The 72,089-nt window shown below is 35.6% G+C and overlaps 3 protein-coding genes across 4 annotated transcripts; 1 reads left to right on the forward strand and 2 right to left on the reverse strand.

Annotated features, from left to right (window-relative positions):
- Positions 1-7,014: 7,014 nt before the first annotated feature.
- Positions 7,015-21,213, forward strand: LOC140789393 (Golgi SNAP receptor complex member 1-2). The gene is made up of 6 exons (XM_073139074.1): positions 7,015-7,289; positions 12,162-12,358; positions 12,869-12,958; positions 13,055-13,126; positions 20,618-20,747; positions 20,827-21,213. The coding sequence occupies exons 1-6, from the start codon at positions 7,160-7,162 to the stop codon at positions 20,922-20,924; spliced, it is 717 nt and encodes a 238-aa protein (XP_072995175.1). The 5' UTR covers positions 7,015-7,159; the 3' UTR covers positions 20,925-21,213.
- A 9,891-nt stretch (positions 21,214-31,104) lies between these two features.
- LOC140789894 (monocopper oxidase-like protein SKU5) lies at positions 31,105-37,073 on the reverse strand. Its single transcript, XM_073139789.1, has 9 exons — positions 36,744-37,073; positions 36,481-36,590; positions 36,103-36,373; positions 35,859-35,997; positions 34,865-35,231; positions 34,108-34,473; positions 33,933-34,011; positions 31,660-31,859; positions 31,105-31,554 (listed from the first exon to the last, which is right to left on the reverse strand). The coding sequence occupies exons 1-9, from the start codon at positions 36,882-36,884 to the stop codon at positions 31,449-31,451; spliced, it is 1,779 nt and encodes a 592-aa protein (XP_072995890.1). The 5' UTR covers positions 36,885-37,073; the 3' UTR covers positions 31,105-31,448.
- A 9,081-nt stretch (positions 37,074-46,154) lies between these two features.
- Positions 46,155-52,947, reverse strand: LOC140788999 (beta-fructofuranosidase 1-like). 2 transcript variants are annotated; one of them, XM_073138569.1, is made up of 8 exons: positions 52,497-52,947; positions 52,340-52,348; positions 51,457-51,835; positions 50,506-51,004; positions 48,174-48,335; positions 47,853-48,088; positions 47,382-47,469; positions 46,155-46,647 (listed from the first exon to the last, which is right to left on the reverse strand). In XM_073138569.1, exons 1-8 carry the CDS (start codon positions 52,888-52,890, stop codon positions 46,447-46,449), a joined length of 1,968 nt encoding a protein of 655 aa, XP_072994670.1. In that variant the 5' UTR covers positions 52,891-52,947; the 3' UTR covers positions 46,155-46,446. The 2 variants fall into 2 exon arrangements, with proteins under 2 accessions (XP_072994670.1, XP_072994671.1); XM_073138570.1 differs by lacking the exon at positions 52,340-52,348.
- Between the last annotated feature and the right edge of the window lie 19,142 nt (positions 52,948-72,089).

Consider the following 72,089-nt stretch of genomic DNA (forward strand, 5'->3'; position numbering starts at 1 on the left):
AAATGCATGTTTGAATACGATTGGGCGTGTTTGAACGCGGCGTTCAAATGCCTGCATCGCGCTCGCACATACAAATAACGTCTTTTGTGCATTCAAATGCAATTGGGTGTGTTCGAATGCGATTGGTGGGATTGCACTAGGATTAGGGTTAGTTATTGTTATTAGGGCTTATTGGCTATGATACAAATCACGCCTCTGGCTATGGAGCTCTGATACCAGCTTGATACGATCTCTCCTTTAGGGCTAAAGATCGATCTTTTCTAATTCTCAGATCTGGACTAGATCTTACACGGAACTTTGAAATAAGATCCCGAAATATTCCGCCGTCGGATCGACGTGAAATTTTGATATGTTTTAGGCCCTGAAAATAGCTTTCCAAAAAATCAAGTTTCAGGCGAATCGGAGTTGGGGATCTTGAGATATCGTTCGTTTAGTGGACAAACGTCAGGATGCTCTATTTTGGATCCGTGGATGGAGGCACGAGATCCTAGGTAATGGTGGATGGTGGAGGACCGGCGTTAATGTGGTGGCACCGGTGAAAAGTGATGGTGGAAGGGTTGTGGTTGATGGAAGGATTAGGGCAAGTGTGGGATAGATTGGACGAAGGGGGAGAAGAGGGCCACTCCTAAGGGACTAGGGTGATTGGCCAGTCGAGGGAGATTAGAAGCGGCGTCGCCGGGGATTGAGGGAACGAGAATGAAGAAGACGAAGGAGGCAAGGCAAAACTCAATCTCAATAATCAATAATAATCTTGGTTGCCCTACACATCCTTTTATAGGCTAACCAACAACTCACATTAACCCTAAAACACAATTTTCGCCGACCGCGTTCGAACTCGCCCGACCGCGTTCGAACGCACCGAATTAGCTCTTCTGGATTTGCGAACGCGATGCAGGCGTTCACAGTGCGTTCGAACGCACAGTACATTCTCTTCACCACGTTCACAACCCCGTTCACAAACCGCGTTCGAACTCACTCCACCCGCGTTCAAACGCGACTTACAGAAAACTTATTTTAATGGAAATTAAACACTAAAACATGAAATAAAAATACTCCTAAAGTGAATCCATGCTCGAGACGACGTCGGTGAAGTCCGAATCGTATCAGGCTAGCTTCTATAAAGGTGTGGTTGGCGGCCAAATTCATAATGCTATTGGATTATTGATTTCTTTCCTTCTATTTTCTCTCTAATCTCCTTCGTCTGTCGAGTCCTCCCTCTTTCTTGGGATCTCGACCACATCTTCCCCTTCGTCTTTATCCCTTAACAATATGCACCATCCACCTTCACCGTCATTATCATTCATAACCCTAACATCCACTCCACCCGTCACCACCACCATCATCCTCACTAAATCATAATTTTATCCCTATTGTAATTCGAATCTACGAAGGGCATAAATGCAAAAAACGTAGACCAAAAAGTTATGGATCGATTCGACTTGGTTTCGTAATTTTATGACTATGGGAGAATATTTGTGAATATTTTCCCTTGGTTGTGTGGACTGCTTCTAATACGATCTCCCCTTTTGGCTAAGGTTCGATATCTTCCGATTCTCAGATCTGGACTAATTCTGGCATGGAAATTTATAAATAGATCCCAAAAAATATCGCCATCGGCTCGACGTGAAATTTGGATATGTTGTAGCTCCGGAAAAGAGCTTTCCAACTAATCAAGTTTCAGGCGGATCGGATGTGGCATTCTCGAGATATCGTCCGATTAGTGGACGAACATTAGGGGGTTTGATCAGGATCCGTGGATGGAGGCGCAAGACCCTAGATGATGGTGGTTGGTGGTGGACCGGCGTTAATGGGGTGACACCGGTGAAAAGTGGTGGTGGAAGGGTTTTGGTTGATGGAGGGGTTAGGGCAAGTGTTGGATAGATTGGAAGAAGGGGGAGAAGAGGGCCACCCCTAAGGGACTAGGGTGATTGGCTGGTCGATATCTTGCTTGTCGATCTACTCTATATATTCATGCACTTGCAAGTGTTACTTAATTTGTCACAACAATTATTTTGTCTATTATGTATTGTATTAGAATTTTTTGCTAATCATGCAATCTAATCCACCCAAATAGATTGTACCATTCTTAGAAGGTATTTTACTTTTATTTAAAATTATTCCATGATTATTACAATGTATTACATTGTTATTAAAAAGTATTTAATAGTTATTTTTCATATTATTTTGTTTATCTCTTTTAGTCCTATGGTTATATCTCCCTATTCCATAGTTAACTTTATATATTAATAATTTCTCTCTTTTATTTCTTTCATAATTCATAATTCATAATTATTTTATATATTATATAGTTTTCCAATTTTAATTTCACAAGCGAATTTAAATTATTTTTAATTATCTTTTCTAGAAAGAAATGAAAATTTAATGGTATCCCACTAAATATCAATATCTTTGGGATTCAGAAACTCTTATAGAACATGAGCCCTTTTAATTAATTGTGCACTATCTCTCTAACAATTAATAGAATACTTATATATCCAATCAATTGTAATGTGCATATAATACAACTGATAAATGTATTGTAAGACTATCTCTTTTTTTCACATGAGTTGAGGTTAAACTGTGAGAAAAGAAATATAAAAGGTTTTCCATAAAAAGAAAACGAAAGGTGGGATTCCCTTCTAAAGCCAAAATTATAGTGGATTTTGTTAGTATTTTTATTTAGACGGCAGCTTCATGATTCCCAAAACTCATTTAGAGCTTATTTACAATGTACTATTTATATTCAAGGTTAAGGCAAAAGATATTTAGATCACTAGAGTAAGTTTTAAGTGTTAGAAGTCAAAATTTTAGAATTTAGTAATTATTCTTCAGAAGATGAACTAACCACAGTTTCAGCGATCAAACAGTTGGGCTTGATCGAAGACCAAATGAAGCTTGGTCAATCGGTTGAACTAGAAACCCTTACATTCCTCCATCAATAGATTAAACAATATTGTCGTGTTCGATCGATGGCACTACACTAATGTGGAATGATAAACTTTATTAAGGAATCTCAACCATCCATCTGTCAGATCTAGGTTTCAAAGATTACTATTTAATTTTGATGATTAATGAGTAAGTTAGTTCTATTATTTCAATTATAGCAAACAAGTTATAAGAGAAGTTTGTATTTAAAGCAAAAGGTGAAATAATTTTAAACATGCGATAGTATTTTGAGCATAAGTTTAATTAATATATGATATAAATATAATATTTTTATCTAGAAAGTATGCTTATTTATCTATATTTTTAATATAGTACATAGTTTTGAGTTCTCAAGTTTTATTTATCATAATTATGCCACATCTCATATATCACAAAATTGAATTTCTGGTTGATAGAATTTGACACTTGTCTGAAAATTTAGTCATTACTTTCTATAAAATGATTTGATAAATATAATATTTTATATGTGGAAAGTAGACTTAATATTATATGACTTTCACATATTAATATACTTAAATTTCTAATGTTAGATATGTAAAATGTGAGCTATAAACTGATCATCCATAATTCTATTTCATACAATATTTGGAGACATGTTTACTATTTTAACTATAATTTTTCAACCAAATATCTTTGTGATGTGACTCTTATCATATTAGAAAGATAACTCAAATATCTACAAATATCCTCAGCGAAATTTAATTCAAAATTCTTTAGCTATTAGAAAGGCATTGCAAAAAAGAAACCACAATCTAACATAAATTTGTGATCTTAAATGCTTTAAAAAAAATCTTGATTGCCTTTAACACTTAAAATGAAAAAGAGTTTTCTTAAACATATACAAAGAGACCCACTCTATAGGTTGAAGTAAGATTTTTAAAAGGCAAATAAAGAGATAAATAAAGCATTCTAGTTTAGCCCAACATTAGAGAATATAAGATCTCAACTTGATAAGCATCCTATATCTTTCTTTTTTTTTATTCTATTTCTTCGTAAACTTCATTGTAAATCTAACTCCTTGGGGGTAATTATACACCTTATGTGTGTTTGCTTTGAGTGTATCATGAAGAAGGTAAAAAAGGCTTTGTAGTTTGTGAGTAAGAGATATAGTAAATCTCTTAATAGAAATCGGTAGATTTCATGACTCAAACTGATTTTTGAAGAAAGAGATTTGGGGAATCAATCTCTTGTAAGGATTATTAGCACCTTACGAAGATAGTAATGTATGTCTTTGAGTGCATATTGAATTCCCAAGAGAAGATTATTAAATAATACATGTAGGTATTAATAAAACTACTATAAATCTCGCTGTCTTGCTTCTCTCTTTTTATCTTAACTATTTATGCTTCCATAACATATTCATCTCATAAGCATGAAGATTTTTATTATTATTCTCAATTTAGGTAAAGCTTTGATTCATCTATTATTTTTATGATTTGAATATGAATTTACATACTAGTTTTTATCCTTATTTTTAGTTTATAAACCTAATTTACTCCTTCTTGGGTTGCCTAATCAGTTCAACACAAGATCTCTCCCACTATAGTAAGGGATGCTTATATAACTTAGAACTATTATTGTGAAGGAAAGTCCTTTAGCCTCCGAGAAAGAAGAAAACTAGAGGAGTGAGAGATCCACAACTATCATATGCCAATGCCCATTCTATTAGAACTTTAAAATCAATGACCTTAGGGAGCTGAACTTATTTTCATGACCACCACCTATCTAGAAGAGAAGAGAGAAGGATTGAAGATCATGGAGAATTTCAAAGAAATGCATCGAGAGAGAAAGATTGATTTATCGGAGAGAATTTTAAGCAAGCGCCTTTAAGAAGGAGCCTTATAAGTGACCATATGGAATTGACTCATCATATGAGATCAATGTGAGTGAGGATTATATGTAGATTATTTTTATATTGCATCCCATTAATGATTTGTTCGAGTAGGTCTGTACTTTTTTTTTTCATGTGTGATCGAAGGATTTTCATTTAAGTCTTTGTGTTTACATTATGGTGATTGTTCTTGCGTATTTAAAATTTTTTTTCTTCTTTTATATAATTATTTGTGCATTATTCTATTTTGAGAATTAGACCTATGTAAAAATGAGCATGTAACATGTTGTAGCTTAATTAGCATAGATGTACTGGCAAATTTTATTTGTAAATTACCCAAATTACTGTGGGTGTTAACTATCATAAATGAAATTAACACTTTGAATATCTACCAAACTTAAAATGGGGTGAAATATATTTCTTAAAGAAAAAAGAAAGAAGAAAAATACAAGGGCAATTTTCACAGAAAACTAATATGATTTATATTTTGACAACCCTATTTAAAAAAAATACCCTAGTATCAACTTAAGAACATCTCATTCGACTAAATGTACTCAGATTTCATGACCTTTACAAAGTATTTTTTTAGTCATCTCATTTTTAAGGCATGAAACATTAAAAGATCTTGAAATTTTTTTCCAGACTCATCTTCTTTCTTTTCCCGAATTGTAAACCACCAAAATTTTTAATTTAGTGACAAAAAGGTCAAATTTCTCAAAATCTTCTCCACAATCTCTATCTCTCCTTCCCTATTTACAAGAAGTTCAAACATGCCCTATTAAAGCCTCGCAGGGCTTGATGTCTTTCATCATTGGCCTCATCCCGTTTCCTTTGTCATTTGTAAGAAACTTAGGTTTGTCTTAAGGTGTTTATCTCCAAATCTATTTTGCGTCAATCAACAAATCAACTTGCAACCATTTTTCAATTGTTCATTTTGAAAATAAATTACCTTATACATCTATGATAACTATCATTGTCTTTGTTTCCATCTTTTACTCTCTATTATTTCATGTAACTTTACAAATATTTGCAAATATTAAGCTAGATCCTTTGAGGTTATAAATTATAAGAATTACAGATAATCATAATAGCATGTAATACTCAATAATATTTGACTTATTAGACAAATTCATTTTGTCACGAGGTGACTTCCTTAATTATTATAAAACGGTTTTAGATGCATTCTTTCCATTAGAGTAAGAATCTACAGTGCAATAATTCTTTTAATCTATGTATCTAGATAATGCTATTAGTCATTCTAATTTTGTTTTTTTTTCTCTTATCTTTTCTTATCTTATCTTAGGCCTCCAAATTAAAATATAGGGATAAAAATATCAAAGTTATCAAATCTATCACTTATTGATGTTCAAACATTTTAGCTTTTAATTTTATCATCAATATGTAGGTTAATGGAAAACCAAAACTAGGTCTTTTTAGATTTTGAGATATAATTTATGTAGATAGATGTATTACAACTCATCCAATAATACTAAATATAGAAATAAACTAAACTTTACTGCACACACTTTCGATACAGGTGTGAGTTTTTTTAGCTAAAATTTTCATTAGAGATGTGAAAGAGAAATAAAGTTTGTTGAGGAACGAAAAAAAATGAATAGATAAAAACGGAGAAGAATCTACATTTCATAGGTTCGATGGCGAGGGGAGACAAAACTACCATTCTCGAAGTTTCCATCTTGTCTCTCTATATTTATTCGTGTCACTTCATAAAGTATATATTCTCTTTCCTAACTAATATAAATTAACAAAAATTAAAAACAACATTTAATATTATAAATAATGTGACTTTGTCCATTTATTTCATAATGACAATTAAATATTATGATAATCCTATTATGTAATACAAATACTATTTATTAAAATTATATCTTATCCCACACTAATTTAATTACTAGTTTATTTTTGATATCTATCATATTAATATACTTTATATCAAATCAAATAGTATTTATAATAATTTTATAAAAAATAAAATAAATTTGTTTATTTTTTCTTTTCATTCACTTTATATCACATCAAATATAATTGATTATTAGATTTTTATTTTAGAATATAAGTGAACATAAGAATAGTTATTTTTAGAATAAAGATAAAAAAAAAATAAAGATGAATAATTATTTTAAAATTAACGTTATTGCCGAAGTAAAATAGGTCTAAAAGAAAATTTAAAATGAGCATAAAGTGCAAATAAATAAATAAATTGTACTGTGCACATCGTCCAAATAAACAAAGGTAAGAATAACCAAACCACAGAGAGAGTGACGACGTTACAGAAGAGCAGCAAGAAACCGAAGGAAACGAAACAGAAAAAAGAAAAAAATTACATAAGGAAGTAAGAAAAGGCTCGAGGGAGAAGTGGGGATGGGGGATCCGAGCCTCCAGGAATCGGGGTGGGAGGAGCTGAGGAAAGAGGCAAGGAAGATAGAGGGCGATCTCGACGTCAAGCTTTCCTCCTACGCCCGGCTCGGTGCCAGATCCGCTCATTCTTCTGGTACACACTCTTCCCGATCCGACTCTTTTCTTCAAACTAATCGGATCAGTGCCGTCCTCCGATCCGGTTGCGCAGCAGAATTTGTTAATCTGCATTAGGAGATTTGAAATCTTTGTTGTTGTTATTAGATCTTGGGAAAAAAGGGGGATTATTGCGGTTGATATCTTCTAGTGGAGTTCAATTTAGTATTCTTGCTTTTAGATGATCGTGTCACATGAACATATTTGTTTTGAAATCGACTTACATGCTCATTGTTTATATGTAAAATTATATATAATTTAGTTAATTGCAGGCTCATCTTTTTTTGATGATGGATTGCGATAGACTCATATGTGCCTTGGACATGGTTAATAGATTCTCATCAGGCTTGTAGAAACTGATTTGAAGAAAAGATGAACCTTCTCTTTTTTTATTTCCTCGATCTAGTAAAGAAAAAGAATTGGACTCCTAGTTTTCTGTTTGATTTTATCCCTTTACAGATGGTTTACAATATGTTACAAACGTTAATTTGGTATTTTGTTTTGCAAGTTGCTCCTGAGGGCTGCTCCTAAACACGTGAAGATTATGCGATTATCAAATATTTAAGTTGAAGAATAAAGCTGCCTTGGTTTTTTATCCTATAAGTCTGAAATATTTGGTCACTAGGTCCTCGCCTTTTGGTGGGAAGAGCTTAGGAACTCCATAACTTCAGCCTCTGGTTCTTTTATTATTTTTACTTAGAGGAAGATATAGACTTTTAATATTAGATTTCGCCGGTTGTTCTTGATGACTGTCTACTTCATATATTTGGTATTATCTAATTTATTATTTTTTAATTTTATCTATGTTGGTATCAATTGTTGGTGATTGCCTAGTACTAGGCATTTGGTTAATTCCCCTTGGCATCCAGCTATTACTTGTTGTCATTCAAAATTTTGTAAAGAATCCACTAAAATAGGGTTCTTTTGATCAATTTTAGAAGTCGCTTTCTGACATGTTTTTTTTTACCTGCTTACCATTATTTCATATCATCAGGAGATTGGTTTAATGACCCAAACGATATTATAATGGATTCAGAAGTTGGGCTATAAAGCAAAAAATCACCGCCCACAAGTCATTGCTTGTGCAGTCAAGGGAGTAGAAAAGCATAATTGGGCTTATTTATGTAGCAATTTTATAGAGGAGATCATCAATTCATCATAGAATCAGTTGATATGCTAATTTGATCATTGATTGGGGTTTTATTTTACCGATTTAGTAATATTCTAAAGTCATCTTACATATATCAAGTTCACTGCAAGCTAAATTGGAGTCTAATAGTTGTTGAGTCATTGACTACAAACATCTGTAAGTGGTAACCAAATCACTTGTGATAAGGACTATCTTAGTTAGGGTATTGTTTTTTCTGTAACTTGCTATTTAAGACAGTCCATATCGAGTAGATAGACTAATAGCCTAAATGCCTAATAGGAATTATCTTGGGTCTGCAATGTGTAATTAGGCGGATTAAATTCTGGAAATGGATTGTGAGAAGTGTTGGTCCTATTTTCTTCTTCTCCTTAACTGCAACTTTTGCTACTCTCTTTTCGACTTGAACTCTCTCTAGTTGCCATCTTTTACAACTTATTTTTATCTCTTCTTGACTAATCAATATCTATTATAATCCTTTTATTATTTGATGTGTCATTTATGATTTACTAATGGTCATATCAAATAAATCTTTCTGAGGTTGCATCCAATTTTCTTTTATTCTTTCATGATGCTAAATTGCTAAAAAGTTGCTTTAAAAGTAAATCTTTCTGGCTTGCTAACAAGTTTTGGGATTTTTGTATATGTATCCCTCAAAACTTCCGCATTTGCATATATATTATCTTATGTTTTGTATTTGCATGTATACCGCCTCAAAACCCTTTGTTTTTGCCTTGGTACCTTTCAAGTTATTTTTTGACAAAGTGAGTCAAAAATCTGAACCATTTAAGAATAAGGTATGCTTGTCTTTTTACTGTTAAATAGTCCATAATTTAACTGTTGGTTTGTTTTGAGGGGTATACGTAGAAAGACAAAGTGTTTCAAAGGATATACATGTGAATATCAAACTTAAAAGGATATACACATATTTGTGTTATATTTGTTGCTGTAAAATTATTTAGTTTACTTCTGAAGTATACATGTGCAAAAAGAACCCAGCGTTCTTTTGTCCGTAAAGTTAGTTTATTGTTTGCAGTAGCTGATGGGTTTAAAATTTTAAATTATCTTGCTTACTATTGAACTTGATTATTCATTGCTTAATCCATTGAAATCTGCAATACTGCTCGTTCTATTTGTTGCAGTTTTATGTTTAAGTTGGCATTCAATCCAGTTAATAATCTACATAAATCCAAACAAAAAGATAAAAAGAAGGATATTGAATTTCATTAACTCTACTTTTCTCTTATAGCAGATTGCAGTCAAAACTTGGATTATGATTTTCAATTCTTTGGTTCAGAAATCCTTTGTATAAGTTACAGACAGAAATCTTTCTCAGATGCTTTTTTACTGACATGGACTGGGTTTCCCTGATCCATGGTGGAACCTAATATTAGTTTAGTACAAAACAATGCTAAATTGCATATAAAGATCAAGTTATATTGAGAGGGTTGACAGTTTTTTTTTCCTCTAGTGAATTGAATTCATTTTATTGATGACAGAAAAAACAGGTCAAACAATTATTATCATACAAATTGTGGATGAGAGATAAACAATTTCCATCTTTCTCCAATAAAATATGAACAATTAAGAGCAGCTTATGTGATTGCTCTATATATGCATCAGCACTATGGGGACTTTTAACTTCTAAGCATAACATGAAGAAAAAGAGACAATGTTTGCTATTGCCTGAACATTGATGTAATAATCAAACTTGTGATCAAGGTTCCAAAAATCGGGATTAGCCTTCCAAAAAAACAATACGTATCGGCCGTATTGGTCGTCCAAATCGGATCAGATTTTTTTAATTACATAAAACTTTAAATATTATTTAAAAATGCAGAAAAATTTAGAAAACATTACAAAAAATAAGAAAATAATAAATATTCACATATGGCATTAAAAATTAAACAAAAGTACTAACTTACTCAAAAATTAAAATCCGATAAATACCGAGTTGGCTCTCGTAAATTCTTATAGTCGTCATTATAATTGCTATAAGTTTGAAAATAATGATGTCTACGGTCTAGTACTTCAAAGAGTAATTGCATCATATCATTCATATCAAATAGATCTTATTGTCTATAAGGAAGATAATAATCAATATGTGAATCTTATGTCTAAGGAAACTGAGGAGAATATTGAGGAGAATGCTAACTAGCATATGGATCATGTGATTGTTTCAAACAATGAATACTTAATGAACCATAGTTCGTTGGAGTTTGCTGGAATGAGATTTGCGTCGCCGGAGTTCGTCGAAGTTTGTTGGAGTTAGATCTCTCCGTTAGAAAGTGAGAGTGAGAACAAAAGAAGAAAAGAGTGAAAGAGAGAGAGTGAGAAGAAAAGAGTAAAGAGAGAAAGGGAAAGAGCTTAGTTCCGGGTCAGAATTGGGTCAGATCCATAATGGATTTGGCTCGGTTTGATCAAAACTGGCCAATCGTGGACCGACCCAATGAACCTTGCTTGTGATGCCTGCCATGTGTCTTTCTTGTAAAAGGAAATGAACGAAGAGAACAAATGCAAAAACCAATCTAAGGTTCTTGATTATTGTCTTCATTTTCTTAATATGCAATCTAAGGTTCCATGGCACAAGAGCCTAACACTATTGAGATATAAGGAACTTCTCAGTCAACTCCTACCATGTTGCTAGCGACATAGCACATTCAAGAAAGATCATGAGTGCAAGTCAAAAGAACTAAAAAGAAAAAAAAGCATCCCAATGCACAAGGCTCCCACCTACGTGAGGTCTTGGGACTTACGGAGGAAAGACACAGCCTTACCCTCATTTCTGAGGAGATTGTTTCTAAGATTTGAATCAATGACCTCTTGGATGTAAGGGGAAAGCCTTGCTATCTTAGCCTCTTAATTTCCATGGTGCACCTTTAAATTTGCTTGAATATCTCTTCTCTCGGAAGCTAGCACACATATCTAAAAGGTCAGTAAGTTGTCTGCTGGAGAACCCTTAACTGTTAATTTCTCTTGATGATTAAATTTGCCTACATCTCAGCTTCTGGACTCGGAATTTTCCCATCAACTGGGTGACGATTGCCTTTTACTTCTCCATTAAATAGTTGATGGTTCAAGTGCGTGACCAACTGAATGAATTTCTTTGTTGATTTTAATACTGCCTAAGTTTTATTGCCAGATTATGAGAGGGAAAATATTTGGAGAATGTGTTGGTTTGTCGATAATCAAAGTGCCATATACTGACGTAAAGCTGCTAGTGTGCTAATGCATATGGAGACTTCATGTTGGATAATTGATAGATCATCAAGACATTGCCTCTTGGTTTTGCATTTAAGTGATTTTGTATTTCGATTAGGTTCTAATTTAATCCTTTTTTCTTCTTCACTTTCTTAACAAAACAAACTGGATATTGTTTTGCCTCGCTTGTTGTTATGAAATTATGATCTTCACTATGGTTGGCTAAAGCTTATTATAGTTTCTCTATATCAAGTTGGATAATTGATAGATCATCAAGACATTGCCTCTTGGTTTTATATTTAAGTGATTTTGTATTTTGGGTTAGGTTCTAATTTAATCCTTTTTTCTTCTTCACTTTCTTAACAAAACAAACTGGATATGTTTTGCCTCGCTCGTTATTATGAAATTATGATCTTCACTATGGTTAACTACAGCTTACTGCTGTTTCTCTATATCAAATGACTTGGTTGAATCATGCTATCTTTCTTTCGTAAATTGCTTCAGGTTATGTCGACAGTGGTTCACCAACCATAGGATCTAGCAGATCATGGAAATCTATGGAGATAGAAATCCAGTCATTGCTTGAGAAGCTACTTGATATTAATGACTCTATGAGTCATTGTGCTGCATCAGCAACACCTACCACTTCTGTGACGCAAAAGCTTGCAAGGCACAGAGACATACTTCATGAATTTACACAGGTATCTCCTTCAAGAATTTACAAAGCTACTTGCTTTTGCTTATTAATCACACCATTTTATGCCGCTTTACTACTTTGAGGAAAAGTACTGATGACCAAATCTCATATGTCACATTAAGGTTCATGAAAAAGTATCATGATGTAATCCATCAAAGTTTAAGAATTGTATGGAAGATGGAAACTGACATACACTACCAAATTTTATCGACCAACCAGCATATGTATAAGAGACTAAGAGCAAATAGTTCACACACACACACGAGCACGTGTCTACAGTATACATTTAATCTTCATGATGTATGTGCTGCTACTTGACATTGGAAATACTGAACACCACAGTATTATTATTATTGTGTGTTTGGAAGGGAGTATTAAGGTCTCTGGTCATATTAGAATGACTTTTTCTACTGAGAAAACTCAAATGACACTTTCTCATCAAGATATATTTTCTTTCTATGACTAAATGCAACGTAAATATGATTTAGCATTCTTAATCATTTTATCTCTGCAGGAGTTTAGACGGACAAAGGGAAACTTGAATTCCATGAGGGAGCATGCAGAACTTCTTAATTCTGTTCGAGATGATATTAGTGAATCAAAGGTAACATGAAGAGTTATGGGAAAAGCAGAAAAAATTGTAAACAGGATATTTTTAATTTTGCAAGTTGATTATTCTGTAACTTTTGGCATCCTACAGGCATCTGGAAGTATGTCACCAAGGGTGCATTTGTTAAGAGAGAGAGCTGCAATTCATGGAAGCATAACTCAAGTAAGATTATTAAATCTCTGTATACTTTTTCAAGAGCAATTTTTTATGACTACTATTATGGGTCAGAAACTGCAATTTCTTGTAAACTTGATATATAAGTAATGCTAATTTCTTCAGATGTTACTCTAAAGAAAGACTTACTTTATGTGATTTTATGCTTCGCTTGTGATTTAAGTTAGAGCGGTTTCCACCTGATGTGGTTTTTAGATTGATTTGAATTGATTTTTGCGAGTAAAACTAAGTGGACTCTTCCATGCTTCTATTACTTTCTATTTGTATACGATGGAATTTGTTAAATTGATTGCTGTAGTAATTCTTCCTTTTTCATGTCATTAGCTATAATCTCCCTTGATTCCCTAATAAATGGCTAAACTATTAGTTAGAAAATTTCTTAAGGAAAAATATTACAAAAAATAGTTACACTTTTAGTCTGGTAACAATCCAGATCACATGTTAAGGAACTTGGCAATAATAGGTATATTTCCAAACAGCAAACTTTTCTATATTTCACAGTTCTGAAGGCCGCGTGTTGGTTAGCTCAGATGCATGTTTAGATATAAGTCTAGCTAAGATGAGGAATGAGGATGTTGAAAAGAAGGTGCAATGTTACTGTGAAAATTATTATTCGTACAAAGTTGCAACAGTTCCATAGCTCATATAAGGATAAATAAGGTGTAATACCCAAGGTTCCCAGTTTCGGCCAATCCCGAGTGGGATCGGCCGAAACCCGAAACGGCCGATCCCGACCGAAACGGGTGGGAACGGGTCGGATCCGACCCGGATCCGACCCGGGGGACATCAATAATTGATGTCCCCACCCCCACCTGCCTCTCTCCCTTTTCTCTCTCTCTTTCTCTCTTTTCCTCTCTTTCCTCTCTTTCTCTCTTTTCTTTCTTTCTCTCTTTTTTCTTTCTTTCTCTCTTTCTCACGGATCTCTTACTCTCTTTCTCACCTAGGTGATCGAATAGTGAGTAGATCTCCATCTCTCCTAAGTGATCTCGACCTCCGGCGACGTTATCCGATGACCTCGATCTCCGGCGACCTTCGGTAAGTTTTTTTTTCAGCTTTTTTTTTTTTTTTTTTTCCATTGTGTTGCACTGCACGCAGCGCAGTGCTTCTGCTTGCGCCGCTGCCGCACTCGCTTTTTATGCTTTGCACTTGCTGCAGGCTATTGCGCTTCTTCTTCAAAGTGCGACATCTTTCTTCTTTGTGAGCTGCCGCAAAGAGACTTCTCTCGTCGCCGCCGTGAGCCGCAGCGAGAGACTTCTCTGCTGCTGCTGTGAGCTGCAGCAGAGACTTCTCTGCTGCTGCTGCAGTAGAGAGTAGAGACTATATTTTATTTTAATTTTTATTTATGTTTTTTAGTTGCAGAGCTAAAATATCAATGGCTCCGAAAGAGAAGTCATATGATACCGACATTGGGTGGCAACATTGCAGCACTATTGGGCAAGATAAAAGACGCGTTAAATGCAACTGGTGTGGAAAGGAAATGAGTGGTGGTGTCGGTAGTTTGAAAGAACATTTAGGCGGAAGACAAGGAAATGTAGCAGCTTGCACTCAAGTGTCTTTGGAAGTTAGAAAGCAGATGTTGGCTCATTTAATTGGCAAAAAGAAGGATAAACAATCTGCACAACAAAGAGAGTCAATGATTCGTGAAGAATTGATGCATAATCTCGTACACATTGATGATGATAGCAAATGAGCAAAGTGAGGAGAATGAGGAGGACAGGACGAGATGAGGAGGGCAATGAAAGAGAGCGAGAAATATGCATAGAGAAGAGGAAGAGATGAGAAGAAGCACTTGGTGGTAATTTTCGAGAGATCTAGATCGGTTAATATACGAGGAGAGAGAGAATATGGGGGCGGTAGTTCTACCCATAGGACTCACCGGTGTTACGGCGAGTCCGAAAATATTGGATCAATGGATACATATCTTAAAAAAAAAAAAAGGTCGTACACGGACTTCAATCAAGACAAACTCTCAAAGGAATTAATGCAAAGAAACACATTGGTAAAGCTATCTCTAAATTTTTCTTCTACAACCATATTCCTTTCAATGTAGGCGATAGCCCTTACTATCACACTATGGTGGATGCTATACAATCGGTAGGGCACAGTGTTCCCCTCCTAGTTCAAATGATATTGCTACTAAATATCTTGACTCGAGAGGTAGATGAACTTCATACTTATATTGAGACATTTAAACGGTATTGGGATGAATTTGGTTGTACACTGATGTGTGATGGGTGGAGTACACAAAACAGAAGAAATATAATTAATTTCTTAGTTTACTCTGGCATGGGGACTATTTTTGAAGTCTGTGGATGCTACTGCTCATTTCAAAAATGCAGATTATATTTGTCAGTTGATGGATGAGGTGGTACAAGAAATTGGTGAAAAAAGAGTAGTCCAAGTGGTTACTGATAATGGGGCAAATTATAAAGCTGCTGGAAATTTACTGATGATTAAAAGACCTCATTTATATTGGACGCCATGTGCTGCACATTGTATTGATCTGATGTTAGAGGATATTACAAAAGAGCCTGAAATTGACATGGTCATATGTGAAGGTCAGAGGTTAACAAATTTTATATATAACCATGGTTGGGTTCTTAATTTACTCAGGCAGATCACTGGTGGTAGGGAGATCATCAGACCCGGCATCACTAGATTTGTTACTCACTTTTTAGCCTTGGAGAGCATCATGCGCTACAAGGATGATATTATGCGGATGTTTACATCACAGGAGTGGTCTATGAAAATTAAGAATATGAAACCTAAAGATAAATCTTTAGTTGAAACTTTAAAAAATATGGCTCTTGGAAATACATTTTGGGATAATATTACAATTGCCACCGCAGTATTTGAGCCTCTTGTCAAAGTATTAAGACTTGTAGACAGTGATGACAAGTCTGAGATGGGTTTCTTATATGAGGCAATGGACATAGCTAAAGAATCAACAAAAAAAAATGTGGGCCAAAGTTATAGGAAGTGGTGGAAGATGATTGATTCTAGATGGAACAAACAACTACATAGAGATATACACGCTACTGGTAAGCATGCTTTTAAGTTCTAAGTTTTAATTTACTTTTATTTATGAATATTTAAAAATTTGAATGCTTACAATTTACAAATTTTAAATTTCTACGTGGTATTTTCTTAATCGAAGATTTCAATTCTCTAAAAATGTCAATAATGATAGTGAAGTCTTGTTGGGGGTTAGAAAGGTAATCGGCAAGCTTGAGCCCGATATTCATAAACAAATCCCCGCGATAAAGAAGTGAGTTATGATTCAATTAAATAATTTTATTATTATTTGTTTCAAGTTTTAACTTTCAATATAATCAATAAGCTAATAATATATTTCGATTTCGGATGGAGAGATATAGATTGAGAGCAAGGCAATTCAAGATTGCTAAAGTTCTTTGCCTATATCTCATAACACTCAAATGAATGGTGGTCTATTTATGGATGGGAGGAGGCACCAAATTTGACGCCAATAGCAAAGAAGATTTTAAGTCAAATTGTGTCTTCATCACAGTGTGAAAGAAATTGGACTACTTTTTCCTTAATCCACACAAAAACACGCAACCGACTGACAATGGAAAGATTGGAGAAGTTAGTTTTTTGTCATTATAATATGACATTGAGGGAGAGAAATTTAAGAAGAAAGGCAGAAAATGAACAACTGATTGATTTAAATCATGTTTTTGATAAAGAAGACCCCTTGACTCCATGGATCGAGAAAATGGAGGACGAAAGTTATTAGATGACGAGATAACCCATGGTTAGATGAAATATTGGGAGAGATCACGACGAGGCGAGGCCGGGTATGAGTCATAGTCCTGATGATACATATGGTGGTGAGATCGTTCCATCTAAATTTGTTGAGGAAAGTCAAGGAGGCATAAGGAGTGAAGACAAAGAAACTGAGGATATATATACATATCAGCGACGTCGTCATGAGATGCATTTTGGTTCCTATGATTATGGTACATCGAGTATTTATTGTTTGGAGCCATCACAAGATCCATATGCTAGTTATTATCCTCAGTATCCTCAGTATTCTCAGGCACAAGATCCAAATGCTGGTTATTATCCTCCTCAAACGCAAGTCACACAACAAGATCCAAATGCTGGTTATTATCCTCCTCAAACGCAAGTCACACAACAAGATCCATACAATATGACTAGTATGATGGAATCACTTTTTGGAGCATCAGGTCCCAGACATCAATATTTACAAACTTTTGGTGATTATGATGATGAAGACTATAGAAATTTACGAGAACCAGCTCGGTATTCAACAAAGTTTTAAATTTTGAGTAAGTTAATATATTTTTTTAAGTTTTTAGACTTCATATGTGAGTAATTTTTATTTTCTTAATTTTTGTCATTTTTCTAAATTTTTCTGCATTTTTAAATAATATTTAGAATTTTATATAATTAAAAAATAGTCCGATCCGATACGAACGGCCGATACGTATCGTTTTTCTGGACGGCCGATACCGATCCCGATCCCGATACTGGGAACCTTGGTAATACCATAAAACTGTTTAGTATGTATATCACGGTGCTCATCTAATGTACCACAATGATAAGACAGACCAACACAAATACGAAATTTTAGACATCATCCTCATCTGAAAAGGAGGGTTGCCTAAAATAACAACAATGATGAAAAAAAGGAAGATAAAACCAAAGTAACTCATCAAGGAAAACATTACTGTCCTCATTTTAGATGGAGGATGTGGCTGAAAATAGCAATAAATGGTTTAAGAAGTTCACAGAGTCAACCCTGAATAGTTAAAACTTGAAAGTCTAGACCCTTGTAATATTGTAATAAGTTCTCACTCTAATTTTGAGAGAAAAGGTCTCTTGTTCTGCTAGTTGGCATAAAAGTGTAAAAATCAAGGTTTGAAAAATTGGGATCGGGATCGGTTTTCTGAAAAAACGATACGTATCGGTTGGGTTAGCTAGATGGTTGTATTGATCGTCTAGATCGAATCAGACTTTTTTTAATTACGTAAATAATAAATATTATTTAAAAATGTAAAAAAAATGATAGGACAGAAGAAAATAAAGAAAGAAAATTATGGTACAGTGAAAACTAAAAAAAAGAGATTAGGGAGAGAGCGAGTGGAAGAAAACCAAACAAAAAAAAGAAAAACTATAGTGCAGTGAAGAAGAAGAAGAAAGGAGAAAAAAATGAGATAGAGAGAGGAAGAAATGAAAAAGCTAAGAGAGAAATAAAATTTAAAAATTACTACTGGAGTAAGCCAGAGTTAGATCTGTGTTGTCGGAGCTATATGGTAAGGAGAGAAAAAGAGAAAGAAAAAGTAAAAGAGAGAGAAAGAGAGTGTGTGCCGAAAGAGTGAAAGAGAGAAAAAGAGAGTTTGGATTAGGCATAGATCGTGATTAGGTTTGGCTGATCCCGATCTGAATCAGGAACGGCTGATCCTACGAATCATGGTAAAAACAGATCAGGTTAGATATGATCTAAGAAAGATTTTAACTTGGAACCTTGTGACGCCATAATCTAGAGTTATTCAAGACATTCCCTAACAAATGTACTTTTGAATCAGCTCCATAATCCTATATGGCATTATCATAATATAGTTTTTTCTATAATTCCCTGCTTTATTAATTATCAATTTGTCTGTTTATTCCTAAAGAACCTTACATTTTATGGAGGTAATAATACGGTAAGTAAAATTTCCAGTAGCTTCAGGTTTAGAGATGGGATATCTTTGAAGGGAATAATCGCATGTGAAAATTAGAAAATGACACAAAGTATATAGTTAGGGCTATAAGCCTATAACTAAATTGTTTGTTATATGAATCACTACATATAGAAAGGTTGTTTTCTTGTGGCTGAAAGAAGGAATCTTATTGAACTCAACTTGTAGATTAAATGCCAAATATTGATGGGAAATTTAACATTTTCTGAATTGCAATTTGGCAATTTGTATAGGATTCATCTGACAATATTTATTTAATTTATTAAAGGACATCATCCTATCACTTGCTTGGAAAGAAGGAAAGAAAACAAATAGTTCCAAGTAATACTACTGGAAGCTTTGTAGCATTTTTAAATTTTTATGGGTCTAATCCTGGTTAATTTGTTAATACTAACCACTGCCACATGGTTAGAGGCGAGTGTTAGACAAATATTGGGAATGACAAAGAGAGAAACCTATTATTTTATGCAACTGTTTGGTTTGAGAAACTCTAAATTTAATTTCTATCAAAATTTTGCAAGGAAATTGGGATAAAAATATAATGAACTTTGGCCAAACATGTGAGATTGTGCTTAAACATTGACACAATTAGGTATGTAGATGTGCTGTCCCCACAAAACAGGTGTAGCTGTACACCATATTGGCATATTTCTACTGTGCTCACGACACATCAGTTATTTCTTACAGCAAAATGTTTATAATAAATGCACCAAAGACAGCGGTATGATATGACATGACATTCAGCAATACAACAAACTTTAAAACAATATGCAAAATCACGATGAATATAGAAAGATGATTCTTTATCATGATATATTTCTTCATATTTAAGTAATTTTTTTATGATCTTGTACTGTATTTTATTTTCTTGATACCCCATAAAGTAATTTTAAAGCAAGCTGCATAAGCACCTTCATATGGAGCAACTCATTGTGCAGCTGCTACCTACAAAATGCAGCCCCGTTTAGTACAGTAAAATCGATCTTAAATAAAAGAGTACCTGATACAAAATGTAGGATTTACAAGGACATCTCGTTGGTTTTATAGGGAAATATTAGTGGTCCTATAACATATCTAAGCTAATCTGGATGAGGAATAATTAGGATTGGATCATTATCGAGAATTTAGATTCTCACAGAGGATTAATATCCTAGATTAGATCATAGGGATAAGCAAATCTTGCCTTCTCAATGAAACTTGAATTCTAGGAAAATTGAATTATTTTCCTTTATTTATTTTGGTGGAACATGGTGTAACAAAAACATGTATGGTGACAGGTATGATAGAGAAAGAGGAATAAAAACATTATGCAAGTCATTAAAGTGATGAATTCAAGGATATGAAGAAAGTGAAGTGGTATCATTATATTGCCTTAGCATAACCGGTGATTTTTTTTATCACTGCCATAAAAGTAGAAGAGAGAAAAGAAGTCAAGTAAAACTAATTATTTTATCAAAAATGGTTTGTTCTTTTTCATACACCATCTCTACTTTAATAGAGAACAACCCTAGGAAAATAAGGTTCCTAAAGAAACTAGGAATACAACCTAAATAGAAAAGTAACAGCTAGTAGGAAACTAAATAATTAGTAAACCCTCTCGACATAAGTAACCTTTGATTTTAGGAAATGCTTGGTACTACATGCTCTAAGATCTCCAGTTCTCCACAACTTCTGCTATTCTTATTGCATTTATCTTCATATTTGAAAGCCTTTAACTAAATTGCAATTGTTATGATGAAATTTGATCCAGATTGATGAAGTGATAGGTCAAGCACAAGCTACAAGGTCAGTTCTCGGTACGCAGAGATCATTATTTGGAGATGTACAAGGAAAAGTCAAGCAGTTGGGTGACAAATTTCCTATTATTCGAGGCCTTCTTGGTACCCCAATTATCCCTATATTGAACCATTTCGTTCTTCTACAATGTTATGCTGGTCCTTAGTGCTTCTGTCCTTCTAGGTTCAATAAGAAGGAAGCGCTCAAAGGATACACTAATCCTTGCTGCAGTAATAGCGGCCTGCACTTTATTTCTGATTGTTTATTGGCTTTCAAAATGATGGGTGGCTGTGGAAGGCAACGATGAAGATGACCGCATCTCATAGTTTTCTACCTGTTGAGATGTAAAATCTAGCTAGCTCTTTCTTTTTTTCTTTTGTTGCCTCCAAAGCTAATAAGTCAGTATTGGATTGCATGACATGGAGAATGTTAAAGGAGTAGTGATGTTTGTCAGAAGGCAAGTGAAAAGGTCAGTAAAATATATCTTGTTTTCTTTTCAGTTCTTTACTTGATGTACAGTGTCATGTGAAATTTTGCAATTTGAACACTAAAATTTCTTTCCATTGCAAAGACCACTTGTTTAGATGCAAAACCATAGTATTTTGTGGAACTGAAGGCGTCTTAAAATATACTGCTTCTCACCTCTGGTACATCTTTCTGTATTATATGGTCTTACCTGCAAATTTGTCAGATTGCGAATTGTAGAGGGCCTTGTTAAATTTAATTCAAGGTTTACGTAGGATGCTTTTCTATTACTTTTCGTGATTATGACAATTGTAAGGGGAAAATAATGACCTCACAAATGCTTTACAAACATTTTGCAAACTGTGGAAACATTAGATCATCTTGAGACTTCGTCAGGATATACAATGAGAAACCAGTGATGAGTGAGATGCAACTCTCTGCTTGTTAGAGTTTTTCACTATTTTAAGTTTGCCCCTAATTTTTCTACAGGTCTAATTTATTTTGAAATTTAAATATGAGATAATGTGTTTCGAAAAGATATGACTTATATTAAAAAAAATTCTATATAAATCGCCAATCTAATTAGTAACTTATATTTTGTCAAAAACGTATGCTCGTTTGACAAAAGTGTATAAAAGTGTGTGCATATACATAGTATCACACTAAAATTAAGATAGAGCAATACGAGTATGACCAATAAAGAATTGCTAAGATCAATAATTAAGAGTGAAACTATCACATATTTATCATTTGGTATGAAGAAGTTGTGGTTGCTGCTTGACATGATCAAAGGGCTCAGCTCGCCCGTGCCCGGCCTGACCCGGCCCGAGCCCGAACTATCCATGGGCGGCACAGGCTAGCCTTTTGCCCGCCCGATTCGGCCCGAAAGCCCGCCCGTTTGGCCCGCAACTAGGCCCGCCCGTTCTGCTATAGTAGCCCGCCCGTCTACTATAGTAATTTACCATTGCTACAGTAAAAAATTTTGGTATTGTACTGTTTTGCATTATTTTAAGCACACCTTTAAAATTTTTTAATTTATTTTAATTATTTTTTAAATGGAGGAATATAAATATTTAAAAAAAAAAAAGCTAATAGTTAAAAAAATTCTAAAATAGCTAAAATATGGGTTGGGCTGAGTGATTGGTTGGTCGGGCCGGCTCGGCCCGACTGGCTAGCCTGATCTCTCACGGGCTAGACTATTCTAGCCCGGCCCGGCCCGAGTGATTGGTGGGTCGGGCCGTACAAATACTTAAGCCTGGTTGGCCCGAAAAGCCTAGCCCGAACCCGGCCCGACCCGCCCGATGATCATATCTAGTTGCTGCATCAATTGGAAATTATATATGAGATTTATTTCTTCCTTTTTCTAGTGTTGTAATTCTACCTAGAATAATAAATAAAAAAAATATCTTGGTGTTATAGTGTCTGGAATATCTAAGTTAAATTACATCTCCATGTGCAAATGTCGTTCTAATTTGTATGCCTTCCTCTTCTTAGTTTAATAGTTAGGATTGCAACTCGTACTTATGTTATGCAAGTAGAGATAAAATTTATATACCTTACCAAAATTCTTAATAGTAATATGATACTAAACTCACTTTTCTTTATTTCTTATTATTATGATAGACATTTTAAAACTAATTTTATATTATTTTCATTTCTTAGATTTCAATAAGTGATACATAATATTAAAGTACTCTTTGAGCTCCTTTTATTTTATCACTATTCCATCATAAATAATGTGTGGATCCTACTTAATTTCTATCACAAAGTTCATAAAATGTTTCAAGTTCAAATTATAATTTTTCTAATAGTATAGAGTTTATCATTATCATTTTCAATTTGCATAAAGTTTTGATTTATTGATTATCTTTGCAATTAGCACATATACTTATACTTAATTTGTATCTTTATTTTTTTTTCCTTTGAAAACCTAATCCTCTCTCATCTTGGGTTATCTAGTTAGACTAACAGATTAATTAATTGACTTATATATAAATCGGAGTTCTCATATTTGAAATTTTAGTTTTATATAGAAATAACATATATTTTTATGATTTTAAGTTGAACTTAATTTCATTATGAATATCAAGTTCTAATTTTAGTGGATTGTGGCTCATAGTAGTATTATAATTTAGTTCTCCTTTTCTTGTTTAACAATAGTGTTATATCCCATTCTTAATATGACTAATTTAAATCTATTGCATATTTATCTATCCAACATTCATAGATAAGCTTAATATAGCAACATACATTAGTTTGCTCAATGAAATAGTAGTTCATGATTGATTCACTAAGTTATAATTGTTAATTTAGTTTAATTTATTATTCGAAATTAAACTTAACAATATATTTTTTTTAGTTATTCCTTGATATGCTCTAATATATAAAGGAATAGAAAGAATGTTGAAAATGGGATATGAAATAGGATATTTTTAGGGGAGAAAAAAGCTCGTAGGCAAATAATTTAATACCAATTAAACTAATACAATCTTAACACAACAAAAAAAAAAGATTGAGTTACTACCTATGAACAAACTCCATAATTTGGTAATCATTTAATTACTACGAAAAAGAATATATTGTAATAAATTTAAATAGCACAAAGAAAATATAACAAGATACACAAACCAATTTCGACTATACCTCACTGTCAATGCCTATTGTGATCAGTGTAGGGTGGGTGTGGATTCTTCTATTTTGTAAGGAGCTCAATGTTACAAACTTAATGATGCTTAATTCACCAGTTTATATGATACTCTTAACTTCTTGCGTTCGCAAGATAGAGTCAATATTAAAGTGACTAAAATATAGAGGCAAAATTAAATATAAATAATATTGTTGAAATACAAAAGCGGTATGCATTGTGAAACTTTCACTTTTATTACAACTTCTTTACATTCAAATTATATGATTTACAATTAGAAAAATTACGTCTTCATATAGAGGCAAATTAGACATAAGTATAATATGAGAATTGAGTGGTATGAGTATTGTAGCTTAGAAAATTTAGTGCATATAAAAAGAGTGAACCATTTGTATACTTCAACACCCAAATCATTTTCTTAGTGAAGTAATAAGTGTGTATTTTGACTACCTAAAAAGAAGTAAAATTGTTTCTCTCCTAACTAAAATGGTTAGATAAGGGAGGAAGGAGGAAGCAAGCGCAATGGTGATTAGAAAAGGTCAAAAAAATCTTAACAGAGTGTTGGGCACATTTTTTTCATATACTATCAAATAGAACTAAGAGTTATAATGTGAAAGAATTAATATTAAAAAAAAGTCTTATAAAATTAAAAAATGGAAGGATGTGAAAGAGTTGATATATAATAATGTGTTCTATTATGCATTTTTACTCTATTCTTTCGATATCATATTTCCTAATTCTTTATAATTTGATTCTCTTATTTGAGTTTAACAATTACTTTTATTAATAGGATCATTGTACTTGCTTTTTAGTTCAACTTAGTTATGATTATTACTTATGTCTTAATTTATAATGCAATTTTATATTTAACAAATTATATCACAGATTATCAATCAGCCTATACATACAAGGGAGATATGAAGATCTAATGTAAATTTTTTATTTCAAATATAATCAAAATAAAAGGTCAAAAGTTATTACTTTAAATAGGTAATAGAAATTGCATTATATTTAATCTAGATTAAGTAGATTCTGACTCATGGATATATTAAGTTTAGCTTTCTAATCATATATAAAAATGGTATTAAAGCCTTAATTTTTTAGTGTAATATTTTTATAAATTAAACTCCACATTTACAAAAACTTTGTTAGAGTTAAAAATTGAAAATTGTAGAAGTTCAGTAGAGTAGCTATCTATTATGTTAATTTGATCTTATACATATTTGAAATTATATTTATCACTTTCATTGATTGGTTTAGAAATATGTTTAACTTGATTAAAAAATATAATTGCATTATTGATTGGATTAAATAATTCATGATAAGACTTCCTATTATTAATAGAGTGGTTGAGGTTCCTACTTTTAATTAAGAGGTCCTAAGTTTGAACTTGTATTGATATTACATAAAATTTTAATTATAAATTTAGTCTTTTTTTTTAAGGGAAGTCAGCTGACCTATTCATTTAAATTGAAACTCAGATTACAATGAAAATCAGAATGGAGATTAACCCACTCCTTAAAAACTTTCTTGATAAAAACAAACGATGCTAGGCTATTGGTTATAATGTCATCGTTTCTGCTGGTAAAACAGACATTTAGGAAGGGATTTTGGGTTAAGATAAGGGAACATTCCCTAACAATGGGTTACACCACCCATTCAGAACTATCTTGGCTTAGATCTGTTACTATTCTGATCAACTTCTCACAGTTAGAAAATAATCAAACATTCTTACCATCCACGACCTTCGTAGCTTCTTTCAGTAACTTCCAGAGCGCTAAAATTTCACCATGTAAGGCACTACTACAGTGCTCCAAGAAAATGGCTTTGCCTAGGCAAAAGTCAGAGGGATACTTTAACAGCACTAGGCCTATTCCTCCAATGTTTGAACCTCTCCATGCTGCATCTAACTAGCCCATTGAGTCCTTTTATTATATTTGCTTGTAGCTTATCCCTAGGGGGATTAGAAGGAGATAAGTCCGAGGGCACCAAAGGGGTATCAGAATGTTCAACTGTGGGTCTAGTTTTTGCCATCAGTAAGACCTTACTTGGACAAGGTTTTTCTTCTTTAAATATGAGATTGTTTCTACTTCTTCATAGGCTCAAAAAGATATTAAAACAATACGATGTATTCTTTTTAAATTTAGCCTTTTTTGATCTATTTATGGTTTATTTTTGTTGGGATAGATGGATCTCGTTGTTTAATCCTAGACAATATCTTTCTATCAGGAAGGATTGACTTTTTATTCTATTTATACTTAGCATATAGGCTTATTAGTAATTAAATAAGGCATATTACTTGGTTTAGTTTTGTCATGTAGATCTATGATTAATAAATCTCATTTTCTAATATTACTTTCAATAGTATCACATATAAACCTTATTTAATAACTAAAAAGATATTAATAAAATGTGATATTTAGTCACATATGAAAAAAAAATAATATGTGACATGTTTAATAAATGGCATAAATCCACAACTTATATTTGAATGTTAGAAACTTATTTAATATTTACCTATCTTTAATCTGGTTTTAATCAAGGGATGAAATACTAATTTTAACTTTTTCATACCCCTTACTTTACTAGCCATATTTTGTAGTGCTAAGTTAGATCATGAGTATTTATTTTTTAAAGTATTAAATTTATTTAATCAAGTACTATGAAAAATAAGTATGGAGTTATACTCTTAAAAATTTTAATTGAATTTGTATATTAAGTCTTACTTTCAATGGATTTGCTCATTTATATTCACGCAACAAGTCTTTTCAAAGTCAAGGTTTAAAGTGGTTAATTTGATAATAATTTATTATTTTTGTTCAGAATTGACAATTAAATACTATTATGATAGAGTGTAAAAACTACAATTATTAGTTATCATTGATTATCTCAAACACAAGGTAAGAAATTCTTAAAATTTCATATAAAGTTAGCCTTTTAAGATAGGACCAAAATTATAATATTAAATGATTAACATTAGGTTATGGATTTACAAAATCTTAGTTAAAATTTTAATTTGTATTTAGTGAGACTAGCTTAAAGACTTAACAATCATAAAAATATTTTTTTAAAACTTTTTTCTATGATTAGCTTGATGACTCTAAAAACTTATTATTTTTTCATAGTAAAGCAATTATGAAGAGTAGCGGATGATAACATTAATAATTTTGGATTATGATAAAAGTGTATGGGTTGATTTATAGGTTAATGATGGTATATTCATAGTAATTATTGAACAAACATAAATAAATTGAACATTTGAGACCAATTTGATAATTAAAAGAGAAGTCAAACTCAAGGTTGGCTAAGAGTAGTAGTTGGTACATAATAGAAGGTAACTAATATAGATAGCCATATCTTAGAAAGAGCTAAAGTAAAATAATCAATATAAGAGTATAATACTCATATATAATGACTTAAGCTTTTAAATTGAATACAGATTTTAATCTATGTTTCTAATACATTTTTCTTTCCATTAATGTATATTAATTAAAAATATGTGTTTAGATCAGCAGTAGAGCTAACTTAAGCTAGTTTATATTTATTATTTAATTTATTTTTTTTGCTATTGTTATATTATGATTGGGAGTTTGTTTTTTGACAAACAGACTACTGCATCTCTCATTTTATTAAAACTTAAAAAATCATTAATCTCTAAAGAAATTAACTATAACCAATATCAAACGTGTTACAACCTAGGACTTTATCACATATAAAAAAATCCAACATTAGAATACAAGGAGTTCTAACATTATCAATACTATCATATACTAACATACTAGCATACTAGCATACGGACACATACTAACATACCACCTTATAAGTACAAAATATCTAAATCTATATATCAAATCTCCAAATCTTGAATTAAAAATATAGCAATATAATAAAACACTATACAGCGATCCACACACAAAAAAAATTAAATGTTTAACATAGTAAAACAAACTGTATTAATACATTAGGATGTCAATCCAAATTGATAGGATCCGTCGCCTCACCCCCAATTTGCCAACAAGCACATTTCACGGCCATCGTTCCTTGAATCCCTGCCCAGCATAAGAATAATATTATTACTTTATAAAATAAAATCTTCAAAGTTTAAAGTAATTATTAAAAAATTTATTGTTCCTTTTAGCCAAATTGATCATAATAATGTATTTAGCCAAATCAGCCACCACTTAATCTTTTCAGCTGTCATGTTTATTTTTTTTTCAAACTAGCCTCTGAAATGTTTAACCTTACTAGTTATTCCTCAATTTCTTTTCATCTTTTTCGTAATTCGCTTCACATAATTACATCTAATAAATAAATAGTCTATAAATTTCTTCTGCTCATAGTATATAGGGCTGTCAGGCTTGACGAGCAGCTCGAGCTTGGCTTGGGCTCGGCTCGGGTGAAGCTCGAGTCCGGCTCGGCTCGGTCAGGAGCGAGCCGAGCTCGAGCCATCATAATAGGCTCGAAATTAATATCGAGCCGAGCCTGAGCTAGAGCCGGCTCGCTCAGGCTCGGCTCGATAGGCTCGATAGCCTGACTACTTATAACTAAGGACACGTGGCATAAAGAAATATTGCCACGTGTCCCTCACTAACCCATCCTCACCCGTAACCCATTGAATATTCATCACTCTCACCTACCCCACCCTCACCTACCCCACTCTCATCCATCACCCTCACCTACCCCACTCTCATCCATCACTTCACCTTGCCCATCACGTCACCTTCCCCATCCTCAATTCCCTCACCCACCCCACCCTCACCCTCATCCACTCGATCACCACTCCTAACCTCACCCCATGCACCGCCACCTCCTCCCTCCTCGTCGGCCTCCATCGGCAACGATGGCAAGCCACCACCACGGCGCCACGCCTTCCTCTCCGTCAGCCTCCTCCTCATCCACTCCGTTGGCTTTCTCCTCCTCCTTCTCCTCGTCGGCCTCCTCCTCGTCCACTCCGTCGGCTTCCTCCTCCTCCTTCATTCACCATCTCCTCGTCATCGCCTCCTCCTCCATCTGTCTTCGACTCCTTCGGCAAGCCGCCGTCCATGTCGCCACCGCCCACGCCGCCACCGTCTCATCCTCTAATCAAGCTCGAGCTTTGCTCAGGCTCGGCTCGGGCTCGGTTAGGCTCAGCTCGAGCTCGGCTCGAGTTGAGCTGAGCTGAGCCTGAGCAACATTATGAGGCTCGAAAGTAATTTCGACCCGAGCCTGAGCCTAAGCCGGCTCGCTCAGGCTCGGCTCGTTTACACCCCTAATAGTATACACATTTTAGAGCACTCAACTAACCTTTCTTCAAACTATCTCTAGTCAATAGCCTACTATTGTACACTAGCCATAGGAAAGCTCTAATTTTGAAGGGAATTGTTATTTGCTAGATTTTTGCAACTCTTTTTGAAATAATCTCACCATTATTTAATAAACTATAAATAGACTTTACTGTGAATATACCATCATTTTCAAACATTCAAATAACTTTATCTTTCCCAGCAGCAATCTGAATATTGCTATTACTAATCCTATTTATCATATTTTGTTCCTCCACAATCAACTGCTCTAATAAATTCCTTCTATATTTGAAATTTAATTTTGTCCATCTCATATCTCCTATACTAGAATATTCTCATCCTAGATAATATTAAATGGATTTGGATAATATTTAGCTAGAGGGTAATGTCCAATCTAAATATTCATCTAAAATTTAATCTTACTGTCTGTATTAACTTGCCACTATAAGCCAACTTTACTCCTAGTACAAAACACATCTCTAGAAAGCAGAAATCATAGTAGAGTTCATCAATTTGAATGATTCCACTTTAACTTTCTTATAATATCTCTGCATCACTATCAGTGATCACATTTGATTATCCGAATTCAATAGCCTTTACCATCATTTTGTTAACAAAACCTCATTTAATCTTTTTAGATTAAGAATGCCCATACCACCATATTTTTTCCTCGTACAAACTTTATCACAGTTAACCAAAGCATAGTTTTTTTTATTAATCTAAGTCTCATGCCACAGAAAATTCATTCTCAGCATAGTTTCTTAACCCAGACTGACATATTGATAAATGTCAAATAGTATAAAAGGACTACTCAAGACTATTATGATTAGGAGTTAACATGGTTGTGGACAACCTATTATTCAAGTTGAACTTCACTTTATTATGCAAATAAATTTTAATTTTAATTTTTATGGCTTTTATTATATTTCAGCTTAGATATTTTGTCGTATTCTAATAATTATTATTGTTGCTATTAAAGTTTTGATATATATTCATTATTGGTCCTTTTCTAACTGCTTAAACTTTTGGGTTAATTGTTTATCTAATATGGTATTAATCCTTAATTTTCCTAAATTCTGGAGTTCATATCACATCTACCTCAATTTAAATCATTCTTTTATATTATCTATTCCTATACAATGATATACATCTTATTATATTTTATATATCCACATATGATATATATAAAGGAGGGTCACACATAAAACAACATTGTTGGTTTATTACTTAACTATTAAACTAGTTAACAAATTACAACTTTTTGGTATTGTTGTAGCACAAATTTAATATGTTTATCCTCTCATTAGTTTTATATATTCTATGTCTAGATTTATAACATTTGTTGATGGGCTCAATAGAATAATATTCAGTATATAACAATTGAGTACATATACTTTCTATACTAGATGCATATTTCATTAAATAATAGAATGCACACAATTTAAGTATACAATGGTGCACACTAAATTTCATGAATAGCAAATAAAAAAAATTCACATGCTATTAAATTGTAAAAGCCCCGTAGCCATCCTTGTATCAAGATAATTCGTCGAATATGAAAAGTCCCACTAAAAGATTTCCGGATCACCTCACTATTTATACTCTTTGATTCCTCCATAAGGGAGGTTTATTCTGCTCTTGGATCAGTATCTAAACAAATTCCTTTAGACAAGGTAAGAATTCAACCCATTATTACGTTGCAACAGTTTAAAAAAAAAAGGAAAAAGGAAGGGAAAAGAAGTTAGATCCAAATGAAGCTCAAATCACATTCATTGCACTTTTGCTGACAAGCTCGAATTCTCTTAATAGGAATATTATACCTTAATTAGAACATGCAACCATCGTTAGCAATTAAAAGATTGAAAGTAAATGCTTTGTGAGACAGTAGTCTCCTTTTATTTTTGCGTAGATGCAATCTCATGCAATTAAAGAAATTATCAAAATAGAAGAGAAAAACCCTAATAGCCAGGAAGTATCACACAAACTTTCTGCCAGAAGATGGAGCATTACTTGTGTTACACATACAGCTTGAAACAAAGAAAACAAAATATTATGACAAAACTGCAAAGCTTTAGGAATTTATCAACATAAATATACTCCGAAGACAGATTCAATTGAAGACAAGTTTACAACACTCATGGATGGTGGATTTTCTCCAGACAATTACTTGTCTGAGGTGAATAGAAGTTGCATTTAGTAATTGATCAGCACAATTTTGCAATAACAATGATCAAATCAGGACGAATGTGAAGAGCTAGGCAGCATTCTGCAGCACAATGAAATTGCCATCATATTGACAAGAACAGATTTGCACACTAAAACCCTACAATCGAAGCTAGTCAAATCACACTGTGTTCCTAGGGGAGGGGAAAAAACAAAAACCCAACTTTAGGCATCACTGGATCTGGAACGATTTATAGGACAAAGGCAAATGACACCAAGAGCAACATCAGCTTGAATAGCTCGCCCCTTCTTAATGCAGGTGTAGAAGATGACTCTGATCCATGGGGGGCCTGCGCCCTGAAATATATTCAGATTTAAACATGAATGAGTTGCGGATAACATGAACGATATGAAGCAAGGCATGATCAAACAGAAGTAAGATAGGGATTTCAGCTACCATACTTTTGCTTATCTTTCAGGAGGCCGCAATAGAGGGCATTATCTGGCACTAGCATCTCAGTCTTGTTATAGCCTTCTGGGTCGGCAACTCTAACATAAACTTCCTGCCCAAGATACCAGGTGTCTAGATTTTCCACACGCAAGTTCCAGATACCCACATTGTCAAGAGAGACTAAGATAGCTGTCCATGCCCCTGGGAAAACCTAAACGACAGACATGGAAGTTTTACTCAGTAATAGACTGACAAGTAAAGAAAATGCTCTATGAAATAAGAACTTGGTATAACTCCTATATAACAGCTGAAACAACACTAACATGGCAGAGAAAAATAGACTAGTGATTAATAATGCAGGTTGAAATCCCAATTGGTCATTCAAGTTACATTTTTTATACTACACAACAGAACTTAGTATTGAAGACACTAGAGTTCATACTTCTATTCTAGTGATACTTACTACCAAGACAATACTGATATTTCTGCATACCTTTTGACCTGACAGAAAAAAAAAATCGCAAAGCAAAGGAGAAAGAAAAGCTACCATTATGTGCAGAACAAGCATAAGAACATAAAAGACACCCATTTGATTATACAAATAAATGAATAATATGAACTGCAACGTAACATATGATGGCAAAGTGTGTCTGTTTACAATCAACCAAGCTTCAGGCCTAGAAAAGCTGGAGTGAATGAATTCATAAGTCCAAGAAATCTCAAAATAATTGATGGAAAGAATATTTTCTATTTCTAAATGACCTTCCAAACTTAAGCACTGGTCAGGAGAAAGACACAAGTATATGGAAATAGAAGTGCTGAAGTTGATAGGCAGGATAGAAGGTGCAATGAACTTATGTATAAATGAACCTATTTATTAGTTTCTTTCATTTCATGATACTAAAATTAGGTCAACATCATACATGCTACATCATAAGAATGAAATTTTCTTTACACCCGTGATCCAAATTACCAAAGTTCATTTATGGGCAATTAAAAGACTAGCAACTCCACAATATTCCAAACCATGACATTTCCCAAGATCTGATCTTCCCATTTCCTCCATCTAATGCTTGGCATGAAAATAACTTGATTTTGAGTCAATAGCAGATGTGTCTTGCATGTCACATGAAGACGCTAATAACATTACAAAGTTCTACCAGTAGAGTCTATGATACAGTGCTTTCTATTCCTTTTCATTTTTTTGCAGCATGAGAAATATGACATGACATAGGACGTATTGCTTAAAAAACTCAAAACCATTGGTTAATTCTCAATGCTTGGGCAGCAAATGGAAGTGATAAACTGCAGGCTTCAGATATTCACAGAAACTATTAATAGATCCTATAATAGGTACATTTCCTAGTTAATCAAAAAGCCAATTAAAAAAATTAAAATTTTGCAGAAACTTGGGTCTGGAAAAAAATGTTTTGTATCACTAATACAAATTATAAAGAACTTGTAAGTTGTAAGTTGTAAGTTGTAATAACAAATAAAAAGTAGAGCTCTGGCGCCCAATAAAGTGTTTTTGCTCTAACTTCACTAAAAAGACAATGCATCCAATGGAGTCCATCAACCCCATCCGGTTCCACTCCACTAAAATGGCTAGCAGGCAGTTAAAACCAGCTATCAGACATTGCATGAAGAACAGTTTCTATCAAATCAAATATATGAAGAGGGAACTCCATATTATAGAATACATATAGGGAAATTGAATGGTTATTTAAGAGAAACAATGATTATTAAATGACCAGTTACCAGTGGCTTTTGTCTGGGACATACACCAAGATGAACCAAGATCTCACATTAATTCAGTTTAGCAGAAGGATTGGATGCTGAGATTATTGGAACCAAAATATTTGAACTTCCACCAATGGCACAGAAGGTTCTTGAACCAAATATATATAACTATTATCTTTGATGTTTCATATTTGACATTCAAAAACTCATGAAGAAATAATAAAGAATCAGTATTTCTACTTTGATGATATGGCAATGCTATATTTTATACTATATCAATTTCTTCCTTCGAAGATTATAAGGGCAACTAATTGATATACAAAAATCAGTACAAATGAAATTTGGCCAATCTATTGGCGAGAGCATTACCTTGACATAAAAAAAAACAGTTTAATCAACAGAATGAAAGAAAAAAAGAAATGCAGTACAATGTAAATAATCTGATAGTCTTCACCATAAAAGCAATCCATTAGTGATTAACATCTGGACAAAAATTCGAGGCAGAAGAAATGCACCATAAGATAGGTAATTTCTAGGTAGATACCTGAGTTGTACAGCGAGAAACACCATCCCATTTATTATATGTGCCTCTGCTGTTTTCAGTCCACTCCCCATAATCCATTCTGTAGTTAATGAACCCCAAGTTAAGAAGTGTGATAACATTCAAGCATAAATATGTCCATGAGCTTATAAACCAAAAGACTAGATGTTGTACATACCCGACTACAAAAAATGCATATCCATCCATATGGTAGGTCTGAACTATAGAGTCATTATTCTGAAATATAATCTCCATGAAACCCCTGTACGTGCCATTAATTACAGATGCTCCAATTCTAGGTGGAGCATTAGTTGGCCTGGTGGGAAAGTCAAGTGTATATACTCCCTTCTTATCGTATAGGTCAGCAAGTCTTAGTGGAGTATCTGGCGGAGAATAAGAATTCCCATTTAGTGTAGTCCGGAGTTTTCCACCAATGATCACAGGTGGTACATTTTTCAGCACATATACTTGAGTTACATTGATAGAGCCATATTTAAAAGATCCTTGAGGATTGGGGCGAGCAGCACCAGAGGTAACATTTGTCCTGAAAAATTTACATATAGAGGTATTAGTATGCTGTGAAGCTTAAATAGAAAGAAATTATTTGGCGGATTGCAAATTCACAAAGAGCATGTTGCTATGGGTGTTCTAAACAAGGCTCTCACACCTAAACTTCTCAGGTCCAATGAACAGGTGGCAAATGACTAGGAAAGGCTGGTTCTGAAAGATGAAACAAGAAATTTAAAAATCTCCAGCAACCTCACAGATTAGATTAAACTTTAAAGGATTTACTTAATCCGTGAAACCACAGTACAAGGCTTTCATAGACCTATAATACCAGAAAATAATTGAAAATAAAATAAAATAAAAAATTAAACAGAAGACAAGTCTTTAGATGCCCAGATATTTAACTAGATAAAATATTTCATACGAACCTGACAGATTTCGCTTGATTCATTGAAAATGTTTTGTCATAGAAATCATTAGGAGGATCAGGAAGAGGACCAGATGCTTTGCCTTTGGAGTTTGAGTAGTGCAAAATGGCAACACCAGTAACTCTGGTCCAACGCGACTCGTTAACAAACCTAGCACTAGCCACAATGTAGTAGTCGCTGCTTGCGTTCTGATCCATTGTAACCAAGAAAGAGTATGACTGGCCCACATGGATGTCTAGGTTGGTGAAATTTTGCTGCATAGTGTATGTGCCTTCTGTTTCAACAAGAAGCATGTTGTGATTTTGAACTCTGAAGTTCAAGCTAGTAAAGATGCCAACATTGTGGACGCGAAAGCGATATGTTTTTCCTGTTTCAAGGAACCAAAAGTGTCAGACATCTTACCATAGAGAGAGCGCAAATATATAAAATAACCTGACAAAAGGATAACACAGCCACGTCATTGTAGGAGCAGCGAGTACTACGTGAAAAAGACAGTACATACTAACAAATTATGTTAAAAATTACAAAATTGAAAAACAACGAGGCGAATCTAACTCAAGAAGAAAAATGGGAATTCAGATATGCACATACCAACCTAAAAAGAAATTACATAAAATGAGGAAGGGGAAGCCATATATTTTCTCCTGCGCATTTGTGCATAAAACTACGTTTACAGAGGAATAATAGGGGCAAACTGTATTTAAGTTGATGAAATATTAGGATGCTAAGTAATGTTGTTTCAGTTTCTATAAAATAGATTGTATCTAATTTGATAGTACACGTGCAAATATATCAATCAAAAAGTAAGCTTTTATACTATTACAATCTGAAAGCTTTTATCCTACACGGCGAGCCAGTTTTGACAAGCCAAGTAAACCCAGGATTCTATGACTACTCATATAAATGGCTACTTTTATAAAACTTCTAAAATAATTTTTGGAAAAATATATAATCTTCAAAAAGAAAGAATTCTAAAGGAAGAATGAGCATTCACCTGGTTCAACATTAATAGTTTCATAGTCAATGCCATCTGGGACCAGCGAGGTGTTATACCTATACGGACCCTTGCCGTTCATCAACACACCATCGGGCATGCCGAGATCTTTCCCATCATCAAGTATCTTCCTCAAGGCCTACAGAGCACAAAAATGGAAAAATGCAATCAACATCAGAATGAGACACTCCAAACAACTCCAAGATCCAATGCACCAAATGAAAATCGTGTGATCGCAACGGACCGTATGGTTCTTGTTGAACCAGTCCCCAATGAAAAGGGTGAAATCCCCGTCGGGCTTCCCGAACGGCACAGGGATGACCTCCCTGTTATTGACGGTGATGCCGCCGTACCCGCCGGCGGCTCTTTGGAGGGAAAGGGAGGGGAAGTAGAAGTAGCTCCCAATTTGATCCTTCACTTGGAAGTGGTAGGTCCAATTCCACCCTGGTGGGATTGGACAGTTGGTCCCTAAAACACCATCCTGCCAACAATTCTTCCTCTGCTGGATCCCATCCCTGCCCAAATTCCCAAAACTCAGAACAAAATTTACAAACAAAGCCCTGCAAGAAATCTGACAAATTAAAAAGAAAAATGTAGGCAAACCCAATTGAGATTCCACTACCATGTAATCAAAAGAGGTTCATCCAAGCTATTTAGCACATTCACCACCACGTTCCAGTTAGTGGTGACGTTCATAACCGGGCCAGGGAATTGCTTGTTGATCGCTATCACCTGCAGCCATTTTTTACGGTATTCTAGTGATTTGGCTAAAAGATGAGGAGCTAAATGTTAAGAGAGAGAGAGAGAGAGAGAGAGAGAGAGAGAGAGAGAGAGAGAGAGAGAGAGAGAGAGAGAGAGAGAGAGAATGGCACAAGTATATCTCACTTGTTGCTTGACGCCGAGAGGAGCCGCAGTGATGTAAGAGACGTCCCAGTCGAAGAATGCGAAGGGATCTCCGGCAAAGGAAAGCCCGAACAGAGCTGAGACACACAAAAATGGCACCACCAGTGCCATTGCCATGGCCATCACCTCTCTCTCTCTCTCGCTCCTTTTCTTGGGTTCACCTACACTAGCAATGTGAGTACTCTGGAATAATGGAGGAGCGGAGGAGAGGAGGAGAGGAGGAGAATAATAAAAAGGAGGGCAAAAATTAGTTGCTACTAGCTCAGTCTTCTCTGTCTCTTTGACTTGCTATGGTTTGTAGTGGTTGCCTACAATGTACAAATTAAGAGGATGGCGATTAAATATTAAATATTAAATATTATTTTAGTTTAAAGTTGGCTGTGCATGGAAATTTGAGTGTCTGAGGGAAGCAGAGGGGGGAGGGGGGACGAACAGAGAGAAGCGCGTGCCAGCGAATAGCCATTAAAGCTTCTCGCGCCGCAAGTTGCCGGAGTGATGGACCGCACGAAGCTGACCACGTGGCGGTGTAAGTGTTTCGTGATGCAGAGCGGATCATCTGCCCGAGCGCTTGGGATGCGGTGAAGGGGCACATGCGTCGCGCTAGCACGTTTGCGGGGCCCGGTGCGGCTTCTACTTTATTTATTTCTCCTCCTCTTCTTTTTTTTCCCCAATTTCTGGCACGTATTTTTATTTTAAAATTCTGGGAGGGAAATTAAATCAAGTCGTATGAAAAAAATTTCAAACAATATATAACGGCTCCACGTAGTTCTATTTTTTATTAAATGAATGCGGTTTTATCCTGCAACACTAAAATTAAATTAGTTGGTTTATACGGTTTACTTTGGCTTAAAAGTCATACAATAACTCATTTTTATATTATATACTAATTAATAGGAATGTGTGTTAAAAAAGTTAAGTATAGAACTAATTTCCCTAAGATCAGGTAAACCAAAAATAAATTCGAGCATTCTTTGGTTCATGCTATAGAGTCCCAACATTATAAATAAGCCACTAAAGCAATCTCTTAATGACCAAAAAGAAGCCTTCTCGGTTGTCGCTTGGTGCACGTAAATACGTATTCCATCGAAAGACAGAAGGGCATTCACGTGATCTGAAGTTTCAACGGTCTTATCCACAATTTAAAATGCTGGAGCCTCGTCGAATAGAGAGAAAGAACATCGAAGCCAAGCACGGCGCAAATTTAGGAGCGACGAAAGGCAAGTAACAGAGGGGGCCCATGCCTTGTCATCTGTATCTCAGACGTGATTGGTCGTTTGTGGGAAGAGAGGGTGGAAGAAAGTTCAGGAATGGGGACGGGAGAGAGAGAGAGACGGCTCATGGTTTGGAAGCCTCGTGGGCCATCTCAACCTTCTTTTATTTTTGGTCGTTGGAGATCATTGTTCTGCTAATTGTTCTCTTCTTTTTCTTTTCTTTTTCTTTTTTTATACTTTCCAAAGAGTAATGATATTGATAAAAATAACTGTATGATAATAGATAGTTATAATATACTAATCACAATTTACATATAAAAAATTATATATACACATCAATAGTTTCTTTGCATGGAGAATTTATCATGATTTGAAGTTTAAGTGGGTGGCACTATATATATATTTGATGAAAAGTCCATCATTTTGATTGTGTCTCATGTGTTCCCATGTGGTAAGGTATGGATCCACCCTGTATACTGTTTGAATGGAGACTCCATTCTTTATGCCTCTGTTTTCTTTCTTCTTCTTCTTCTTCTAGTTTTGTTTATCATCATTTTTCTTAATTTAGCATATCGTGATCTAGTTGAGCAGGTAAGACAAACAAAAAAAGATATAGATATACATGTTAATTGGAAAGAAAGAAGAACGATATCGCTTAGCTAGGGAATTAAGTAAAAAGTCCAAAGACATTCATGGAAACTAAAACTACTACAGACGAGTGTAACAAACTAGAACTCAGTTAATGCTCATTCAGTGGCTTTAATTTTGCCCTTTTGCTGGATATATTAGTCTAACATAAAGATGTAATTAGAGATGAAGGCATGCAAGTGCATCTCAACGGTAAGCTTTTCAAAGTTATATTCTTTGGCGTTTGAACTCATTTTATATTCAAGGCTAGGTTGCCGTTAGTTGGGAGCAGATCCAATGCAGCCCCTGCTGCAGGAATTAATGGAGTCAAGTGGTTGGAAGTCCCTTTTAACTGTTTCATTTAATTTTTGGGGTTCCCAATGACGTTGATTCCTAGGAAAGCTAGATCATATCAAATTATCGATCGAAAGAATTTTATCTCATAGTAAATAGGAATAAAGCCTATAAAATGGATTAAATATTTGCTAAAGCAAATGGGCACATGCTCTAGCTGTTCTACCTGGAAAAAAAAAATAAAAAAAAAATATAACTCACCGACCTTATCTTTCTTTTATTTTTTTTCTTCACCTAAAACTTCTTCTATGTGAATAATGATAAGCAAGCAAGCAGAGTCTGAGTAGCTAATTTTTGGCTAGAAATCAATTTTTAGCTTAGGCCAAATATGAGTCATGCTAGGCTCGGTTTGAAATTAATCATACAATAGTGCAAATGTTCACCATTAAATTTCAGTCCTAATGCTCGCTATAATGTTTGGTGAGTGGCAACATGATTAGTTTATGTTAAATAATTTGTATGTTAAATTTTGATAATTTTATTCCATAGTTCTACGTTAAAATTTGAACTTGGTACATTTCCATTTTTATTTTGATGATTCAATAGTTAGTTCTATGTATTACAAGTCGCACGTATTTATATATGTGAATTTATATATGTGAATTTATATATGTATTACAAGTCGCACGTATTTACAAGTCGCACGTATTCAATAGTTGTTTTATCGACTCATTTACATTTACATTCTGAGCTTGGCTTGAGCTGGAATTAGACTTGCACTGAGCTTTAGCTTGAACACTAAATATAAGCTCTAAATTAATTTCGAGCTGATCAAGCTTGATCAAAGATATGTATTATTTGTGAATTTATTTGTAAATTTAATCAAGCTTAACCCTTTTACACCAGTATTATATGTGAATTTATCTATAAACTTAATCAAGCTTAGCCCTTTAACACCCCTAATGGTCTTTAAATTTAAGATTCTAATCTTTTGATCTTATCAACCAAAACCTCTTCTGAACTACTTGTTCAAGGACATTTAGCTTATAGAAAATAAATTTTGTCCACAAGAAAGAAAATTTAGATTTAAGAGAATCAGAAAGACAGAATTTTTCATATTTTCATGTAGAGTTTTTTTTTCTCTTCTTGTACCTTCTTAAGCTCCATTTTAATATATACAAATTGGTTAATATAAGGTACTTTTTCATTGGCCACCTTGAGTTTTCTTGTCATCGTTATGTTGGATTTTTTATCCGGTAGATACTTGAGATGGAGAGATCTTGAGATCCTTTGGTTAGATCGTCTAGAGAATGGTAGGTTGGTTTATTGACGGCGAAAGAACGAATCTACCGAAGCGAATGGTGGAATGGAGACTGAAATGGTGATGGTGGTGGTCCTTGGTGCTAGTGCAATGAAGGTGAAGGTGGCGGTAATGAGAAATGGTTAGTGGGGAGTGAATGTGATAGAAAGTAAGTAGACCATCTCTCTAGGACAAGAGGCACTAGCCATACAAAGGGATAAGCAACAGTGTGATGCGAACCGGATCAGATCGGATCACATCAAGAGGAGATTAGACTCAATGGATTGAGTCTAGTTATCTTATTTACTTATTTAATTTAGTTAGAAGGTTAAGATTTTATTTAATTAGTTAAATACAGCTCTGCGCAGTTTCGGTAAAATATTCGCAAAATATTATACAAACGTCCGAATAATATCAAGGTAGCTGGATAAGATCTCCAACCTCCAGAGCTACAACTTTGGTATTCACGACTTCTCCAGATTCAGAATCTATTTATCACTTCTCCAGATTCGGAATCTATTTATCGCGAAACGAAGGATTAATTCGTGAAAGATAAAGAAGGATGATTTATTTAGTTAGCCAGCTAGCTTTATTTTGTTGTTTGAATTTCAAATAAATCGGATAATCCGCATGTGGATCCGATCTGCTATGGATTTTTACTTCTATAAATAGGAGTGGACATGTATTGATAAGGAGGGAATTGAATTGAATCATTAACAGAAATTTAAGTTTAGCCGTCCTTTATCTTTTTTTTACAATTGTCGTTGGATTGTCTTTATCTTCGTATTAAACGTAGATCCCTTTCAAGCATCCAAACCCTAGCCACCTCCTACATCCAGCAGCCACCCTACTACACGGCCATCCACCACCCTCCGACGACTGCCACAATGTTAGAAATTACCGTTTTACCCTCCCTGATCTATCTCCACTATTTTATTTTTATCTTTTCATCCCGACCTCCGATTTAGGTAAAACTAGAGCCATTAGAACCCTATCTCACGAAGCTACCTTTACCTAAATTTTCATAAATCATCCTACGGACGGATCATTCCAGATATAGTCTATAACACAGTGTTCGATCCTAGGCAATGGCTAGGTCGGTCGCAGCTTGGTCTAGTTGAATAAGGAGGAAGAGGACGATCTTGCAATATTTTAATTAATCCAAGATGGTTCAATTAAATGACATCGCTGTTATGAACTAGATTTGGACTGATTTGGATGTAAAAAAATGTGATATTTTTATAGATGGTAGCTTTGTGAGTTATGGTTTAAATGGCTCTGTTTTGTCAATCCAAGGTCGAGATGAAAAGTTAAAAATTAAATAATAGAGAAATATCGAAAAGAGGTAGAATAGTAATTATTTGACATTGCGGTGGTCTTTGGAGGGTGGTGGACAGCCAAGTGTGGTGTGACGGCCATATATTAGGGTGGCTTGTGGTTGAGGATGGTGGCTAGAATTTGGAAGCTCAAAAGGGTTCTACGGTTAAGATCTACTCGTATAAAAATAAAGATAATCTAACAACTATAATAAAAGATAAAGGCGATAAGAATAATTAGGCTAAACCCATATTCATTCCATAGGAGTAAAAAGCCTAATAGATAGGATCCACATACGGATTATCAATTTTATTTAAAATTTAAATCAATAAAATAAAACTAACTAACTCAATTTGACTTGACTTGACTCAACTACTTGACTGACTTAACCCAAGTGGTCGAATCGTATCAATCCACACATTTATGACACCTTGTCCTCAAGGTGATCAGTCTCTCATGTTCTTATACTCGTACAATTTGTCGTGACAATCAGTAGACTTAGGTTCATCCTCTTCAAGTATGCCTAGGAACATGACATGGGTTAGTTGGCGTTTTCATTTATGATCGAGGATAAATTGGTCATTATAGTAAAAACACGTCTTTTCTTCTGCGCTCCTCCAATTCGTCGGGTACAAAGTGACAAGAGATTTGTTGGTGATTGGAACTGAGCCATCTATGCGGGCTGAGTTGGGGTAGATGTACTCTCTAGTAGGCCATGGGCTAGGCCTGCTCTCCTCCTTGCATATCTGATTCAACTAATCCAACTTAGACTCCATCAGTACAGCTAGAAAGAAGGCATCATCAGAAGTAGTGTGTAACACTCAAACCTTAAATACGTTCATGGCACGAGCTCACATGGTAGTGCAAGGCATCTGACAACTTGGTTAGTTGTCGACAATCAAATAAACTTGTATCAATATTATAATTTATCCACTATATCTAAACTAAGAATAACTCTCATTTGAATATCAACAATATATTGATAACCCTAATAAGGCTCCACACTGGTCACAATATATCATAAAGAGCATTTTACTATTATATACACACAACAATTGTATATACATAATACATTAATACAAAGTCACATATTTATAGGAACGACAAGGATAAAGTTAATACTCTGAAAGTCAACTAATACATCATATGATATAACTCATCTAGTGTACAACACTAACTATACTCTACTCCTCAATCACTAGTAAGATATCTAATGGAATACCCTGCTCCATTTATTCACCTAGGTTTTTGAAAATGAGAAATAAAAAGAGAGTCATGAGCTAAAAGCTCAATGAATAGTGATGCCAAACGGAGAATAAAATTATCTAGTGGATAATATGAATTAGAAAAAAATATCATGTAATGAATGAGAATATAGGCATGTCCTCGATAGTATTAGATGTATGGTAGATATCATGTCATGACTGATCAAGAATACAACTCTCGATAATATATATATATATATATATATATATATATATATATATATATATATATATCTATATCATACTATCATTGTAACATTTTCAAATATAACACATCCGATGCATGTCAACCATGACCATGCTATGATATCAAATGCAACCATATATGAAGCATGATGAGTACTCAATAATCATATGCAATTCAATATCACAATCACTATAAGTATCTCGGTATAATATCATCATACTAGACCACTAGGCACAGTCAACACCCGTTACCCGATCTCGTCATCTTGCCTGTAGGCTCAAAGTATATTCTATCATACGCTAAATGTATCTTAATCATATTAATACCATGCTATACACTAAGGGTATATTAATATCTATCTAGATTGTGTACCTTACCAATTAATAGAAATCACATGAGGGTAACTTACCACACGCATGCCCTATCGAAGGGTAGGTGTCTGAATTGTCTGTGCACACCAAACTCAACTGACCTCAGACATGGGCCACGAAATATCGCATATCAGCAACCATAATCATCATATCAAACACCCCTAACCCTAGTGCCTACTTAGTTACCCTTATACTTTTTCTATCAACTTTCTTATTAATGAGATTTATATATTTTCTTCTATATAATAGATCACATGCATATATTTAGTACTATAACAAGTCAACGCATATCAAAAATTTAGGTGGAAGGGGTGTCAAAAGAGATATAATGTAATATAATCATCAATCATACATGTATCTATTACATGCATACTCATACTAGTCTATCACATACATACTCATACTAGAGATTATCTCGACATAAAGTCATAATAATATAGTCATCTCTATATATCACCAGCAAACTCATATCCAAGATTAGTCTAGTCAAATGAATGATAAAATATGCTTGACTAAAATCATCTCTAGATAAGTTTATATAATCATGCTGGAGGCTAAAACATGTACATACATAATTATATAATATATCATAATTTAAGAAAAACGTCTTAGAGATAAGACTACTCATCGCAATTGTAATTACCAAACAACCATTATTTTATGTTGGCTACAACAACAATCAGTCCTCATTAGAAAGATCTACGTGGTTTTGAACATGGGGGTTAGAATCTGAAATTATTTGACATGTAAAATTAGTAATTTCACTAATTATATTTAATCTGTCTAAAAAATAATTTCTCGTTGTAATCCCATATTATTAATGCATAAATTCATAATTTGATTTGCAGTTGATATTTCATCCTCATATTATTCTCGTTGTAATCCCATATTATTAAGTTGCACATGCATTTTTTCATGCTAGGTGTATTATTATTCATGATGCTTAATTAGCGATAGTGCCACTTGTTGAGCGTTAGGCTCATTCTGTGCTAATACTGGATGCATATTGACTTGTACCCTAGCAGGATGCTTAGCAGCAATTTATCTTATAAGGTGATAGACATTTTCTTTTCATGCTTTATTTTGTGCTTTTTTTAAGGGATGTATGTTTTCTTATTGTATCTTACTTTGAACATGTACTATTGTAAGGATTCTCACCCTTTTAATTATATTTAAATGGATTTGTCGTAGCTTGTAAGCCCTTTTTTTTTTTGCTTCCGTTTAAGTTTTGGATATCTTCATTCTTAGTGGCGTGTTGTTGAGCTCTTAAACCGGCACGTGACGCTCACAAAGAGGGGTAAGCCTCGTGAGTGTCACAAGGCAGAGTCCGGCTGTTACAATTAATAGCTTTATTATTCCAATCATACAATTCATAATCTAATTTACCCCACTTGTTTACATGTTTGATAACTTCTTTTTGCTCAACTATCATAGTTAGAGATGTCCAACTATGAATAATCAAAATCCAAACTTGTTCATCTATAGATTTTAAAAAAGCTCATATTTTAACTTTCCAATATGAATAATTAGATCCATAAAACAAAGGAGGTCTAACAGTTGATTGCGTTTTCCTAGGAAAATTCATATTCCAAAAGATCTCTTTCTAAAGTAAGAAAGGCCTACTCTGATACCAATTGAAAAAGTCTAAGGCAAACTCTAATCTAAACTATATGACCTTTAACTAGTAAACTTGACAATAAATAATGAAAGCTAAACAGTAAAGTAATACAAACACAAAATTTACGTGAAAACTCTAAACTAGAATAAAAGTCATGGATCATTTTCACTAGGATCAAATCAACCACTAATCAAAAGCAAGTACAAGAATTGTTTATAGATTACTTGCTGAATCCCCACAGCTATATCTGAAGATCTCTTGTTCGCTAGACCCCTCGATGAGTTGCTTCTAGTGGTTGATTGCATTGATCTCTTTGATCCTTGAGATCAAACGTATATTGCAGTAGTAACCCCGAGACAAGGTGCACAATGTTGTAATGATCAAAAACAATCTTTAAACGCTCAAAATCTTTAGCTTCTTGATCAATGAAGAACTTCCACCCAAATTTTTGCCAAAGCTTCAATTCACATTCTTCAATCAACACCAACTATTCTAGGCTTTAAAGACTTATATAGGTTTCCAAAATTAGATGAGAAACCTAGTTTAAGTTCGGTGTAGAAAAGCTTAACTTCATTAGTGCATTCGAACGCCCGAATAGCCATTCAAACACTCTTAGCAAAGTAGACCAAACATCCAAGGTCGTTTGAATGCCTATTAGTGTATTTCTACTCTCGAGAAAATGCGTTTGAACACCTTAAGAGTCATTCGGACGCCCGTCAAAGGTCGTTGCTCTAGTTCTTTTGCATTCGAATGCCTCCAAAGACCGTTCAAACGCTAATAAATTGATGCTGCTTTGGCTTTTGCCTTCGAACGCCAGTTAAGTTCTCATGCTCTCAGGATTTCACGTTCGAATGCCAAAGGAGGCCGTTCGAATGCCAAAGGAGGCCGTTCGAATGATTAAGCTTTACTTCAGTCCTCGGGCGGGAGCATTTAAATGCCTTCAAAGGTTTTTCGAACGCCGGAACACTAGAATACTGTACCAGAAGACTTTTTAAACTTCTATATTATATCATGCTGTTTACAAAAATCTACCTAACACAAATAAAATAAGATTTTGTTCACATAATTGCCAAGAAAATAAAGTTACGGTTGGTATTATCACCACAATCTTTTGTAAAAAAGCTTGTTGGTCAAGATGTGCAACAGAATTGCATGACAGTTGGAGAAGTGTAGCCTTTCATTATTTCTATGAGACAAAGAAACTAAAAGAAAGGCACAAATTGCATATCTATGAAATAATGTAATCTTACATGATCTTACTTTACAGAAGCAACACCCAAAAATATACACCTAACAAACAGATCCCTCTTTACTGCCAAAAATTTCATTTACACATCTTTCAAGAGGACCAACACAAGCAGTTCAACTGACTTGCCTTTGAATTGGAAATCTGCAATACATACAGTTGGAAAAGATGAAGTTGGACGAATGAGAGGATAGCAACAGGTGAGGATCTAACTGATTAGGAAACGAAGAGAGCAAGGTAAAGAGATCTTTAAGATTGGGTAGGGTAGGCATGATTGGAGGAAGAACTCATCTCCCATATGGTGAGGGACTTGGCAGTCACTTTAGCACTAGTAGCATTGTTGAAGAGATAGACTCCTGCTGCAGAATAAATTGCCTCAGTTGGGTATACACGAGATGTGATGCATGACCTTCCTTGCTGAGCGAAACTCTCCACTATAGAGTGATCCACCTGAATGAACAATTAACATGTCGTTCATTAGAAGTTGAATAGACCTTGCAAGTATTAGATGAAATACACAATCTAACAATAAGTAAAAGGCATACTTGGTATATGACCCTCCCTGCTGTTCTATGTATATATGATATGCAAATTGTCATCATTGTCTGTATACTTAACTAAAATGCAGTTCTATGGTTGGTAAAGACATTATCACTGATCTAGTTATGCCACATTAAAGTAATCAGGGACAATCAAATCTAGAAATTGTTGCAAGATATATCTGTCAACCATTATACTGATGAACAAGTATGATCTTTACAATGGTAGGAGGCATGTAAAACAATGCAGGCTGCAAACATCCTTTGCAGTGCAATAATGTACTTCAAAAGCAAATATTCGTCCCTGAAATATATAATATCTTATGTTTTCAAGCTTTCTTACAGATTTCTCTACACATTTTCATTCCCAAATCCCAAGATTTAAAAGAAAGGCTTTGAGAATAATGATAATATGCATCAGAGTGAAAGAAGTTAAATGTTGATCAAGTACATAATAGAATAATTAAATAAATTAAGTTTTAATTTGGATAAATGATTGAGAAGTCCTTAAAAGATTAAAAAAAATGATCAGGAAGACGGAAAATAGTTTGAACCATGATAACTTATTTTATCCAATTTAAAACGACTTGCATTTTCTCAATGGACAAAATCAAAAGAAGCAAGATGTAGAATGTTCCAATTTACCAATATTCTCACTGAGAATGTTTCACCATCGAGTACTGGGACAGTGCTGCCGACCACTCTCTTAACGATATCATTTGCGCTGGATGACCTACATAATTCAAGCATAATACAAGTGAATTACTTTCTTCATTCTATATTCTTGATAAGGTGCAGAGTGATAACGAGCGTCTGCTAGACAGAGGTTCGTCCCTGAGGACATATCGTGATTTCAGTAATATACGAGTCTTCAGCATTCTAATAATTCATATATCGCAACCAGCACAGTGCATAAACGATCAAAGCAAGAATTCTGGTGCAGATATGTGAATGCTTGCTATCTACATACTCTTCCTAACAGTTCGTTACCTAGAGGGGGAGGTTCAGCATAGTGCAGCAAAATCTCTCTCCCAAAGGTACCCGATACTGATTCATTGGCATATGCATGTGCTTATGAAATACACGATTACTGAACAAGAAGAATCAAGAACATGCCTTAGTTCATCCTGGCAGAAGTGAGTGCGAAGGCCACCGTCCGTTCCCTTGGAGACGTAGAAATACACCGCCGTCTGCTCTAAGTGGTTCTTGTCAGCCAAGACAAGCAGCCCAAATGGTCCAAGTGCACCCCGCCCTGCTGCACCACCACTGGTGCTGCAGTTGTAACTTACATCCGCTTCTACTGTTGCTTCGATCGCTTCCTTTTCTACTTGAAACTCTGCAATTATGTCCAACTGCAAATGTGAAGGAGCGAGGTAAGTGACAGTCTTATGTTGCTGAAATTTTAATGCAAGGTGATCAAAGTGTTCTCCCAGCTACCTGTGCGCCCTTGCGAACATTGAGGGGAACGATAGATCCAGTATCAATGGTGATGCCATCGAAGACTGTGCTGCTCATCCTTAAGCTCTCCAGTTCCTCAACAGGCCACTGGAGCAGGTTGCTTTTGGTTTTCGTGTCAAACAGCACTGTTCGAGGAATTCCCTGTCATGCAACAACCACAGACTTAAGAAAATTTTGGTGGCAATATAAGAAAGTTGTTTTCCTAGGATCCTGAACCAATCTTCTACTCTGTTTTACTATACATTGTCATAAGAGTATCTTAGTCATGACATAATTTTTTAGGTAGCACTGTTTTAAAAGGGGGGATGCAGTATATCAGATTATTGCTACTATATATATAATTTTTTGGTCTTAGCCACATCAGATCCACGCCAGAAATCAAACTTTGACAATGTCCAACGGACGACTCTGGGAAATAATCCTTTTTTTCTACTTAACCTCAATTAAAAGAAAAGTATCCATTGTGGACCATTCAAACCATCAACCACATTTGGAAATGTATACCAAAAGAAAAGAAGTTAACGCCCTTTTCGTAAAGATACGAAATCCTTGACCTAATCAAATGATAAACAACTTAACTAAACCCATAAATTAGTCCAAAGAGGCTCCAAATTTGGAACTCGAGTATCAGACGCAATTATTGAATCCATTTCAAGTAGTTGTGGTTGTGGTCTATCTTGTGCTCCATTTCAAGTCATAGGAGGACAGGGGGGATACGTCGGCAGGCCAACCGTCAGAAATTATTGAATCCTAGATCCTACTTACGTGTACTTTTGCTTATCCTCTTACATGCTGGCACATGAAGAGATGAGTTTGCTGACTAGGACAAGGAGGGAATCGGGTTGGCAACGTGGGCCTCCTCCTCTCCACAATCATTTTCATGGTTGTCATGCTCATAGAGGTGGGACCCCCTAGCAAAAATAATTGCCCAGCTAATTAATCTAGAATTATTGGCGTATTATATACAGCAAGACCTAAGAAGTGACATTAATAATTGAACTTTCCAATGGACCACTTCTAGATACTACAAATTCTATATTATTGAATACTATATGATTGTTATTATTCTGACTTAAAAGTAGCTAGTTAACCATAATAACACTCAAAAGAAGGATATGGGAAGAATGTCGGACTTCTACGAAAAGAAAAAAAAAAAGAACAAAAGAGAAAGTGGGACACGCATTAGATCGAATAAAATTGTTATTTTGCTACTATAAAGATTATCTTATGGTCTTAGCCACGTCAGATCCACGTCAGATATCAAACTTTGACAATGTCTAACCGACTCTGAGAGGCAAATAATTGCTATTAATTATTATCCATTGGGGACCGCTCAAACCATCACATTTGGAGATGTATGCCAAAAGAAATATGAGTAAGCGACCTTTTTGCAAAGATAGGAAACTCTTGAGAGAGTCCAACCATAACCAACTTATAACTAAACCCATAAATTAATCCAAAGAAGCACTCGAATTTGGGAATCGAGCATGAGAGGCAATGAAGAAAAGCAAAGGGCAGTCCTGCGAAGAAACTGGTTGGAGAAGACGATTCAGTAGGTCTATCTGGTGCTCCATTTCAAGTACCACTCTTGTGGGGGGCAGTCCAACCGTGAGAAATTATTGAATCTAGGACCATTTTACGTGTACATTTGCTAAACCTATCAGATCACATGCTCACACATGGAGAGAGAGGTTGTTGACTAGGACAAGAGGGAACCGGGTTGGCTCATTTATTTCTTGGGTGGGACCCTAGCGAGAAATAATTGCTAAAAGCTAAGAAAGCGGCCATAAATAATTGTACTTTTTATACGGTCAGCGTTCTTAGAGAAAATAAAATAGCACTCATGCATCCAACGCGTAGTGATGACAACTAGAAGCAGGAGAACAACCGCCAGCTTTGGCTTAGTTTCTTGTGTTTGTGTGTTTGTGTGTTTGTGAGGCCAAAGAGAAGAAGAGATGGGATAAGGAAAAGCCATGCAAGCACCGGCAAGCTAGTAAGCATGACAAAGGCAACAAGTTTCCTTGTCAAAGCTCCAGGAGTTGTTTAAGAGTTGATCAAACTGGAAGTCATGGCTTTGACGGTAGCCACGTATTTACGTAACGAAAAAAATGGTTTTTCCTTCTTTTTCAAGCATATAAGAGCTAAAACACGTGCGATAATTGGTTGTCAATATCAATCACCAAAGATGAATGGGAGAAAGAAAGCGAAGCTCTAACCTACAGTTAGACTTAAAACATTAATTTGCAACTCAAATTGAATTAAATGACTACGACAAGTTGAAATTCTGAAAATATAGAAATAATTTTAGTACCTGTAGAGAAGCCCAGCCTTTCTGGACGTCAGCCCGTTCGCTGTCTGTCTCCCCAATCCAACTCCACAGAATCCTCCTCTTCTTCTCCGGATCGTAAAATGTCTTGGACGCGTAAAATTTCCCCCAGTCGTACCTCAAACCCAACCCGACGTCCATCTCTGCGTCATCCGGCTGCCACGTGTTCCTCACGGCGTCGTACCTCCCGATTGCGTAGTAGTCGTGGCGGTCGTCGTCCATGCTCGCCTTCAACACGTGCCGCACCTCCTCGATTTTGGTCTCGTTTCCCAAGTCGATGCCGTTCTCCGCCGCCGCCCCCTTTGTGGCCACCGGATAGAAGTCGACGCACTCCCACATACCCGTGCCGGCCACCTTGTGCAGAAGCCCCGGCACGAGTTCGTAGCTAACGAAATCTCGGGTCCGGTATACCATCACGGTACCGGCGTGGGACTCGTCTTTTGAGCCTATGGCGATCCGCCATGTGGAGTCCGAGGGGTCATACCTGTAAAATGATTATTATAACATTAAATTAATTTTTATTGGAGGTTAATTTTGAATTAATTACACCTAGACCCCGATTTTCTGATATATCCATTTTTTATTTACTTCGAAAAGATCAAAAGTTTATTTTACCCTAATACTTTTCTCTCTCTTTCTCTAAAATAAAAAAGAAATGTTCCCTAGAACTAGAAGATCTAAAATAATCAATTGCATAATTTTTTTAACAAATAAGAAATGAGTATTTCAAAAAATAAAAATAAATGAGAGAATCTACTATAAAATAAGCAATAAGCAATAGTATGTAGGGTTCAGATGTAACCATCATCTTATTATATATAGATAATAACACTATTATCCCTATTATTTTGTTTTTTTAGAAAAAATTATCATCTTGTTTTTGTGACAAAGAACGTCACTGTTCTATTTATAAAAGAGGGATTATTAAAAAATTACCAGGCAGTAGTGGGGTCACGGAAGTCCTGGAGCCCCACCCCGGGAGGGGGCAATAAGACCGGGTTGGATTCGGACTTAACCCAGTGGCGGAGGAGCGGGTCGGATGGGTCAGCCGGGAAGGCGAGGTTTTGAACCTGGACCGAGGCGTTGGTGGAGCCGGTGTAGAGCATGGTGAGCCTGCCGTCGGGGAGGACGGTGGCAGACCCGGTCCACACACCATTGGCGTCGTACCATCGATCAGGAACCATAGCAATGGGGAGGTGGAGCCACTGGACTAGGTCACGCGAGACAGCATGGCCCCAGGAGATGTTGCCCCACACGGCTGAATCTGGATTGTACTGGTAGAAGAGGTGGTACCAGCCCTGGTAGTATACCGGCCCTACACAAACAAAATGTAACGGCCATCCAACTGTTACTACTTCATGATGAAAATTGTACCCCAATTATTGTTGATGACTTGGCATGCTGCTTGCTACTTTTATTGTTCCAATTCGAGATTCTTATAAAACTTTGAATCGGCTGACTGCGAGCTACTAATTTAATATTTCAAAAGTGCACATTAGAGGATACCTTAATATTGTTGCCCTTTAACTCTTTATATGACACGTAATTATTAGTGTGGGAAACTATTATTATTAGATTAGCGAACAAAATCACAAAAGAAATAAAGCGGACTTTTATTCGATTAAATTCGGTTCAATTTTTTTTTCTTTTTTTCTCGTAACTGACCATGTATTGGATAAGAATATCCGTTAAAATTGGATATCTAGAAAACGAGAACTCTATATATTTTGAATTGAGGATAACAAGAGAGAGAGAGAGAGAGAGAGAGAGAGAGAGAGAGAGAGAGAGAGAGAGAGAGAGAGAGAGAGAGAATAGGCACCGTTAGGATCTGAAGCCGAGAAGAAAAGAATCCCCAAATCACGCATCCACGAGGAGGGGAGGCATAAGAAAAAGCAAGTCAGCATTATATCTCTCAGGAATAGCTAACAATTACTTAAAAAAAAAAGAAAAAAAAAATCAAGGTTGAGAGGCGGAACCGTTCATCCAGTTCTTCTCCGGCTGGAAATGGAACCCAGTCCTCTGCCATTGCAGCATCGCGTTCGACCAAGGGAAAACCCCGGGTCCTCCGGCGCTGGCAGCGTCTCCGGTGAGGTAGATGCCGGCACCAGACGTCTTCTCCGACACGCCCTCCGCCTTGCCACGCGTCATCGCCGGCGAGATCTCCGAAGGCTTTTCGAGGCTTCCGGATCTCGCAAGGGGGCCTACCACGACGACGAGGGCAGCAACGGCCAGAAGGAACCCGACTGCCGCGAGGACAGAGCTCGCTCGCCGTGGGCGAGAGGCATCGCTTCCGCCGTCGTTGACGTCGGCGGGGAGAGGGGCGTAGGAGAAGGGGAGGGACGAGGAGGAGAAGAGGTCTCGCGCTTCCATGGCGATCCGATCCGCTCCGCTCCTCTTCGCGATTGGGGAAGGCAAATGAATGCAGGAGTCGAAGAGGTGGGAGGGGGTTTATATAATATACAAAAGAAGATAATTAGGGGCTCACATTTTTCACAAGGAAGAAGGGAATCAATTAAATTTAGAATCCGAAAAATGGAGGGCAAGTGCTTTGCTGGCTTAGCTGTCCTATATGGAGCAACATACAACTTGACACGTGGCAGTAAAAAGAAGAAAGAGAGGGCTTTATTTGATTGGTGGGAGAGGTACCCCCCCATTCCAGGCAAGCAGGAATACATATTAGTTAACCATGTGGCAAAGTCACCACCTAATTTTATTAATTCACAAGATGCTGACATGGCAGTGTTTTAAGGCGATACTTTGCCTATTATAATTTCCAACTTTGCCGTGTATGAATCCTACTCTTCCGTAAATTTATATTGTAATTGAACATAATCAAGCTATATGATACAGCAACACTTTCTAGATAAGCATGCATGGGTCCACATAGTATTACTATGGAATTTTCAAAGGGTTGCCTCATAAACTTTTAATAAGGCTAGTTTGATAATTTACTCAGTAATAGAGTTACGTAAATTATATAATATAATTAATATTAGTTAATCGAAATAATGTCAGAATATTATATAAAAAAATAAACAAGTTGGATTACAAAATTCCAAAGACTATAATTATATTAACAAATATAATAAGAACTCATGTTGGTTGCAAACAATTTCTAACGTGCTGTCTAGGTAAGATATAAGAAAAAAAAGTTATGAACTGGAATTATCTTCCAAATCACTCTTTATTTTTCATGATAAAAAACCACTTCTTTTAAAGATATATATATGATTTTTTTAAGGTATAGTTGGGAATGACAAACTCATGTTTCTTTTATGTCCACTTCTTTTCTCACCTTTGCATAGAAAATTGAAAACTTAGGTTTTAAAATTTGTTAGAATACAAAAGATAATAGTCACCGTTCTTTAACTGCTCATGGGAACCCTCTGTAGATTACTTAAAATTTGTTAGAATATATATGCTTTTCTTGAGAGCATTAATTATGGGTACCCTCTGTAGGTCACTTATAAAAATTTAGTGGAGCAAATTAAAGTATCTATTAATGTGTCGTAGTTATAATAGCATGTAAAAGAAGAAACAAAGTGAAAGGACGGAACTGGGGGCTGGTGTTCATTGGAGGAAGGAATCAACCGACAAATTCCATAGGCATGAACTTCTTAATAAAATCCTAGCAATTGCTCCACATGCAATGTTTGTTAAATATAGGACTATAGACATTTTACCTCTTTTAATCATCAAAAGGAAAAAAATTTAAAAGAAGAAGAAATAATAATTAGAAATTACAAGAATTAGGTAGCAGACTCATCCCCCAACCAATTCGGTGCCTTATTTGATGCGTATTATATATACATGATCAATATTATATATTGACTGTGGAAGAACGATTAAAATATGTATATCGTGGATCACGAAGAACAGCGGCAACACCTTCCAATGACTGGATCGAGTAAACATCAACTTTCGTTTTCTGCTTTAGAAATTTGAGTACACGAAGAACGAGGAATAAGGTTAAAAGGTATGCTCACGTGGTCTTGGCGCTCCATCCTCATTTCAAGAGCATCCCTTAAAAAGATAGTCAAATACGAAATAGGCAATGGAGAGTCCATCTCAACCACGCTGGACTTTTTGGTTGCCAAATTTTGACCTCAGTGACATTCAGCTACCTGACGATATCTCCAAGGTGAAAAAAAAATGATAATAAATCACGAAGCTCATTGGAACGCAACCCTAGTGTGCCAGCTCTTCCATCCTGAGGTCGCAAACATCTTCCTCAGCCATGCATCCCTCGTCAGAAAGGACCGACTCCACTGGATCGCCACTAAGGTTGGACTCTTCAATACCAACTTAGCATACACTATCCTCTCAGATGGAGACTGGGAAACATCGTCCTCTAGCTTACCTGCTACTAGAAACTGGAGGAAAGTGTGGAAAGGAGCCGAGGCAATCCCTCGTGTCAACATATTTATCTGGAGATGTTTGATAGGTGCCATTTCGGTCTGAACTGCTCTTAACAAAAGAATGCAACACGTCGATACAACATGTCCTCTTTGCCAAACTAATGTGGAAACGATCGAGCTCTTACTCATCTACTGCCACTTCTCGAGAGCTATTTGGTTTACGGGAGCCTTGGGACTCTGGTTGGATCAAGAAACTCTCAGCATGGGTGTAGAGGCACAAAGGGGTTTCGCCTACTGGGTGGATGCGTTCCAGAGAAGAGGCAACTACGATGGAGTAGGCATCTTCAGTACTAATGAAAGGGCAGAACGAACGAGCTACAAAAGTGTCTTTCTTGCCAGTTGCAGCAACGCTCTCATGGGTGAAGTGCACGCCCTACTGTTGGGTTTACAAGAAGCAGCCAAGTTCGATGATCAAAGGAGCAACACTATCTATAGCGATAGCAGTAAGATCGTGAGAGCAGCAAACTCAAATGCTGATGATATAGAGTGGCAAATCTCCACCCATTATGCAGGAACAAAGGTTAATCAAAGGATTCTCATCCATCAAGGTGCTCTACTCGAGTAGGATAAACAACTCAATAGCCCACAACCTCGCCGGTCCAGCAATTCTGGAAAAATGTTCTAAAGAATGGACCAATTATGACTCCATTGGAATGTAATCACTTAAAATGCAATGAATCTGTTTACGCACTTTTCCATAAAAAAAAAGGTCAGAAGGTATGCATTAATTGCATATCATCAACATCTACCTCCTTCCTCTTATCATCAACCTATCTTAAGCCTCCGATCACTTAGCCCCTGTTCACTTTGGAATAGGAATATGCTTATTTTAGTATAGTAACTAAACATCTTATCTTATTCTAGTATACTAATTTAACATTCTCTCTTATCTTATTTCATACAACTTTTTAAAAATTATTTATTAATAACCTAAGATAACCATTTTACTATTTGAGATGACAACACATAATTATTAATTATATCAACTACAGTGCTATCTTCTCTCTCTCCTATCTAAAGATAATTACCCATACCCACACAGTGTGTAGTATTACCCCACATATGTGAGTGTGGGGTTATAGCTCAACATACCCGCGTAGTGCAGAGTTATAACCCCGAATACTTGTATAATGTGGGAAATTTTTTGAAATATTATTTCCCGCCGGTTCAAAGGTATTTTCGTCGTTTGGTTTAAAACATCACCAGTTTTTAATACTTCCATATCAACTTTATGTCATATCAAATATAATTATTACTCCTTATACTTGTTTTGAACTAAATATTATAATAACTTATACTAGTACAAGCTCTTTTCTTTTAGTATAAAAAATTAGAATAGTTATATTTATTCTACCCTTATTCCACAAGTGAACACAGCCTAATGGAATAAGGATGGAATAGGCGTAACTATTCTAATTTTTGATACTAGAATAAGAGAGCTAATACTAGTATTTAGTTTAATACTAGTATGATGAATAATAATTATATTTGATGTGACATAAATAATATTAAAGTATTAAAGAATAATAAAATTTTATTAAAAATTGGTGATGTTTCAAACCAAATGATGAAAATACCCTTGAGTATATTTTAAAATAGTATTTTTTTGAAATGACATTTCTTTTGTAAATTTCCTTGCATTATGCAGGTATGTGGATAACCTTGCACTGTACGAGTAAGTGGAAAGATGCAGAGTTTGTGCGAGGTTATAACACTACACATAGGTATGCGAGGTAATACTTTGTGGTGCACGGGTATATGGGATTATAATTCCGCACATAGGTGTGCGTTGTAATACCGTGCGCTGTGTGGGTATGCAGAGTTGCCTGTAGAGAGGAAAGAGAAGAGATAGCAACTATAGCTTATATGACAAATAATTAGGTGTTGTCATCTTAAAGGGTAAAATGATAATATTAGGTTATTAATAAATACTTTTTAAAAAGTTGTATAATAATAAAGTTTATTTTAGAATAAGCCCATTCCTATTTCATAAGTGAAGGGATGCTTATTATATACATATAAGTATATATTACATATCTATAATAAATATGAACATTTTAATATATATATATATATATATCAAATCAAAGGTATTTGAGTAACCTTATCTTAGATTACTATTAAATATTAGAATACATGATTTTTGATTAAAGTGTAATTTCAAGGGTAAAAATCTAGAACAGCTATTCTGCGAGGCCATAGAAAAATTAGGACAATGATTGTGTTAATGGTGATGATTACAGACAGAAAAGGGCCACTCTGTCTCCTCTTTTTATTGTCTTCTCTTACAATAACATTAATTGAGATTCTTCCACCGATGAAGGCCGAACAATTTCAATTTCAAGGACACCAATGGATGTTTCAAGTGTGAATTATAGCAGTTTAAAGTATTGGATCTTGCTCCCTTTACCGATGATTCAGCCATTTCATGGACCCCAAAAAACATATAGCAAATCAGAGAATAAACAATTGAGGGGGATCACAATAATGCTATTTTTCTAATATGATGATGACTGCAAGTACTCACTCTCTCTCTCTCTCTCTCTTTCTATTAGAAGGATCAATAACTCTGCACCACATGCTCTGTCCAACAAAAAGTAATGGACTCAATCCAAACTGCAACTACTTCTTCACATGATTGCAATCATCCACCACAAACATCAGCATGTTCCCATGCAACTCTCATCAATTCCCAAGCCGATCAAGCTTCAATAATAACAGAAAAAAAAGAAGAAGAAGAAACTGGAGCACCAGGAAGGTGCTTTCTGTGTGCCTTGAAGACAACTTAGACAATCCTATGAGATTTTAAAAAACAGTAAACAGCAAGGAGAAACGGAAAGAGAAGATCATTGGAGGCTTAGAAAATTCTAATGTTGAAATGCCTCACTGTATGTGTCAGGAAAGGGCCATAACTCCACAAGATCTACTCCACATGCCTAGGTTGATTGATCAGCACATCCTTCCAGCCCAGCAGCAAGAAACAATCCAGCAAGCAGCAACTGGTTCTTACTGCATATGCATGCAAAGCTCACTTGGACTTGGTCCCACTTCACAAGTCATAACATGATGGAAGCATCTGCGTCAAGAAATAATAGACCAAGATTGGAGAAGGCTCCATGCATGTGGACAACTTGAGGCAATTATTCTGTACCTTAAACCTACATTCAGGGCACCAGTACGTCGGGAACCTTAGTAATCTAAAAAAACTTTAGTAGTTCTCAAACGTACGTTAGTCTTTGATCATTAAATGACAAATCCGTGAACGAAAAATACATGTATTTATGTTACGTGCTTATTTTAGATTTCATGTTTATTTTCTAAAGCACGTATAACTTAGGATTGTATCTCCAGCAGATTTCATTCTAGGTTTATTAGAAACGATTAGAATGGACTAGAGATTGTTCAAACAGTGACACAAAAGCCTAGTATCAACTGCAGGTTGTGAACACTATTGGAATAGCCTAAGAATGATAATCTAAAGCTGTTTGGCCTTGGAGCACCATTCCAAGACCATTCGAATTTGGAATGCAGAATCCTAAGGGCGATCTCAAGAACATTTGAATGGCGGTGCATGCGTTCGAATGATAGCATTGGTTTACTTAATTATATTTTAGATTAAATATATTTTATCTTTCTGTATTTATGCTCAAAATCACTTTACCTTCATGTATTTCAAAAAGTCTCAAATCAAATTTTGTACTTACGATTAAAGTTTCTGTTAGGTTTTTATTTGTTGGCAATTGTGTACAAAATATTCTAAGTGTATTTTTTCATGTATATAAGCTTTACACAAGTCTAGAATATCTCTGGTTTGAAGAATTGCAAGATTATTGGAGAAAAGCCGTCGAGTTCACACCGCGTTCACAAACGCGTTCGAACGTGGAATCTGCGTTCACAACCGCGTTCGAACGTGGGTACTGCGTTCACACAGACCGAGAGCTGCGTTCACAAACGCGTTCGAACGCAACCTGAAGAATTCAAGTTGTCGCGTTCGAACGCACTCGGGCCCGTTCGAACGCACCTGAGTTCAAGTCATGCCGTTCGAACGTACCCGGGCCGCGTTCGAACGCACCAACGAAGTTTGATAAAATTGGACTTTCGTGAGTACGGATAAGACTTGGATTTGGCTCTATCTTGGAGATCATATATAAGGATTGTGAAACCCTATCTCTAGGGTGGTTGAAGAAGCATTATTGAAGGAGACTTCTTGAGGCTACATCGGTTCTTCAACTAACAAGGTTTCACTCATCTACAAAAGTTAATCTTTCGTCTTAAGGGCTATCTAGACGAAAGATCAATCTCGAGGGTTACTGAGATTGGACTTCAATCACGAGAAGCAGTGAATCGTGGGTTCTAGCGAGCAAGACTGAGAGGAACAAAGTCGTTTGGATCGACGAGTTGTTTTGTGAGTCAGTCTTGTAACTGCTACTATTCTAGTGATTGGTTTTGATCCGAGTTTGGATCCGTGGTTTTTTCCCGTTTGGATTTTTCCATGTTAAAATCTTGGTGTTCATCTCTGCTTTCGTTTTTAATATTTCTTCCAATTTTTACTTAAGCGAATGAGCGAGATCATTGCCTAGTGTTTAGATACAAACGTGTGTCTAGGGATTTTTTCAATTGGTATCAGAGCAAGTTCTCTCACCTTTGAGAGAGATCAGATAGGCATGGATTTTCATAGAGATGGACCATCATCTATTAGACCTCCTATCCTAGATGGATCAAATTATGGATATTGGAAAGCTAGGATGAGAGCTTACTTGAAGTCTATAGATGAACGAGTATGGTTTGCCGTTGTGAACGGTTGGAGTCCACCAATGTACATGGTGGATGATAAACTTGCTGATAAACCGATAGAGTCATGGGATATGTCAGACTATGAAAAAGTTGGATGGAATAGCAAGGCAATAAATGTAATTTTTAGTTGTGTTTCATCGGAAGAATTTAGAAGAATTTCTACTTGTGAGATAGCAAAAGAAGCTTGGACGATCTTAGAAACTACCCATGAAGGAACTATGGCTGTCAAACTTTCTAAACTTCAGAGGTTGACTACTAGTTTTGAAACTCTACGTATGGAGGAGAATGAGACATTTGATGAGTTCTATGCAAAGCTGAGTGATATAGTCAACTCCAGTTTCAACCTAGGAGAGAAAATTCCTTAAAACAGAATTGTCCGTAAAATCCTTAAGTCTCTTCCAGAGAGGTTTCAGGCGAAAGTTACAGCTATTGAGGAAAGTAAGGACATCGATTCTATGAAAGTTGAACAATTGGTAGAAAATCTACAAACATTTGAGTCTAGCCTTTCAAGACCGAGGAAGTCCAAAGGGATTCTCTTATCCACAGTTGAACAAAGTATAGAGGAGTCTGATGATGAAGGTGATTTAGATGTTGAGATGTTGGCCATGTTCGTTAAAAAGTTCAATAAATTCTTTCGGAAGCCAAACAAGTTGAATGCTGAAAAACTTGAGAAAAGCAAAGCTTTTATGAAAAAGAAGAATACTGCAAGTTCGAACACAGGTGTGAGCAACAATGGTGTCAAATAGAAAATTAAGAATTCTGAGAATAAAGTTCGATGCTTTGAATGTTCTGGTTTTGGTCACATAGCACAAGAATGCTCTAATCGCCTTAAGAAGAAGGGTAAAGCTATGAAAGTTACTTGGGATGACTTAGATGAATCTGATGATGATTCTGAAAAGACGAAGAAAACTTTGTAGCTTTTGCCTCTTCTCTACTTAATATTGATTCCGTTATTGATACCGATAGTACGGATGATCGGGATATGTTACCAGTGAAGAAGATGAATCTGAAATTCAAAAGGCATATAATGACCTGTACACTGAGTCGTTTAAACTCAAGAAAAGCAATCTTAGACTACATCAACGACTCAAGGTAATTGAACCAGAAAGAATTCAATTTGAGGAGAAGTACAAATTGGAGCTTGAACGTGTCAAAGACCTTTCTAAACAACTTGACAATGCGAAAAATAAAATGAAGGCTGATGAAATTGAACTAGAGCGATTGAATAATAAAGTGACATTTCTAAAAGGGAAGAACAAACTTGATGAGATTCTAAAAGCTCAGATCTCTGGAAAAGACAGGTATGGTGTTGGATACACTAGTAATTCAAATAATAACAAAACTGTCTTTGTTTCTGCAGGTATACAAAAGGAAGAATACCTTAAGCCATCAACCGCATTTAAAAAGCAATCTTGGATGAATGCTTCTAAACTGAAGTTGAATCTATAAACTAGTGAAACTTCGACGGTACCAAAGGTAAACTCTAGTCACACTCCTCGACAAAAGGTGAGTAGAAAAAGGTTTGTTCCGACATGCTATCATTGCGGCATTCTAGGTCATATTCGACCTCATTGCAAACTTTTGCAAAACCTAGAAGTGCTTTTATTTATGGAATGAAAACAAAGGCCATATGGGTCAAGAAAAGTGATTTGAAATGTTATGTTGTACATACTGCCTTGAAAGCTTTAAATTCTGACTTGTGGTATTTAGACAGTGGCTATTCAAGACATATGTCAGGCGACAAATCCTTATTTTCTAATCTCGAAAAACATGAAGGGGAAGTTGTGACATACGGAGATGGTAATTCATCCAAGGTAATAGGTAAAGGAAAGGTAAGTATTCCAGGTGTTCCTATTCTTGAAAATGTTCTTTATGTTAAAGACTTGAAAGCAAATGTTTTGAGCATCAGTCAATTTTGTGATGAAGATTATGAGGTAAAATTCTCCAAAAATGATTGTACTATTTTAGATCATGGTGGTAATGTTATATGTTATGGATCTAGAACATCTGATAATTACTATGTTGTTGGAAATTCACATAAACTGAAATGTAACAGTGCCTCTTTCGACATTGTAGATCTTTGGCATCAACGTCTTGGACATATGAATCACAAGGAATTATTTACTCTATCCAAACAAGAAGTGGTAAGAGGAATACCTAAGATGAAAGAAATGTTAAAAAGGATTTGCGGTTCGTGTCAAATTGGAAAACAAACTAGGATTTCACACAAGAAGGTAAATGCAGCTACCACCGACCGTGTGCTCCAATTAGTTCACATGGACTTGATGGGTCCAACAAAAACGGAAAGTCTTAGAGGTAAACGTTATATTTTCTTAATGGTCGATGATTACTCCAGATATATCTGGGTTGCCTTTCTACGTGAGAAGGCTGAAACCTTTGGAGTTTTTAAATCACTATACTTAAAATTGTAGAATGAAAAATCTACTACCCTAGTTAGGATTCATTCTGATGATGGTAGAGAATTTGAAAATGAAAATTTTTCTATATTTTGCGATTCTCTTGGTATTCAACATGAAGTTTCAGCTCCTATAACCCCACAACAGAACGGGATCGTGGAAAGAAAGAACCGAGTTGTGTAGGAAATGGCTAGGGTTATGCTTCATGCTAAAAAGGTTCCTCAAAGGTTTTGGGCAGAGGCAGTCAATACAGCGGTACATGTGATAAATCGTGTTTATCTAAGACTAGGTACAAAATTGACTGCATATGAAATCTGGAAAGGTAAGAAACCTAGTGTTAAATATTTTCGAGTTTTTGATAGTAAATGCTATATCTTGCGTGATCGAGAATATTTGACTAAATTTGACACTAGAAGAAACGAAGGCATCTTCTTAGGATATTCGAATAATAGTAGAGCCTACAGAGTATTTAATCTTAACACTTCTACTGTGATGGAATCTGCTAATGTAATGATAGATGAATCCACGACTGATTTAACTGAAGCTACTCCTATTTCTGTTTCTGCAGATACATATGATGAAGAAATATGAAATGAGCTTGATCTGAAAATTGAGAATCAGGATGAGGACAGAGTTGAAATGAACAAAGATGACTGCAACGTACCGGAACAATCTGCCAGAGTGAAATCAGATCATCCACTGTCACAAGTGATCGGAGACGTAAATGAACCAATTAAGACAAGACGACAAATCCAAAGTGAGGTATCATTTACTTGTTATACATCTTCTTTTGAACCTAAAAATGTGAAGGAAGCATTGTTAGACGATTCTTCGGTTAATGCTTTGCATGAGGAATTAGAGCAATTTTCTAGGAATGATGTTTGGTATTTAGTTCCTAAACCTAAGAAATGTGAACGTCATTGGAACAAAATGGATTTACAAGAATAAAAGTGATGAACATGGCAATATAGTTCGAAATAAAGCTAGACTCGTAGCACAGTGATATACTCAGGTTGAGGGTATAGATTTTGATGAGACATTTGCTCCTGTTGCTAGATTAGAATCTATTCGTATACTGCTTGCTATTGCTTGTCACTTAAAATTTAAATTGTTTCAAATGGATCTTAAAACTGCTTTCTTGAATGGTACCCTAAATGAAGATTTTTATGTGGAACAACCAAAGGGGTTCGAAGATCAAAAATTTCTTTCTCATGTGTTTAAATTGAAAAAGGCCCTCTACGGGCTAAAACAAGCTCCAAGAGCTTGGTATGAGAAGTTGATCACTTTTTTAGTGAATGCGGGGTTCACTTGAGGGGGAGTGGACAAGACATTGTTCATTAGACGGTCGAATAGAAGTTTAGTTGTGGCACAAATATATGTGGATGACATTGTCTTCGGGGCAATGAGTCAATCGTTAGCTAAGGAGTTTGCTGATCTCATGCATAGTCATTTTGAGATGAGCATGATGGGTGAGTTAAAGTTATTTTTGGGACTTCAAATTACTCAATTGGAAAGAGGGATATTTATCGCTCAAACCAAGTATGCTAAGGATCTAGTGATTAAATTTGGTTTAGAAAATGCAAAACATGCTAGAACTCCTATGAGTACAACTACCAAACTAGGTAAGGATATTTCAGGACAAAGTGTTGATCAGACACTGTATAGGAGCATGATTGGTAGTCTTTTGTACTTAACTGCTAGTAGACCTGACATTGCATTTAGCGTCGGTGTGTGTGCTAGGTTTCGATCGAACCTAAGGAGACACATTTGTATGCTCAGAAACGTATCATAAAATATGTCGGTGGCACAGTTGACTTAGGTATCTGGTTTACTTATGACTCGGGAGCTATAATATTTGGATACACGGATTCTGATTGGGCAGGTTCATGTGATGATAGAAAGAGTACCTCTGGTGGATGTTTTTATATTGGAAATAATCTGCTTGCTTGGCACAGTAAAAAACAAAACTTGATATCTTTATCTACTACGGAGGCCGAGTATATTGCAGCGGGTAGTTGTTGTTCTCAGTTACTATGGATGAAACATATGGTCAAGGATTACGGCATTGAACAAGATACTATGGTGCTTTATTGTGACAACATGAGTGCTATTAATATATCGAAGAATCCTGTTCAACACTCGCGTACTAAACATATTGATATCCGACATCATTTTATACGCGAGTTAGTTGAAGATAAAACAATAGCACTAGAACATGTTGAGACAGAGAAACAGTTGGGTGATCTATTTACAAAACCTTTGGATTTACAGAGATTTGAGTATCTTTGTAATTCTTTAGGCATTTGCGCTTTGGATTGATTTTCTTTTTGTTTTAGTTTGCGTGTTTTGGTTTGCATGTTTCATTTTTTTACTATTTCCTTTTCGTTTTGTTTTAGGTTTTCTTTACTCTAAAATTTTCTTTGTTTTTAGTTTCAGATTTGTCGAGAGTGTTTGTCATAAATTTTTTTTTTTGATGCACTTTTAGATTCAATAATATACTCTTGACATATAAATATGATTTTTCTCTTGATTATGAGTTATTATAGTCAATTTTGTCATCTTGTAGTATATTGTATCATTTCTGAGTTATTCACTCTCTCGATTTTTATGATAATTATACTGAAATTAATGCACTCATAACGTGTGTATATTCTTGAGTGAGCATGACATCATGAAATTCTTTTTAAATAGCTCACTATTGACCTTGATTTGCACAGTTTGACCTCATGCTTAGTCATCACAAATGTGTTCATAAAAGATCAATGAAAAGGGCTACAATGAGTTAGTGTGAAAGCCATCTTGTTTAGAGTCCAGTTTGACTCAGTATATTACTTGCAAATTAAATAAAATTTTTTGCTACTTGTGTATATATTCTCGCATATTGTTTGATTTATACTATAAGAAAAGAGCTACCTACTCATGTGTGAATGCATCATTGCACCTATATGGTTTATGTATAAAAAAATAATACAGGAAAAATTCCTGTTCGGTTATGGCGAATAAGTCGAAAAGTGCAAATTTAAATACTAAGTCGGTTTGACTACTGTGTTTTATCATTATTTAAATAGGAAAGTTTATTTAAGAAGAATGTTTCATATTATCTATGCTCACCTTGCATATGTATATTATTATGATCAATTAAGATTAATTTAATTTTGAGTGATGCATTAGAATTGATTATAATATGCTCTTGATGATTTGATTGATCTGTGTATGACTTATTTCATTTGATTGTCATATTCTATGTCTTGAATCTATTTTGAATTTTCTAGAAGTGCATCTCCAAAAAGATTTTTGATTTGTTTTAGTTTTAATTTAAAAAAAAGGGGCGTTCGAACGCAGATTTTTGAGTTCGAACGCGGTGACTGGTGCGTTCGAACGCGCAGACTGGTGCGTTCGAACGCACTCGAGGATTCTTTAAATATTGCGTTCGAACCCAAGGGTTTTCATCTTCCATCTTCCAAACCCTAGAAACCCATCATTTCCTCCCTCTCAAATCTTCAAGATCTTGATATTTTTCATCTAATTTCTCACTACAAACCCTTTTAGAGGGTAGTTCTCCTTCGGATCTTGCATCTTTCGGCCGAATTTCTGAGTTTTTCTTCACTTTTGCGAGGTATGATCATCCATCAATTTTCCTATTTTTTTATTCAATTAAGTCTTTTGATCTTGATTGATTTCGTGCGTTTTCAAGTTTTGATCACGTTAAAGTTACTATCTTGATTTTTCTTGTGTGATTGAACGTGATATCTTAGCGTTTTCAAGTGGATGATGGATTTCATTTAGGGCCTTCATGGTTTCTTGATTTCTTTTTGATTTCTTGTTTTTTTTGGTTGCTTTGGGCATGTATTGAAACTTGCATCTTGTTTCTTCCTCAAGAATGCCTAGGAAAGCTGCAGTTTCCAAGAAACCTAGGCCGCCTTCGTCACCATCTTCGGCCCCAAAGTTTTCTACTTCAACGGCTACAGGACGATACAAACATAATTTTGGCACCCGTCCTATTATTTATGAACGACCCGTGGTCATTTCCGATTTTTCATCTTTGGGGATCGAACAGATATTTACTGAGCGAGGATGGTTATCGGTGTGTCGGATGAGCGGGACTGCTTATGTGGAAGTTGTTCGCGAATTCTTTTGTAATTCCACAGTTTTAGAATGCTGTATTCGTTCTACTGTTTGTGGGGTGTCTGTATACTTGGACTCTGATGTTATTCGCACTGAACTTCGTCTTCCTGATGGTGAGTTCCAGTATCCCACGTCTGCTCCACTTCCTGATGTCGATGAATATGCTGGCACAGTACTAATCAAAGGGGAACGTTGGAAGGGAAATATGATGCCGCATGCGAAACTGACACCAGTGGCTCGCATGCTTCACCTGTTTTGTTTGTCCAACGTTACTCCTAAGACTCGACATTCCAGTATCAGTCTGGATCGTGCATTCCTTCTTCATGCAATGTTATCTGGAGTCTCTGTTGATTTGGCTATAGTGATTTATGATTCGATTCTCATAGCCGCACAGAAAGAAGCACCTCGTGAAGGGTTACCGTTTGGCATCTTTATTACGAATTTGTGCATTCACAGTGGGGTGCGTGTGGATGCTTCGGAACCTTCCATTATTTCGCACAAACCGTTGGATCGGATTACTCTTAAGCAGAGTCAAGCTCACGACCAGTCGTCTCCTCTCAAGCCATCCTCTTCTGCCGCTGGTCGCTCATCGCACCCTGACAGTTCTGATGATAGCTTTGACGGTGACACATCTCACTCTGAGGGGGAGTTACCACAGTACTCTACTCGTTTCGATCAGCTTAGTACTCAAGTGCGGGATCTTCATTCGGCGTGGATTGATTTACGAGCTGAGCAAGCTCGTTAGGGGACTGTACTTGACTCTGTGTTGACGATTCTTCAGCGTCAGTTTCCTCCGAGTTCCTAGTCTTTGGCATTTGTGGCAAAAAGGGGGAGAGTGTCTAGGTGTTTAAGTGTCTAGGTGTGTAGGGGGGAGAGAATGGTAATAGGGGGAGTTTATTAGAGTCTTTCTGTCTTTCTAATCTTGCTTATAACTTTGCTTGGAAAAATTGTGAACTTTGTCTGTTTAAGTATTTTTGAACTTATGCTCCATTGATAACTTGTGGTTGGATTGTTTATTCATTTCAAGTTATTTTCACTTGATCTTGGATTGGTATATGTTTATTTGCAGGGATTGATGTGCAAAGTATTCTAGTCTTGTTGATTGCTCATTTGAAGTCTTTGTAATAACTTGTAACCTAGGTGTTTTGTCACAAATTGCCAAAGGGGGAGATTGTTAGGTTTTTATTTGTTGGCAATTGTGTACAAAATATTCTAAGTGTATTTTTTCATGTATATGAGCTTTACACAAGTCTAGAATATCTCTGGTTTGAAGAATTGCAAGATTATTGGAGAAAAGCCGTCGAGTTCACACCGCGTTCACAAACGCGTTCGAACGTGGAATTTGCGTTCACAACCGCGTTCGAACGTGGGTACTGCATTCACACAAACCGAGAGCTGCGTTCACAAACGCGTTCGAACGCAACCTGAAGAATTCAAGTTGTCGCGTTCGAACGCACTCGGGCCCGTTCGAACGCACCTGAGTTTCATGCCGTTCGAACGCACCCGGGCCGCGTTCGAACGCACCAACGAAGTTTGATAAAATTGGACTTTCATGAGTACAGATAAGACTTGGATTTGGCTCTATCTTGGAGATCATATATAAGGATTGTGAAACCCTATCTCTAGGGTGGTTGAAGAAGCATTATTGAAGGAGACTTGTTCTTCAACTAATAAGGTTTCACTCATCTACAAAAGTTAATCTTTCGTCTTAAGGGCTATCTAGACGAAATATCAATCTCGAGGGTTACTGAGATTGGACTTCAATCACGAGAAGCAGTGAATCGTGGGTTCTAGCGAGCAAGACTGAGAGGAACAAAGTCGTTTGGATCGACGGGTTGTTTTGTGAGTCAGTCTTGTAACTGCTACTATTCTAGTGATTGGTTTTGATCTGAGTTTGGATCCGTGGTTTTTTCCCGTTTGGGTTTTTTCACGTTAAAATCTTGGTGTTTATCTCTGCTTTCGTTTTTAATATTTCTTCCAATTTTTACTTAAGCGAACGAGCGAGATCATTGCCTAGTGTTTAGATACATACGTGTGTCTAGGGATTTTTTCAGTTTCTATACAAATTAATGCAGTGCGCCTAAAAAATTTTGAAAATTAAATGGCGAGCTGAATTCCCTCTTTTTTTAATTTTTTATAGATAAAAATACCCTTCCCCTATTATATAAGTATTTCTTTCTCTTCAAAGAATACCCACATATTCTGTTCTATTACTTTCTAGATTGTGCTAACTATATAGTAAATTTTATTAAACCTGGGTTTTTATGAAGTTTAATAGTTATATTATATCTAGAAACAAGACAAATGTGGGTTAAAAAAATTAGATCAAAATCCTATCTATTTTGCCTAATAAACACAATGGGGGCATCTTGGTCACTTGGGCATGCTCCATTAACTTTGGCAGAAAAACACCGGTTTCACTTAAGTCATAAGTACATCTACTCGTTTGAGACTTTTTAAAATATAGAGGGGGTGAATTTTTGGGTATAAGTATAAGGGGGTAAGATATATTTAACCCTTATTTTTTTTTGTTAACCCACTTATTTGTGGATCTCCTCTAGCTATAATTCGGGATTTGTTGACATTTATTGCTGAGCTCTTCGTATAAGAGGACATCAATTAGAGAGTACTCTATTACAAGGTGTAATTAGTCATGGAGGGCTAGTGAGCAAAAGCATCTCCAATCAATAGCCATGGGGGGTTTAGGAATAAGGAATGGAAGTGTCTTGTATCATCTTGTATCAATGATTTATTTTGTAATAGATTGATCCGTGTTTTATCGAATCCATGACTTTTTTCTGTCTAGAGTGAGAGGTTTTCCAACGTAAAAGTGCCATGTTAGCGCATGCTTTGATTATGATATAGTTTCTTTACTTACTTGATTAAGTTCATGTTTAATGTGATAGATCTCTAGGTGTGTTTGCTTTCCAATTTTTTTTTTGTAATATCCCATAAAAAAATCAAGCACACTTACAAGGCACGTACGCTGCCTTCTTCTTCTTCTCCCCTCTTTTTTTTTTCCTTTCTCTTTTTTCCTTCCTTCCTCACTCGCAGCCCTCTCTTTCCCCTTTTTCCTTCTCGTTGCGCCGGAGAGTTGATGGAGGACGCCGACCTCAGTGGATCAACTTGTCAGAGTGTCCTCTTCAACTAGGTATGTTTAATTTTAGTTTAATTAATGATTTATTATTTTTCCACCCTCTTATCCTTCCACGCGGTCTCTCCGAATAATCAATTGGTCAACAACCTCGTGCCTTCCCACGTCGACCTTGGTAGCATCCCCTCATTATCCCCTTGCCGGTGGTACCCTCAATGGGTTGTTCTCCTCTTGGTTGAGGCTACACATGGTAGCCTCTCCTCGCCAACTTGCAACTCTTTTTCCTGCCATCTTCGTCGGCATCACCCTTCCTTGACTGGTGGAAACCTTTCCCCTCCTCGTGTGGATGCCCTTAGTGTGGCATCCAACGATGCTCTCGTGGCTAGAGTTGTCGGGCGACTCCTCACCCTGGCCATCGACCTTGGTGATAGGCATTCTTGTCATTGGCGGCCTTAGTTGGTTTGGTTTGGTTGGCTAGGAACACCGGTGGTGGAGATCGATGGTGACTCCTTCCTTTTTCCGTGGAGCTCTCCTCGATGAGATGGGCTTCATGCTCCATCTTTGACCTGGTCGCACTTCAGGTGTCATCCTCGTTGTGGGTGCCGATTAGTGTATTGGCCTCGGTTGCGAACGACGGTGTTCGTCGGCAGCCACCTCCTTCCTCCTCTTGGTTGGTTAGTTGTCGAGAGTGAGGAAGAAGGAGGTGGGGTTGGCTACGTTGGGCGTAGCCCAGCCTATCTTGGGCTTGGGTGTAGCCCAATCCAAGTGGAGGGTTGGGCTGGAGACACCCCAACCCAAGTTTATGGGTTGGGTTGTGACCCGACACATGTTGGTGGTGGGTTGGGCTGCGGCCCAACCCAAGTGGCTTTCTTAGTTAGTTTAAGCTTTGTGCCCAACTTTGGTGAGTTTTGTGGCAGCTTTTGGGTGGTTTCAATCCAACCCATTTTTGTGGGCCTTGGGCTGGGCCCAGCTAGGTTGGTGATTCTTTAATTTATTTTAGTTTACTTTAATATTTTTATTTAGTTAATTATGTCAAACTTAAGCCTTAAATATTAATTATTTTTAGATGATAACTTTGTTAGTTATATTAATTGTTATAAATTAATTTTAATAAATTAGGCTGTGGCCTGAGAGTGCCGTTACTAATTGCTCCTAATAGAATAAGCTCTAATTGGAGTTTAGCGTGGTTGATTATAATATTGGTTAAATTAATTTTAACAAATGAGTCAGTAGTCTGAGTGTCTCTATATTAATTACTTCTATAAAAAAAATTAATACAAATTAGTGTAGGGAAATCGTATTAGACATATTTTCTTATTTAGCAAAGCTAATTCAATGTTGTCTATTTGATTTACTTTAAATCAACAATAATTAGTGGAGCGACAATTTGAGGTAAATTATTTTAATTACTTTTAACAACGCATCATGCCTTAAAATAGCTATGCCATATCTACCTAATTAATAAAATATAAAAATTTCTAGGTGGACCTACCCAACCCTAATTATTTAATTAATTAGTGGTAGATAAGTTGTACTTAAATTTTTTTATTACTTTTATTATCGAGGTGGACTATGTACCATGAGAGGATGATCTTGTGCAAAGTCTCGGTTAGATATCTGTGAAGCGATATGAAGTAAGTGAAACTTCACTAGTCTAAGAGTAGTGTAGAGAATGCAATGTCTTACCTTATGGTATCATTGCATTCATATCATGCATATGTAGATATTTGTTTATTGTTATTAATGTAAGTAGTACATGTTAACTTTACTTGTTGTGCGACATAATTTTATTTATCATGATTCTATGTATATCTATCGGCATGATTATATATGATACACGTAATACATGATAATGATGTGTGTTCCCTTTTACTTATTTGTGCTTATAATATCATAACCACTAACACAAGTGCACTACCATGAATGGAGTGACTTTTGCATCTCGACAGTACCGAACACCTCTCCGGCTAGGATAAGGAGTGGGGGATATTATACATTTATATATTAGGGTCCACGCATGAGGTCCTAGTTTGTTGATTCTAAATAATCAGGCAGTCGTTTTGCCAAGCGATAGGCAATTTACTATTGATCGATGATAGTCAAATCTTTTAGGATATTTAAATTACAGAGTGAAGGGTACGATGATAAAGGGTGAGGGCGTCCTTGAGCGATGGCTCATATTTTTTTGCACGGTGGTGCGATGATATGGAGCTGAGAACTTAGAGGGTAGTATTAATGTGCTATACTGACTTACGTAATGGGCTTACATCTGAGGTCTTTAGTCTATGATGGTAGACTATTGATCATACTATTCGTAAGCTGGTGAGTTACCGCTAGGGTCTACTCTCCCTTGGAGGTGTTTGTTGGTTAGGTATGAGCATTGATGTGACCTATTAGCGTGGTTTTGCGTGAGCCTAAGTTAAGACTTGATAGTATAAAATGATACATATCATGTTGTATAGTGTTGGCATGGCCTATGGGCAGAGCTCAATGTGAGCTTGAGTTTGAGGACATGATAGTCCCGATTGATGCATATCATGTTACAGATTGCTAATACATATGCGTATTAGATATAAATATGATGAGAATATGATAATAATGTATTAATTGTGATTATGATGGACATATTCATATTTAGTATGTGTAGCATCTAGACATGCAGTTGTATTAGTTGTATGGATATATATCTTGGGGCTTGTTGTAGTCTTTGTTTGTATTATT

This window comes from Typha latifolia, chromosome 5 (genome assembly GCF_019914945.1).
Source record: "Typha latifolia isolate L0001 chromosome 5, TyphaL0001v2, whole genome shotgun sequence".
Classification (NCBI taxonomy): Eukaryota; Viridiplantae; Streptophyta; class Magnoliopsida; order Poales; family Typhaceae; genus Typha; species Typha latifolia.

What these genes read in the sequence shown, in the direction of transcription:
- LOC140789393 (XM_073139074.1), top strand. Translation starts at nt 7,160, where the DNA reads ATGGGGGATCCGAGCCTCCAGGAATCGGGGTGGGAGGAGCTGAGGAAA. An exon ending in TACTTCATGAATTTACACAG is followed by an intron (nt 12,359 to 12,868) that starts GTATCTCCTTCA and finishes TTATCTCTGCAG; the next exon opens with GAGTTTAGACGGACAAAGGG. An exon ending in TATTATTCGAGGCCTTCTTG is followed by an intron (nt 20,748 to 20,826) that starts GTACCCCAATTA and finishes CTGTCCTTCTAG; the next exon opens with GTTCAATAAGAAGGAAGCGC.
- LOC140789894 (XM_073139789.1), bottom strand. Translation starts at nt 36,884, where the DNA reads ATGGCCATGGCAATGGCACTGGTGGTGCCATTTTTGTGTGTCTCAGCT. An exon ending in GGTTCAACAAGAACCATACG is followed by an intron (nt 35,998 to 36,102) that starts GTCCGTTGCGAT and finishes TGTGCTCTGTAG; the next exon opens with GCCTTGAGGAAGATACTTGA. An exon ending in AATCAAGCGAAATCTGTCAG is followed by an intron (nt 34,474 to 34,864) that starts GTTCGTATGAAA and finishes TAAATTTTTCAG; the next exon opens with GACAAATGTTACCTCTGGTG.
- LOC140788999 (XM_073138569.1), bottom strand. Translation starts at nt 52,890, where the DNA reads ATGGAAGCGCGAGACCTCTTCTCCTCCTCGTCCCTCCCCTTCTCCTAC. An exon ending in TTCTGCCAGGATGAACTAAG is followed by an intron (nt 47,470 to 47,852) that starts GCATGTTCTTGA and finishes TGAATTATGTAG; the next exon opens with GTCATCCAGCGCAAATGATA. An exon ending in CATTCTCAGTGAGAATATTG is followed by an intron (nt 46,648 to 47,381) that starts GTAAATTGGAAC and finishes TTGTTCATTCAG; the next exon opens with GTGGATCACTCTATAGTGGA.